The sequence below is a fragment of the Cyprinus carpio genome, chromosome B6 (assembly GCF_018340385.1).
Source record: "Cyprinus carpio isolate SPL01 chromosome B6, ASM1834038v1, whole genome shotgun sequence".
Lineage (NCBI taxonomy): Eukaryota > Metazoa > Chordata > Actinopteri > Cypriniformes > Cyprinidae > Cyprinus > Cyprinus carpio.
This window is the reverse complement of record NC_056602.1, coordinates 4,461,836-4,533,924: the sequence shown is the minus strand read 5'-3', so window position 1 is coordinate 4,533,924 and position 72,089 is coordinate 4,461,836. Positions and strand designations below refer to the sequence as shown.

The window sequence follows — 72,089 nt, the reverse complement described above, 5'->3', positions numbered from 1 at the left end:
TTTTGATTAGTTGTCTCATCTTTCTCTGACATTTACCCCTCATGGGGTATTACTTTCTCATTGTACACATTAACAGTGGCAACAGTCAGGGACCTGATACAGTCCACCTGCTCTCTGGCAAGCGGATTATTGAACATTGATTGACTGTCAATATTCATCTTGCACACACTGCCTGTAGTCCCGTGGATATTGCAAAGTATGCATCTAACTTTTTCAATATACAAAGTAATATATATATATATATATATATATATATATATATATATATATATATATATATATATATATATATATATATATATATATATATATACACACACACATACATACATACATACATACATACATACATACACAGTGCCTTGCGAAAGAAGTCAAACCCCTTCATTTTTTTTTTTTCATTTTGTTATGTTGCAGCCTAATGTTAAACTGCTTTAAATTACTTTTTTTTCCCCACATCAATCTACACTCCATACATCATAATGACAAACCAAATAACAGGCTTTTTACATCTTTGCAAATTTATTAAAGATAAAAAAAAAACGTTAATGATTCCATTGCATAAGTATTCATAACCTTATCTGGGAGAGTTGAAACTTAGCCCATGATCATTCATTTTTCTTGTAAATGTTGCACACTTTGAGTGAAGTTAACTGGTGGTAAATTAAATTGAATGGGTATGATTTAGAAAGCCACACATGTCGTAATAAAAGGTCTAACAGCTGAAAATGCGTATTAGAGCAAAGACCAAGCCCTGAAGTAAAAAAAAAAAAAAATAACCTGCCTGTATAGCTTAGAGGCAGGATTGCATCAAACCACACTTCTGGGGAAGTGTTCAGGAAAAAATCCACTGCATTAAAGGTTCACAGAAGAATGTAGCCTCCATTATCCATAATGGAAGATGTTTGGAACAACCAGGACTCTTCTTAGAGCTGGCCCCCTGGCCAAACTAAATATTTATTTAGGATACACCAATGCAAGCTTTAAAATGAGTGCTTATTTATTCCCACCACCCCACCCCCATATCCAATTAGTTTTAATTAGTTAAATAAACTAGTGCGAGTGTGAAAAGTGTGTTTTAAGACAGCGCTTAAGTTAAGCTAAAGAAACACTAGCTGATGTATCTCAAAATGCCTAAATATCGATCAATTAATTGACCTGGCATATTGTCAGTTCCGATACATATCCACTAGAGGGAGGCAGATATCACTGTGGGGGGCGGGGGGGGATCTCAACCAAAACAAAAAATAAATAAATAAACGAAGAACAAAACTAAGAAAAACTGTGTAGCGTGAACATGAGTGATCTTTATTCTCTCTTTTTTAATTATTACCTACTACTCTTCCTTTTCCATCATTTACATGTTTGAGTGCTGCTGTTCTTTGCTCTTTATTTCCCAGAGTTCATGTATTCATGACAGCATGGACAAACACACACGACAGACTCTGTGCAGTAGAGGGCAGCATTACTCCTTGCAAGAGCAGACTGGGCCTTTCAAACTCAAACCAGAAACTGTTTTCTTACTGCCTTCCTCTAATGGCATTGAGCAAGTCTTGCAGGAATTGGATTTTAAAACATCAGGTATATACAGCCTCACACATATCAGTGGCACTGCTTCAATGACAATGTGACAGTGTGAGTTTGAAATAACTGTTTTGGGTCGAAAAGCAAATTTCATGTCATTTTACAGCCTCTGGAGGAGCTTTGTTCATTTGCATACATACACAACAGAGTCTGTAGTGGTCTGGTTTGATGCAAAACATGCAAGACTTTGACTTTCATGAGAATGAAGAGAAGCAGCTTTGATTGTCTAGAGGTGTAATTGCGTGCAAAAAGCAGCTTGAACGCACTCATAAACGCTCAGACACATCTTTGGATGCAGTAAATGCTGAGGACACCTCCCCGGAGACCACTGCAGACCATGTTTAGAAGCACAGCAAGCGCAGAAGTAGACAAATATGCCCCTCTCAATAGCACACACTGGGGAGAGTCAAAAAGCCTGAAATCAGCGATATAAACATATAAATAATTAAGGTAAATGGGGGTGGGATTTGGCCCGGCCTGGTCCGGTGAGTTGATTTTAACTGCCGCTAAAGGACAGGATCATTTCTAATGAAGATCCATTGGTGTAAAAACACACAGATGCCGTCTTTCTCTCCTAAACTGCATCATCTACTCGTTTGAGTTTTACTTCGGGGACTCCGTATGTCTCTGTGTGTGGGTTTTAGGCTTAAAGACACCGCAGGGTTTCTTCTTTTCATCTCGTGTCTTCACAACAGCTGTCAGGGTATTCTGTAACTGTTACGTCTCATCGCTGCAGGAGAGCCATGGCTGGATCACGGACGCTTCGGTTCTGCTGACACACAGGGCTATTTTTGGGTCGAAAGCTTTTTTTTTTTTTTTTTTATTGGTGTGGCGGTCGGACCTTGGATGGCTTGGGTTTCCATCCAGGTCACTCTGTCCTTGGCTGTTAGATACACAGATACACACCATTTGTTCATGAAGCAGTACTGTTTTACCATATTTAAATCAATCTGCAGCATTCCACAGATATTTCAAGATATTTCTTGATGTTTTTGAGACAACATTAAGCTCGCTAAAGCTGCATTTATTTGCTCAAAAACAGCAAAAGATAGTAAAATTGTGAAGTATAATTAAAATAAAAAATAACTATTTTAAAATGTCATTTATTCTTGTGATACTAAACTGAACTTTCAGCATCATAAGTCTTCAGTGTCGCGTAATTCTTCCGAAACCATTCTAATATGCTGATTAATAATATCCTTAAGAAACATTTATTATCACGGTTATATAATCTGTGGAACAACTTTTCCACCATGAGGCAAAAAAAAAATGCTTTGTTAAAACAAAATTATAGCATAAAAGTCATTATTATTACATTGAAATTGATTTATTTGTTGCAATTTATTTTAATCTCATAATTTTTTACCCCATTTCTACTTAGGTCATTATTTTCGCTTTATTTTTATTGACATTATCATTATTATTTTTATCTCTTATTTCATATCTCACAAGTAGTATGCAACAGTTTTGACTTTTATCTGTCACAGTCATAACCTTTATGTCATAATGACTTTTTAACCTCATCATTTCATCTTTTTTTGTTGAAATTCATTTCAACTCTTTTTTCAAAATTACGGATTAGCATGTCATTATGTAATTTTTTTTATCTCATCATTTTAACATTTTGTCATAATTATGCCTTTCTCTGTCATAATTCTGAACTTTATATCAGTTACTTCTTTCTTATTTTGACTTCTTTTTCTCATTTTGACTTTTTTAATCTCAGTTATGATTAAATCACATTAAAAATGATATACAAATAAAAATTGTTATAATTGTGACTCTTTATCTCTTAGTTAAGACTTAGTAACTCAGAATTTAGACTTTTTTTAAGTAATTATGATTTTACCAAAGCATGGCCTTTAAGGAAAAGAACTGTGATGTTTTATTATTATTATTATTATTCAGGATTATTTGATCAATAGAAAGTATTTTTATTTTATTTTAATTTGATTTATTATATACTTTTTAAGCATTTAATGATTGATCATTCATTCATTAAAAATTAATTAATAATTTTAGTATTTTTCATTCAATATAATTAATACTAATGTATATTTTATGGAATTTAACATTACTTTACAAAAAAAACAACAAAATTAACTTAACTCAATTTCATAACTCTAACTCAATTTAAGATTCTATTAAAATAAAATTTAATTTTTAAAAAATAAAAAAAAAAAAAATAAACCACAAATGCAATGCACCCTAAACATACACTTTTCCTTGCATGTCACAGTAAAAATCTTAATATTGCACAAACATTTTTGTTCATGTTGTTTGTTCATATTGTACCAATGTATACGATACCATCACTAACTTACCTTGGTATCACCACACTACTTTTTAGGTAGACGCAGAAATAAAGATGGAGTTGATGAAATTAAATGTTGATGATGGAGACACAGAATCATCATTCAGAATGGCTTTTAGCATGCCATGCTGTAGAACTGTGGGCTTCCTATTGCTGGTGTACAGGGCCCCTGAACGATGCCACTGATACCCAGTGGCTCTTCACCTTGCTGAGGAGACACACGGCCCGGCGAGACCCCCATCAGTCCCCCTCATACTCTGACAGGCCTGGGTTAATCAGTCTCAGTGGGAATACTGCTGTTCTAAACTTCTATTCTGTAATATGTGTATCACAGCTTCCCAAACACAGACAGACGCCTCAAGACACATTCTCTCTCTGTAACACTCTGTTTTCTGCGACTTTGCATGCCCATGTGGCTAACTGTGTGTGTCCCTGTTCTTTCTGATGCACATCAAGTGAACCTGAAACCTTATAGTGCACAATATAGTGCACGTTTTTGTGGCTTTTGCAACACTGAAGCTTGTCATCTCGCTCACATTTAGTCTCACAGTGTACGATCCTCATACTTTCAGAATTTTATTGACTGCTGCTCATCGTTGTTCTCTCGCTATTCGAGTTAAATCTAATTTTAATTCACATTTCATCAAAAATGCTGATAATCAAACGAAAACAGTTCTATTTTTATGATAGGATTCTATGCACATTTTCTGCATCATAGCACTCTGTTTAAATTAGTTATCCTCAGAAGCATCTGTGAAGAGTGGCAGTGCGAGTTGGCTACAATCTAGGCATTATTTAGCACACTTACAACATCAAAGGCCGACAAGCTTCAGTCTGGTAGTGTGTACTTGGCTCTATAGTTCAAAGCCATACAAGCTCAAGAAAAATTCAAAAGAAGACCATATTTTTCCAAGACAAGCCCTTTACAAACCTTTACCATATTCACCATACTTCCTTTATTGTTACTAATGCAAATCAGCATATTAGAATGATTTCTGAAGGATCATGTGACACTGAAGACTGGAGTAATGATGCTGAAAATTCAGCTTTGCAAAAAAAAAAAAAAAGTACATTTTACAATATATATTATATACATTTTACAATATTATATATTATATTCAAATTGAAAACAGTTCTTTTAAATTCTAATAATATTTCACAATATTACTCTTTTTACTGTATTTTTGACCAAATAAATGCAGCCTTGGTGAGCAAAATATACTTTTCTTGTCCCAAATTGGTTTAAAATGTCTGACTAGTTGACAAATTCGCAAAATATACCTAAAACCAGCAAAACAGACCAGTCTTTAGGCTGATTTAAGTTGTTTTAAGTAGGAATAATAGTAAAGTAAGCAGTAATAACAACAGTATTTGGCTGAAAACTGTAGTTTGTTTTTGTTTGTTTTTTGGTAAATTTTCCTAAAACAACTTCCCTTGGCTCCTACACAAGCCAAAACACATGAATACACACACACACACACAAACACACCAATTACACCACATGGCCAACAAGTGTGACAGCATGCTCAGACATAACTGTCACAGCGGTGGAGAGAGACACAGCCAGGGGCACACTTTACCCCATAACCACTGACCCTCTGGACCGGGACTGAGAGGATGTCCTGCCTCTCTCTTTCCTCATTTCCTCTCTGTCTTTGTGGCGTTTGATTGGCAGTCTGTATTCTAGCAGGGGGACTGTGGCTCTGAGCGCTCGCGCTTGTCTCTTTGCTGTATTAAGCATACTATTGACAGACACACAGACTGACAGGCTCCAATAAGAGTGGATGCCATCTTTATGAGTGTCCCCCAGCCCTGCAGCTCTCAGAGAGACAGAGAGAGAGAGAGAGGTGGCCGCCAGGTTTGTAATCATGGCTAATTCACAGGAGGCTGACTGGTTTTGTCCCTGGTGTCACTCATTCTCACTCTCCTGTACATGAACACATACAGCAGTGTTGGGGAGTAACACACTTTTGACTTGCACCATAACTCTGGTTTACTTTAGCAGCCTATTCTACAAGAACCACCCACTTGCACAGGAAGAGACTGTTGTCTAGATGACCGTATATTCTCTTTCCAGGCCAGGATTTCTAAATTGCCTAAAATGCCAGAGTTTTGGCTTTGATTTCCAATAGTGTCAGGACTCTGTGTAGTCCTTCTCATACATTATATGTAAGAGTATATGTATTGCTTCGACTGTTCTCTGTAGATCCCACCTTCCCATGACATGATCGGCTGATCATGTACAATACTTTTCATTCATTACTTTTAGCAAGTATGAAAACAACAGGCCAAAACAATGCCAAAAAGTTTAGACAATTTCACAAAATAGTTTGGCAATTTAGAATTCCCAGCCAAGAATTTATTGTAATGATTCAAATGATCACTCCTGACACTCCCTGTGCTGTATTTTTTTTATTTATTTATTTATTTATTTATTTTTCTTTTTTATTTTATTATATTTTATCTTTTTTTATAAAATTTAAAATTTGAACGTTTTCAGTTCAGTTAAATTGATTGCTGTTGTTTAGTTTTATTAGCTAAGTATTTACTGTAAGTTTATGTTTTAATATATTATGTTTGATGCATTTTTAGTATCAATATACTATATAGTTTTAATATTTGTTTAATACTGAATATAAATTGTTATAAGTAGTTAAATTGTTTTTTTTTTTCAAATTTTATTAGTAATAATAAATAATAAATCATTTTTATTTGTTAGTTTTAGTTATTTTAGTACTTCGAGTTAAATTATGCAAACATTTGAAACCTTGCCAACTAAACTAACTGAAATAAATTAAGCCTATCCTAAAAAAAAAAAACTAAAATAAAACAAAAAAATAACTCTAAAAATATTTTTTTCCCCCATTAACATTTATATTCATTCAAGTAACAATCATTTTTATTTTATGGTTTTTATTAACTTTAGTGAACAATTATAACTTTAGTTTGCTGTGGATACTAAGCCTGCATTATATATCAAAATAAAATTGACGTTCGTGATTTAAGGCTCTGATTTAACTAGTTTAAAAATTTATATTGTAAATATAAGTAATGTACTGTTATTGTTTTTTAATACTCAAGTACAATAGTTTTTATTGCAATCATATTTTAATAAATGATTTTGTAAGAATCACAACACACACACACACACACACACACACACACACACATATATATATATATATATATATATATATATATATATATATATATATATATATAATATATATATATATATATATATATAAAACAGCTCTTTTTTTCCTAATGTAACATTAGACTATTTCCATTATTTTAAAGTTATAACCTGTTTTAATGTATTTAGCTGTGTTTTCAAAGCTTCCCTAACACTGACACACATATAAACACACACTGATCGACCCTCATAAATCTTTTATGGTGTGATGCAGCCGACGGCTTCTGAAAGCTCAGAACATTTCTGATTGGAGGTCCTGTGTGTTTTGTCTTTCTTTGCGATATATATCAACACAAACACATGAACGCACTCCCCACACCATCCTCAGAGGAGCGTGACAAAGGTCACAGGTCACGGCGGATAATTGTTAGATGTGTTCAGTGAAATTTAGCTCTCATGCTAGCTGCATGAGTTTCAATGCTGCTGCTGTTTTAGATCCCAAAGGACAGCAACAAATCAAATACACTGATACAGCTCAGAGGCTGCTAAACAGCATGACGGATGGGGGAATTGAAGCTTTCCTTGTGCTTAGTGAGAGTATTGGCAGTGTAATTGTATTAAAGACAGAGACAGGGTTTGTCACACTTGAACAAGTATGCAGTGTGCATTTGCTTGTCTTCACCAGACAGGACACATGTTGTGGTGTGTACAGTACTGTGTGTTGTTCGAGCTCTAATGATGGCAGAGGACGTATCTTTGATCACACGAAACAATAGCAGGCGTTGGATTGCCAAGAGCTTCAGCCTTATATTTGATGGACAACTGACTCATCTGTCTCTATAGTCACTTGACAGTTTGTTGGCCAGTTTCACAATTCTCTGAGATGAGTTTGAAAGAAAGAGTCTGTCTTTACCACTTTGGGAAACTTCTGTCTTTACTAGTCTGATAAACAGCAGAACAACAACTAAGTTAGCTGAGTGTAAGGGAGCTTATGGTCTACAGAGGACAAAAAAAAAAAAACTTTAAATGTGTAATTATACTAAATTCTAATATATCAAAAAAAAGCAACCTTTTACAACTTTGCAAAAACCAAAAAAAACTACATTTTACCTTTCAGTCGGTCACTCCCCACTTCTCCTGTTTTGTACTCTTTGAGTTTGTGACATCAGCTAAATCAATACATTAAACTGCATACATTTTATGCCAATTCATTTCTTCATAATTTAAAATCATAATTTATTTTCTCATGACCATTCTCCGCTGTTCTCCAACCCTTATATTTCAACAGTCTGTTTTGCAAGGAAGCTTGTTTTCACTATAGGATAAAAAAAATAAATCTATAAATAATTATAATAATAAGCTAATGACCTTTTTATCTTACAATAATTCTGAAATATAAACTCGTTGTGAGATATAAACTCACGATTATGAGAAGAAAGTTGCAGTTACTTGTTTGTTTTTTGTTTTGTTTTTTTATTTATTCCGTGGCAAACACAAAAGCACAGAATTGAAGAATGTAAACTTAAAATTCCTTTAAAAAAAGTCAGAACTGACTCAGAATTGTGCGATGTAAACTTAGAGTTGTGAGGAAAGAAGTCGTAACAATTACCTTTTTTCATTCCTTAGCGGAAACAAGCTTGCCCAGAAACTCTTTTGTTTGAGATGAAAACATGCTGTAACTTTCACAATTCATCTTTTAAAACTGGTGCAAAAACATCTTGTTTTGAAAGTTTTGGATGTCGGTTAAATTAATGCATTAAACTACATACACTTAATGTCAAATTAGCTTGAAAAACACAAGGTCAAACTGTAACTAAATAACCGATGATATTCAATTTAATTTAAAACAGTATTCATAATTTATTCATAATTTGAGTTCATGATTTATTTTATATACCATTTTCCACTGTTCTCCAGCCCTTACGTTTATTAACTTAGGAAACGCTTACATCAAAAGCGATTTACAATTGACGAATACAACAACTGATTCATCCAAAGTAGGCAAAAGAAACTGAATTCAACAGTCTATTTTGTGCTACTGTCCCTTTAGGGTGTCTATTCCTCTGTTATGATCAACCAGCTTCTTTGAATGTGAAAGAGATGACTTTTGAAAATATGTTAAATTCAAATTCATGATTTGAAAAATTGTAATTATTGAATAGGTTGTTATTGGAGGAAGAGGCAGTGATAGGTCATACAGTGCATTCAAGTCCTTCTGGGAAGGTCATATTTATGAGTTGAGATATTGTAATTATGAAGTCAGCTGTATTCAGTTCAAAGGGTAGCAATACCTTTTCTACAAAAACTTAATTACTTAAAACCATAAAATAACACAACATCACATCACTTGCTTCCTATCTTCTAAACATATATATATTAATTCTTTATATATATATATATTAATTCTTGCTTCTTATGTATTTGAAGGTGCTGTAAACTAAATCTTCTGTCTGTACAATACTGCTGTATTTTATATATCCAGTTTTTATTTTTATTTTAATTTTTTTAATGAAAAAAAAAAAAACATTTCCATCCACCATGTTTTCTAACTGAAATCCAGAGTTTCCCCCTTGTAATTACAGTGGTGGATTCAAATAAATATGATCTTTCTGACCTGCTTGAATGCATTTGATTGATGACCTCATTCCTGACATCATCGCGCACTCCAGCGGGGGCCAGCTTGTCCCCAGGTGAAAAGACCAAAGCCACTGGTCTGCTGTTGTCTGTGTATCTGTTATTCATCAGATGGACTCGGACCATTTCAGATCAATAAATGTTACTTTCATAAAACAATAATCATTCATCAACTCAAATGGGCTTGTCTGGTGTTGGGAGAGGCCGGAGGAACATGCAGGTTGTTATGAATGATCTGGAAGTACGAGCGTTTCTGAAGAAGCACTTTACGGTATCATTTGTTCAGGTATTTTTGGGTGGCGTCATACGTCTATCTGTTATATATTACACAGGCTTTAATCTTTCCATTAGGGGCAACATTTGTGCCCTGAAACTGATTAATTGCAGAGATAAATTTATACCGGCGAGAAGACCCCAGACTATGAAATTACAGTTAACTCATAATTCAATAATTGATAACATCTCTGATTGTGTCTCTTTAAAAGTTTATGGGAGAATTATTAGCTAATGGCCGTTTGAAGTTGTTCAGAGTACATTGGTCCATTTCCTGTGTCTTATACTGGCACGTCCCATAATGCACTTCAAATTGTAAAATCTTTTAGATACATAATCTGAGTTTCTTCTGCATGAAGACCACAAGTGAACAACAATTTTTTTTTATTATTATCCGATGAGACACACTTACAACATATTTTTTTAAAAATCTAAGTTGTTGTTATTGTGTTCAAACAGCTGATAAAAAGCAATATATGGCACAATACTCCACACCATTCCAGTCCATCAATTAACAGATTGTGAAATGAAAAGATATGTATTTGTAAAAAAACAAATCCATCATCAACACGTTTTAACCATAGTTTTGGTTAGTCTTCTAACCATAATATTGCTTTCTCCAGTGAAGAAGTCATTTCGTCTGAATCAGGAGAGAAATATGCACAGATCAAACAAGAGAAAACAGCCCAAACAAATATGGATTTTGATGTGAGAGGACAACAAAGGGTAGACTTTTTCACTGGAGGATGTGTTATTATGGATTATAGACTCATATTTTGGCCAGAAATTATGGTTTAAATTTAAAATGCTTTTATTATGTATGTGTTTATTGCAAACATACAGCTGTTTGCTTCTCAAGATGTTAATTAATGGACGGGAGTGGTGTGGGTTACTTGTGGATTATTGTGATGTTTTAGCAGCTGTTTGGACTCTAATTTTGACGGCACCCATTCACTGCAGAGGATCCATTGGTGAGCAAGTGATAGAATGCTCCATTTTTCCAAATATGATCTGATGAAAAAACAAACTCTTAGTGAAGAGAGATGCTTAGTGAAGGATCATTTACTGTATTCAACAATTAAAACATGTTATTTAAAGTAGTATTAGATGGAGTATTGGACCTTACTCAGAATCAGTATTTCTTGTCATCTATTACTTATTTTTATTTTTTTGCACCTTCACAGACATACTGTAATACTGCGAGAACTCTTTGGCAAACTCTGCGATGAAGGATCTAACGTGAAAACACATATCTTCTCAATGTGTCCTGCTTATTTTCCTGCTTTCATTCTTCACTCACATGTATTAGAGCGAAGAGGAAGAGGAGAGCTGCTGTCACCTCTGTGTGTGTTTTATGACTCTCAGTTCAGAGTTTGAGGGGAAGGATGTTGGCATGATACACACATGGGGAAATTGCATGTGGCACATCCTCATTTCACATTCACACACACTCAGAGCTCTGCTGGACACACGGAGACACACTAGCGACTTTATACTGCTAAAACTTTCAGTGCTGTCTCTCTGTGTTTGTTTCTTGTGTGTGTGTGTGTGTGTGTGTGTGTGTGTGTGTGTGTGTGTGTGTGTGTGTGTGTGTGTGTGTGTGTGCTAATATGGCTGTTTGTGTCTGCTGTGTGTCTCTTGCACTTAATGAAATATTAAAATGGCTCTTCTGTGCTCAACTTCTCATTTAAAAATGGTAGAAACACTGATTATAACAACAGCTCTGTCTCTAAAAATTCTAAATGGATGAGATACATTTGATGCTATTGTAAAAAAATAAAAAATAAAGCCAAAATACAGGCAACAGTAATCTCAAATTAATTAAATTCTGAATTAATCTACAAACCCAATTCCAAAAAAGTTGGGACACTGTACAAATTGTGAGTAAAAAAAAGAATGGAATAATTTACAAATCTCATAAACTTATATTTTATTCACAATAGAATATAGATAACATATCAAATGTTGAAAGTAAGACATTTTGAAATGTCACGCCAAATATTGGCTCATTTTGGATTTCATGAGAGCTACACATTCCAAAAAAGTTGGGACAGGAAGCAATAAGAGGCTGGAAAAGTTAAATGTACATATAAAGAACAGCTGGAGGACCAATTTGCAACTTATTAGGTCAATTGGCAACATGATTGGGTATAAAAAGAGCCTCTCAGAGTGGCAGAGTCTCTCAGAAGTCAAGATGGGCAGAGGATCACCAATTCCCCCAATGCTGCTGTGAAAAATTGCGGTGGAGCAATATCAGAAAGGAGTTTCTCAGAGAAAAATTGCAAAGAGTTTGAAGTTATCATCATCTACAGTGCATAATATCATCCAAAGATTCAGAGAATCTGGAACAGTCTCTGTGCGTAAGGGTCAAGACCAGAAAACCATACTGGATGCCTGTGATCTTCGGGCCCTTAGACGGCACTGCATCACATACAGGAATGCTACTGTAATGGAAATCACAACATGGGCTCAGGAATACTTCCAGAAAACATTGTCGGTGAACACAATCCACCGTGCCATTCGCCGTTGCCGGCTAAAAACTCTATAGGTCAAAAAAATAAGCCATATCTAAACATGATCCAGAAGCGCAGGCGTTTTCTCTGGGCCAAGGCTCATTTAAAATGGACTGTGGCAAAGTGGAAAAATGTTCTGTGGTCAGACGAATCAAAATTTGAAGTTCTTTTTGGAAAACTGGGACACCGTGTCATCCGGACTAAAGAGGACAAGGACAACCCAAGTTGTTATCAGCGCTCAGTTCAGAAGCCTGCACCTCTGATGGTATATGGGTTGCATGGAGTGTGTGGTGGCATGGGCAGCTTACACATCTGGAAAGGCACAATCAATGCTGAAAGATATTTCCAAGTTCTAGAACAACATATGCTCCCATCCAGACGTCTCTTTCAGGGAAGACCTTGCATTTTCCAACATGACAATGCCAGACCACATACTGAATCAATTACAACATCATGGCTGTGCAGAAGAAGGATCCAGGTACTGAAATGGCCAGCCTGCAGTCCAGATCTTTCACCCATAGAAAACATTTGGCGAATCAAAGAGGAAGATGGGACAAAGAAGACCTAAGACAGTTGAGCAACTAGAAGCCTGTATTAGACAAGAATGGGACAACAATCCTATTCCTAAACTTGAGCAACTTGTCTCCTCAGTCCCCAGACGTTTGCAGACTGTTATAAAAAAGAAGAGGGGATGCCACACACAGTGGTAAACATGGCCTTGTCCCAACTTTTTTGAGATGTGTTGATGCCATGAAATTTAAAATCAACTTATTTTTCCCTTAAAATGATACATTTTCTCAGTTTAAACATTTGATATGTCATCTATGTTGTATTCTGAATAAAATATTGAAATTTGAAACTTCCGCATCATTGCATTCTGTTTTTATTCACATTTTTTACAGTGTCCCAACTTTTTTGGAATTGGGTTTGAAGCAAGTCTACAAATCTAGTATCACCTGGGCAAAGTTAATTTTCAGTTTCAATTTAGTGTGCTGCATAGCAGGAAAAACATTTAATTATTATTGCATTTTTATATGTTATGTTATGCACCCCCACCCCAGATTTTTTTCCTTTACCATTTGTATTCTTTAATATTAATTTATATTGTTTTGTTTTTGTTAACATTCAATATATAAAGGAAAAAAAGAAAATAAGTTTTCTTAATATAATTTTTTCTTTAGTATTATTATTGTTTATAACAGTAATAACAAATAAATGATGGAAATAAAAAAGGAAAGACTAAATTATTATGATTATTATGATTATTCTTTTAATAAATTTTTTACTGTCAGCTAGTGGTTGGCATAACTTAACCATAAAAATATGATGACAGTGTTTTAGATATTAGGGGAAGGCATATTGGTGTCTATAACCATATATTTCATTCAGTGATATGATGTTATTTTGTCAGTTTTTCATAGTTTTTACTTTACAAAAACCATGCATTTGACAGTATTTCATAGTAAAATTGACACACTGAATAGATTTTTTTTTGGGCGGGGGGGGGGGGGGTTGGGGTAAGATAGAATAACAGGTTTTTATTGTAGCATTTCTGTAAACATGACAAACACTACAAGCATTTTTTTACAGTCCATAGTATATTTCACATCTAAAACCTCTGATGAAAAGAAAAATCACAGTAATGCATGGCCTCTCGTGAAATATTGCATTATTTTGCACCACATTTCAATTCATTGTAAGATTTACTGGTCTATAATACCTTTTAGGCCTATTTTTCCTCTTAAGTTATTGATATTTTCCCCAAGAGGACGTGAAGAGTTCATATAGGCGGCATCACAATGACCATCATCTCCGAGGGCCTGAACGTTACAGTACAGACCACAGAAATCAATAGATTTAGCATCTGTTCCATGTTCACATGCATCCTGATGCTATTTCCAGTTCTCCTGAGAATGCTATAGCGAGCTTTAAAGTTCTGATCGAAAACTCATGGACAAAAGACATTATCTTCATAAACGTAGAGGATTTTCTTTAAGTGCAACGTGATCATTCAGGTCTACATGTTTTAAGACCCTCGTCATCCTCATTATGATTTTACATACTCGCTATCTAGACTGCAAATCAACGTCATACCTCCACTAATGCATTTCCTCAGGTGAGCCGTGATGCTGTCCAGAGATGGGAAATAAATGGCTTTTGAGCAGAAGAATAATGTCCTGTCTAGCAGAGGAAGTCTCAGGAAGTCAATGGGAGCCTGGAAGCCAAAGGCCACGCAATAGCTACAGGTGAAACTTATTCCTCTCCGACTGACATAGATTGATTCTACCAATCTGCACCGCTGCTGTTGCAGTAAGTCGAATCTAAATAATTCAACAGGGCCCAGATATTTCAGATTACTTTATTTTTTCGCATGCGAGTGAACAGCTGAGAAGTGGCCATTCTGAATTTGATTGCGTGGTGTTGTTGCCGTAAATAAAGATGTGTTGTGATTCGTTTCTAGCATGGAGTGAGAGTTTAATCTAGATATACAGTATTTGACTTTTTCTGGTTTTATTGCATATTTCTTCATTCACAGTTACAGATTAGACTGTTTTGGAAGCTTTATTCTGTTTTTTATACAGTCTGTGTTCTGTACATGTGCACAGACACGTAGTGTTTCTTTACAAAGTGACATCGCCAACTTCTGGCCTTGCAGCATAATACAGCGTTTTTAATCGTTTTTGCAGAAACGTATGAACATAATATACGTAAATCTTTTCAAAAATGCAAAGGAACAGCTATTCTGTTTTTAGTACAATCAGTGTTTTTAGTACAATCAGTGTCATCAAGACCTACCCTTAATTTGTAAAATGATCAGTAGATGGTATTTTAAATGTAGCCTACAGTCCCAGGCTCCAACAAAACACACCAGATCATGATAATGTGCTGCATCCTCCACAACCGAGCATTCAGAACAACAGTGCAAAATGCATTCAGGGTCATTTATTTCCCATTTTTCGTAGTTAATTCTTTTAGTAAATGCCCCATTAAAGCAACACAGACAGCATGTACTTTCATTGTACGTTCTCAGTGAATTCACCCTTCAGTCTTTTGTGTACGACTGTAAGAGTGTGCGATTCTGAAGCAGCGACATCAAAATCAGCACATGCTCCTCACCACACAATGCCTCTGATGTTCAAGGCCTTCCCCTCCTTCAGGACGCGTGAATCAGTCAAACTGTCTATCAAATAAAAAAATAACCCACCGTCCATTTATTTCAAGACTGTTCATGATCAATATCATCAATCCCAGCTTCCCTTCTTGTTTTCTTCCCCATGGTCTCTCTCTCTCTCTCTCTCTCTCTCTCAGTTCTTCTCTCCCTCTCTCTCTCCCCATCTCTCCAGCTGTATCCATTTCCTTCTGGCAAAAGGGACTTTATGAATAAATGATACTGAATAGCTGAAGGTTCAGATACTAAATAATGAATTTCACCACCAAAAACACAACAACTTCTCCAATCATAAAATAGCGCTCCCCTTCCATATTGATTGTGCTTTGCTTAGGCAACCAGATGCAGAGCAACAAAGGCAACATCCTTGTGTGCATGAGAGAGCGTTATTCCGTGCAGGAGGGTTAGACGAGTCCCTCCGACCCCAAAGCAGTGGAAGCTGGGACTCGGGCTCCAGAAACACCACTGTGGAGCTGCCATCGGCTTATTTCCGCATGGAGTGGAACATGCCTGAGATGGAGAGCAGGGGAGGGGGACGGGTTCAATTCAGCAAAAGAACTTCTTCACGGGACGTCTGATACACAGTAAGTGCGGTCATCTGTTCTGTGGCTTTTTGCAGCGAGGGCTGGTGATGGTGTTGTGTGTCCGTGTGCGAACGTGTGTGTGAATGCATGTGTGAGAGAGAGGGAGAGAGGAAGCAGGGTGGGGTGAGTTAGGGGCTGTCTGCTCACTCAAGGAAGTTGCTTTCTAACTCTAGTGGTCTTTTGCAGCATTATGACCCACGTGGATGAGCATGCGCACACGTATGTGTGGTTTGATTCATATTCATATCAAAGTGTCATTATTTTGGCCAGGCCGTGGTCTGTGTGTATCACAGCTCTGTGAGGCTGGCCAGGTGCGTTTATATCGTTCAATGTAGATGTTTTCTCAGAAACTTTCGATTTTTTATTATATAAACCTACGTAATGTAGGGTAATAATCAAAATAGTTTTTTTTTTTTTTCATTTTATGTTTATTGTATGTAAAACTCTAAAGTAGATTAAATGTAACCTGTATAATTAAGAAATATCAGCATAACTAATCAGTATAATCTGTTATTAATAAATGCAGGCATAATTAATCATTAACTGACTGCAAGTCAACAAAATATGTATATATATATTATATATATATATATATATATATATATATATATATATATATATATATATATATATATATATATATATATATATATATATAATCAATATATGTATACACACACACACACACACACACAATTTATAGTAAGGCTCAATTTGTTAAAATTAGTTATTCCTTAAATTTGCATTAACATTAGTTGGATTAGGAATCTTTACATGAACTACAAAAAAGACATAATTTATTAATCTATTTTTTAAATATTGTTAATTCATGTTTGTTTAAAATTAATAATGCTAATTTATAGCTCAAAATGTTAAACCTAGATCAACCGCGATATCAGCTATTTTTTATTTGTATTTTTTTTTTATTCATTTAAATGTGATTACACTAGTTTCAGACCTGATTTCAGGTCAAGATTTTCAGATTGATTTATGATTTATACTCAAATAAGCTGAAGAAGCAAGTGTTATTTTAGATGCGTTTCATTTTGTAGTTGTCTTTAAAAACACCATCTTCAAAAATCTATTTTTGTTAGTAATAAATAAATATATATATATATATATATATATATATATAATATATATATATATATATATATATATATATATATATATATATATATTGCATTGCTTTTTCAAAAATGACATTAACTGAATGCAGTCTTTCATGTGAATCTGAATACAGATTAAAATCCACGTCCCTCCCCCAAAGTCAAACAGACATGCAATCACATTCACACTTTGAAATCCTCTCAGTAAATGGGTTCAGGTTGCCCACCTCACTGGTAAACACTCATTCAAATAGTGTCGTGAGTGTTAAATTATTGACATCTCAATGAATATGCAGATGCAGTGAGTGTCACGATGCAAGCAGTCTCAGTCTCACAACGCAACAGTTTAGAATCTGAACAGCTTCGGTTTTGAAATAAAAAAAAAAACGTTTTGAGTTTGTTGTCATGCAATGGCTGCATTTAATATTATGTTGTGTGTTTTTAATTTGCTTTGAAGTTATTGTGTTGCATGCGGTCCCCTGATAGATATTGTTAGAGAGGCAGTGTTCAGTGTCCCTCTCAGAGGACGTGAGATTTCTTCTGTTCATGTTTCATTCATTTCCACCATTATTCCCTGGATCTGCTGGGACTGAGGATGTATAAATGCACTGCTTCTTATTCAGGATGCTCTTGTAAAAGAGACTCACATTCTCATTTCTTACTCACAGAAAATTGAAATAAAATGAGCAGTTCATCTCTTTTGCTTGCATTTACTGGTATTTGCCCTAATTCTTTTTTTCCTCTCTCTCTATTTTAAATTTTCATTTTTAAAATTCTACTGCTTTTATACATTTTTTCATCAACTCACAAACCCCCTGTAGTTCATTCATGTTGAATCCCTGTCATAATAATGTAATGTTATGTAATGTTTAATGCACTTCATGATGTTGACAACAAAGAATGAGATATATTTTAAGTCAAAAGTAATCTAAAAGCAATCAAAAAGAAATCAGAATACATAACCTAATGTGTAATCCAACAGATTATGTTACAAACTATAATTACCGTCATGTGATATGTAAACAAGAACAGAATGTGGCACATATCAGCATTTAATTTACCTTAGATAGAGGTGGAAATCCATTTTCGAATATGAGAGAGAGTGAAAGAGCAAGCAAGACAGCGTCACACTTCATGGCAGAATTTCTGAGAGCACTATAAAAGTTTGATGTTAATCAGGGTGAATTGGGATTGGAGATGACAGGTCCACTCTCCTCCGCTTCCCCCTGTCTGACTCAATTAGACACCAGTGCAGAAAACTTCACATTTCACCCAGATGAGATGCAATCACACAAAGTTGCTTACTTGTTTTTTAGAGTGCAGTTTTTACACACTTCTACACATTGTGTAGTATGAACCTGCTGTTGCAATATTCAAGACACTTTAAGGAAAAAAGAAAAATGTGGAAAGGACATGTTTTTGATCACAAACAGCACCCAGGTTTAAAGATTGAGTGACCAGTATTGTTTGTAAACACTGAACTTGTTTGGTTTTTCAATTATAGCCTACTATGTATTACTGCAGTGTTGTTTAATGATTGTTATTTAGCCGATATATGGCCAGTTAAAAACTATCGGGATTAATATTACCATGCCTACCTGGACAATTAAAGTTATTTAATTTAAAGTTATACATTTTCAATGCATCTTGAGTAGTTATTGAGTTTGTCTAATTTTTAACATCTTGTAAATCTATGTAATGTGACCATTTTGTCTCGTAATTTATATGTATAGACATATACACATATACTGGGGAAAAACCTAATATATATAATATATATATAGACACACATACAACATATATATATATATACTATATATATATATTAGTGCTGTCAAACGATTAATCATGAAAAAGTTTTTGTTTGTGTGTTGTGTATATTTATTATGTGTATATATATATATATATAGACACACATACAACATATATTTTGAAAATATTTACATTTATATATTTATATTCATATAAATTAATATATTTAATATATAAATGTAACATATTTTTCCTTAAATATATATATACATGCATGCATTAAAATATATGTATATGAAATTATATAACTTATATACAGGAGGGGAAAAAATCTGATTTTTTTATTTATTTATTTTTTATTTTTATTTTTTTCAGAATTTTTTGGTAAACATAAAAGCATCAAGCATTTCCAAACATTTATATTTGAAAATCTCTAAGGGTCATGAGTTCTAGCTACAATATTTCTGCCTGACGATGTTCCACACAGTCTATGTCTGTTTTACAAATAAGACAGCCACTCCTCGTGTCATAACCGGGCCCCTAACATGCTTTGGCCCTGTAAATCACCCTGAGATTTGGGTGATCACTCAGGGGCTCCTCATCGCTTCAGCTGCCCCTGACCCCCTCAGGCAGAGCGGACTGTCCCCTGGGCCCGAACCCTTCAGCTGGGAGTAAGGAGGTTGAGTTGGTCATTATTAAACCTCTTGCTCGTCTCCCTCCCTCGCTCTCGTTTTCTCTCTCCTCCTATTCCCCTGTGAGCAGTAGAATCATCTCAGCCCAGGCCGCGTGCTTCCTTTCATGTCTGAGATTAGGGTACAGGGGTAGAGGGGGTTCACTGTGCTCTCTCAAAGCATCATGGGTAATAAGTGGAAGGCCCCTGGGGGGGGGGGGCGCAGGAGAGAGAGACAGAGAGTGTGGTGGCTTTTTGATAGTAGGGAGGGTGTTTGGCAAGTTGAACTGGGACAGTTGTGGCAGAGATGTGCTTCCTGCAGCAGGGGTTTCGTCTGGGTAGATGCAGATTTCGTGGGAAATGCATTCAGTCTTTAGATGTTCACCAGTTCGCTGGTCCCTGTTGTCTGTGTCCTGCTTTCCTTATAAAAACACCTTTCCCTCTACCTGACAAGGACTTGTTGTAGTCAACAAGTTTGGGTTATTCAGACATCCCAATGTGCAAATCAGAAAAGAAAAATATTTGGTTAATATAATTCAGTGCTGTTTTATATAATCATCTAATATTTCAGCTATGAATCAGTTTTTGTAGTTTTTGTTTTAGTGCAGTTAATTGCATGATACACTGATTTTGCATGTTTAATTTAATATAATCCAACTAATCACAAATTATCATATCAGTTTTGGCCATTGAATTCTTTATAAATTAATTGCAATTAATTAACACTTTTCAAATTGAAATAAAACAAATGCATTCATGGAAAAAAAAAATCATAGTATTTTGGACTTGGCATAATATGATTTATAATATATATATTAAAAAAAAAAGATTTCTGAAGGATCATGTGACACTGAAGATCCTGAAAATTAAGCATTGCATTATGGGGAAAAAATATATTTTAAAATATATTAATATAGAAAACAGATATGTGTGTGTGTGTGTGTGTGTGTATATATATATATATATAATATATATATATATATATATTCTAACATATTGTTTTTGCTCTATATTTTTTATAGATAGATATCTATATCATTGTAAATCTCAAAAGCAAATGCACAACTAGATCTGTCCATTTCCTTGTAGATTTGTGCAATACTACTATTGGAAAAATTCCCATCTCACTGTCAGCCTTGACAGATGTGGACTTTTCACAAGTTGGCGCGGGCTGTAATTTAAAGCCATTATTTTGTGGGAGGTTCCTCTGGTCTTTTAATCCTGTCCAAGTCCCCAGGAATTATTAGGAGCATCAATATCTTTAGCATATTGCTGGCGGCTCCAAGACACTATCTGGTTTCATTATTGGTGTCAGTTCAATTATGGCTCACACCCAAGTGTTTTTCCACCATCGAATAGCATCAATCGACAGAACCATTTGACGAGACACCGCCCCGCTTCTTACATACACACACACACACACACACACGTATGCACTTCTGACATCCAGCTAATGTACGCAGCCCTAAGACAGCAGCATGCGTAATGGAGGCTGTATTTTGGGCCACGGTGCGCAGCTGAGGCAGCCGGACCCATTTCATCAAATATTAATGAAATGGAAGCGTACACCCGGACTACTCCTCTCCCACTGAAGGAGAGAGAGAGAAGTGGAATGTGTTTAGGAGCACTGTCTGATGACCGTAATTAGGACCTCTCCAATTAAAAATTCAACAGCTGCAGTTTTTCAGAGCATGAATCTTCCTCTTGCTACAGCATTTATTTCCTTTTACAAAGTATTTTATTTTACGATGCTAATTGAAGCAGGCTTTTTACCTCCACCCTCAGCGTCTCCCTCCATCTGTTTTCCTCTATGGCCCCTGATGAATCCGCCGCTCTGTTACGATGTTTGTTTATTTCCTTACTTTTGTTTTGTGTGCATCTTTATCTTGCTTTTACTAATTATTGTGCTATTTTATTCTGTGCATTCTCCTCCATTTATTCCTTTCTCTGGAGCCTGTGATGGTTGAAGTCTGAAGCTCTGAGTGTGAAGGACTTTATTAGTCAGGCTACGATATTAATCATCAGATGTTTAGTGCTAGGCATGACCACTGACCTTTGCCCCTTTCAAAAGAATTTATGCAAATGGTATAAGTTAGTAAGTTTATTGGAGTAGGTTTATTCAATATTTAAATAAAATTTTTATTTACATATTTGTGTAGTACAAAATATACATTAAAAATATAGCTCTACAAGCTTAATGAGTTAACTTTAAAAAAAAAAAAGTTAGTTTAAATGTTTTGAGGTTATCAGTTTCCACAAAGGAAAGGTTATCAGTTTCGAAAGGTATTTATGTTTCACACACACAAAACAAAATCAAAATTGTTAATTAAAGTCATGTGATGTAGCAAAATACCATTTGAAATGCTGATTGCCCATTGTATACTGTTTAATTCACATACTATTTAAAATACAGTAGTTAGTATACAGTGTGCTCTTCACAGTATGCAGTGCAATAGTATTACGCTTTTATAACTGATCTGTTCACTTCTTCATTTATTTTAGTGTATACTTGAGTATGTACCTGTGTGTGTTTTGAGTATTATATCTGTGTGAAGTGTGTGTTTGTGTTGTTTTACTCACGTAAGCCTTTGTCGGCATGAACCCTGAGGCTTTTATTTGTGCATTTGACACCACCGTACGTAATGGAAACAGTCAACTTTGGTGTTTCTGCGTTTGATTCATTCAGGCAAACACAAAGCCAGAGCCCTGGAGTCGCTCCGTTTAGAGGAACAATACGCCGAGAATGAGAGCAGACGAACACTTTGGCCTCCACTCTTCTGATGAAGCCGGTAATCGGCTCTTGTTGGCTTTAAAGTCGTATTGGGAAATGAACAATGAGAGAGGCTCATGTTTCAGAGCACACACACACACATGCACGGACGCAAATGCAGCTGCTCAGATGGTTTCAGTCCTTTAAAATATCTCTGCTTTCATAGGCCTGTCACCTCGTCTCTCTCTGTTTTTCTCTCTCTTTCGCTCGCTCTCCTTTGCTGCTCTGCTTGACACAGGCACAGAGAATAGTAGTGCGAGCAGATGCCAAAGGGTTCTGAGCGAGACGGGGCCGAGAGAGCTCCTCTTTGATGTCATTCAGCAGACTAAAAAACAAAACTAAAAAAAGCAAGAAACAAACACTGGTGCAGGAGTGCAGTGAAGCCCGAGTCTACCTGTCTTCATTCAGATCTCTCATCTTAACGCATTATCAACACATCTAAATCCTGTCACAGGCTCCCAACCAGAGCCGAGCGGCACACTGAGCCTAAAATCAAACCAAAACTGCTCTCATCTCCAGCGTAATGGGCTGCTTTTAACCCTAAAATGTGTGGTTTGAGAGCAGAGGAGGTCCATCTGTGCTGAATTCATGTCAGTATGCTTTTACAGCTCCATTCAAAGCCAACTCCAGAGAAGGAGGAATGGACTTTAAAGCAATGTGGGGTACAATTGCTCCAATAACTCAATGCTACTATTATACAATATTTGCAGTTCGGGTGTTTTGGGAACAACTTTGAATGATTTGCTTAAAAATATATATATATATAAAATTACTACTTTTTTTTCTTCAAACAGTGCTTTTTAAGTCATTGAAGTAAAAACTCATGCACATTATATATATATATATATAATGGGTTTTCCTTGAGAACTGGTGCAGAAAAGGTGAAAAAATGTGCACAGATTCAGTGTGGGTCAGTCATCATTCCGTGAAGGCTCTCAAAATTACACCAATCAGAGTCAAAAGTCAGAGCATGATAAATCTTCATGTGCACGATTATAATCATTCACCCCAAAAATACTCAAATATAAATACCGGCCTAAGCACACGTTCATCTACACTTCCTCTGACTAATGAGCTCATGGATCACGGAGGGGGTGAGGATCACGTCTTCATTACATTTAAATGAGATCTGTCTGAATCATTGTTCAAACAGACTCCTGTTTTTACCCATATGGAAGATTAAAAGCATTCAAAACCATTTTCTGTGTAAATTTGTCCAGGGGCATCCATGTTATTGAGCGTTATCCAAGACTGGGACAGGACAGAAAGCGTGAAGATTGGTCTGCGTTCTTGACAAACATTATCTAATAAGAGCTGTTCCACATCCTGTCTTCACAATCTAATCCCACTCCATTACTTTACATCAAATAAACCACATATGAATCAGTCTATGGTTCCCCTACACTGTGACTAAAATAATTTAATATTTACACATGATTTACACATGAGGAACAGATCTAATGGAAACAAATTTATATACAAGACTACCGACAAATATATTTTAAGAGCTCTTTTATTAGTGATAATTCACATATTTGATTCCAAATATAAATTTTCTGCCATTCAAAAGTGACATGAAAAGTGACATTAAATTGTCACAAATATATATATATATAATATATATATATATATATATATATATATATATATATATATTAAATGCTTTTTATTCATCAAAGAATCTTCAATATAATGTATTAAACTTTTCACAAAAACATTAAATGGCACAACTGTTTGCATTGTTAATAATCAGAAATGTTTCTTGAGCAGCAAATCAGCATTTTAGAATGATTTCTGAAGACTTGTGGTGTAACGCTGAAGACTGGAGTAAATATATTGAAAATTCAGCTTTGAATTTTTCAAAAACATTAATTACCTTTTAAAATATATTTAGTTAGAAAATGGTTATGTTAAATTCTAATAATATTTCATAATATTACTGTTATTTTATGATCAAATGAATGCAGCTTGATGAGCACAGAAATACCTTACCAACTCCAGGCTTTTGAATGGTAGTGTACTTTCTTTAAGATAAAAGTCAGTTGAATCATAAGTTGTAATTGGTCTTTTCTAACTATTTTTAGCCACTGAAAACTAATATACAGTCAACAGTAAGATGCATAGCGAGTGTCAAGACAACCAAAAGCAGCTCGTTTCCTTCATGCTCCTGAACTATAGATTAAACCCAAAACTTTTACACACTGGAGCTCCTCCGGAAATGCAAATCTAGTTTATTTTCTTTTTTGAGAAGGCATCTCATTAAAGGTATTTTTGCGGCAGGAGTTTGTCTTCAGGCTGAGTGTGAGTGTGTGTGTGTGTGTGTGTGCGTGTGTGAGTGTGTGCGTGTGTAAGAGAGTGTATGAGTGTGTGGGTGTGTGCGTGTGTGTGAGACTGTGAGTGTGTGTGTGTGTGAGTGTGTGGGCAGTGCAGTGATTAAACTCGACTGTAGGATCACAGACAGACCCATATGTTCATTACTGCCATGATCACAGACAGGTTCCGCCCACGGCCGAACACTGAGACGGGGCGGAAGAGTGTGACTCCAGGGAGAACGGGGCGGAGAGGGTGAAATTTACCCCTCATAAAGGGGTAGAGACTAACACGCATTAGCAATGACTTCACAAACACACACTATATAACTTCAGTGCATAATATTAACCAATTTCACACTGTTCGACTAGAACAGAGGTCCGATTTGAGCCTGTATCTGAGCACATGCAACCTGACCTCACTGGCACTATCAAATTACTACACTCTGGAAAAAATAAAAATAAAAATTCTTACTCTGTATTTTTGTTTTGTTGTCAAGTCCTAATGTCCTTAAATATATATTATTTTATTTTATTTTATTATTTTACTTTTGATATACTTGATATACTAAAATAAATAAAATCATAACTGAAATAAGAAAAAGCTATATAGAAAAAAATGCTAAAATTAAAATGACAGCAACATTGCTAAAACTTTAACTAGTTAGTACTGTTAATATTGTAAATGTTACAAAATTTTATGAAATATAAATATTACTAATATCTTAATACTGTTGGTTTATTAAAATCGCTTGAGTTTGGTTTATATATATATGAGTTGGAGTATCAAAATGATACATACATGTAGTCACAATACAGAGGTAGATTTATGTGATACTCACATAAAACACAAATTCTATATTTGTCAGTCTCTCAATCTCACATATTGACAGCTGTATAAAAAGGGTGGGAATAATTCAGTGACTTTCCACGTGATCAACTTTTTAAAGAATTTTTTATGAGCAAAACTCATGGATTTTGAGTCTTAAACCCCCGCAATTCGCATTCTGTATAAAAAAAAGTGTTTTTTCATTAATGACTATAGTTACTGTATCCTGAACCTGAAATGAAAACATTATGTGTTCGAACCTGGCCCTGCATAACATAACTCTAGTGTGAAGCGAGGACAAGATCAGAAACAAGCCACAGGAGAATTTGTGAATCTATATATTATAGAGACACGGGCCTCCTCTCTCATCCTCGTCTCTGGCTCGGTCCTGTCCTCTGGCTTCGGTCCCTTTCACTCAGTCGCCTGTCTCAGGGTTCTTCCTATCTCTGGGGCTGCAGGGGCCCCTGCTGTTAGAGCTCTCATCTGCTCTCATTGCCCTCCATCTCTATGCCATAAGTGCATGGGAGTTCCATGTAACGTCTAATTACTGCTCATAATCATTCATTCCGAGCTCCGGCAAGAGCAGCATCCGCTGTCCCTGCACTTGGCTTCTAAACACCCGGCCAACACACACACACACTGATTTAATCAATCAAAACAAACAACAATGTGATATAGACACATACGCTTTAACAGTAGTTAAACACTAAGAAAAACAAAAAACATAATCCATATAATTCACAGGATGCAGAGATATTAAAAAGTGAAAACTTGACCCTGGAGCACAAAACCAGTCTTAAGTCACTGGATATATATATGTAGCAATAGCCAACAATACATCGTATGGGTCAAAATTATTGATTTTATTTTTATAAAAAAATCATTAGGATATTAAGTAAAGATCATGTTCCATGAATATATTTTGTAAATTTCCTACTGTAAATATATTAAAACTTAATTTGTGATTAGTAATATGCATTGCTACAGACTTCATTTGGATAACTTTAAAGGGGTCATATGATGCGATTTCAAATTTTCCTTTCTCTTTGGAGTGTTACAAGCTCTTGTTGAATAAAGAAGATCTGTGAAGCTGCAAAGACTAAAGTCTCAAATCCAAAGAGGTATTCTTTATAAAAGTTGAGACTCGTCCACACCCCCCTGAAACGGGTCGTTCTAACATGCACCCGCATATCTACGTCACTATGTTGGAAGATTTGCATAACACCGTCCAGATGTTCACGCAAAGAAAGAAGGCGTACCTTTTATTCTCGTTGTAGTATTGTTGTTAGCCGCCGCCGGCCATGTCGTATAGATGCTGTTTGTTTCCACTGTGAAAGCCAAACTACTTTAGGTTGCCGCTCCAAAAGAGGACGATATCCGTTGTGCGGGTCGGATGAACACCATCCAACTGTTGCGACTTTGGATCGCAAACGCTGTTCAAACCGTGGACGAAATGGATTGCCAGCCCGAGTCCTCCACATGTGCTGCCCGGCAAGCACAATGCATGCTCCTCCTTCGTAGAATCCAACAATACACCGGACCGCACCTCTGTTTAGTCACAGCTGGCCCGTCGGGCAAACGCTATCACTCGCGTCCTCTGCCTCACTGCAAGTCATACAGTTAGTGTGACTCATTTGTTGTTGATAAAGTCGAAACTACTTAGGTTTTTGCCTTCCAAAGAAGACACGACTAGAAAACAAAAAATCATGTTTATATCACGTTTATAATTGGGTTTTTATTGTCTTTATGTCCCGTACACTCCGGCCAGACAAGGCATCAACAATATGTTAAGAGGCATAGACATTTCCGTCACACGCTTGAGTGCATTCGTCCAATCACAACGCGCCTGGATAGCTGGCCAATCACAGCACACCTCCGCTTTTCAGAGCGGATGACTTTGTAAAAGATCGACGCGTTTCAGAAGACGGGGCATAGAGGAGAAACAATAATGTACAGTATGTGGAAAATAATGTTTTTTTTTTTTTAAACTTAAGCCACATAACACATTTAATCACACCAAATACACAATTTGGCGATTTTCTCACTGTTTGGATTGTTTGTTTGTTTTTTGTTTGTATGTTTTTTTGCACCCTCAGATATTCAAATAGTTGTATCTCGGCCAAATATTGTCTTATCCTAACAAACCATACATCAATGGAAAGCTTATTTCAAAATTACAATTTAAAAAATTTACCCTTATGACTGGTTTTGTGGTCCAGGGTCACAAATATGATAAAATGGATTTTATATTATTTTGTATTATTTTATTTTTTATTAGTGTAAAAATTATCTTGTTTTGTTATGTTACAGTTATATTTTATTAATTTACAAATAATATAGTATATAATATAATATTTTTAATTAACTAACAATTTCTAATATTACGTTCTGTTGTTGTGCTTTGTATTATTTTACTATTGATAATATAACATTTTAATAATAATATAGTATAATATTTATTATATTTTATTTTATTTTTATTAATTAATAATACAAATTAGTTAATAAAACCTTAATGATTAATAAAATCTTTTTATTTTAGGATATTAATTCTGACTTGATAAATAGGGGCATTACTGCTTCTTTTTTCACTCAAAAGTGAAATTTTTATATAACTCTTAATCCAAGCGACTATCTTTCATTCATAACATAAAATATATAAACATTAACATAAAAAGGTCAGAATGTTTATGTTGCTCTATTTCTTACAATGAGAGTAAAGATGAGAGAGGGGACAAAAAAAAGTAAAGTAGTCCATATAACTTGTGCACTTTATTACAAGTCTTCTGAAGCCATGCAACAGCTTTGTGTGAGGACTGAAGAAGATTTTCAGCAAATAATGATGTCAATTTATTAGCTTCTCTTAAACAACACAATAAACAACATTTATATACAAATTTATCCAATATGAACTACATTTACATTGCTCTATCAATCATCACACAAAACTAAATCAAAATATCTTCACTTAAACATCACAAACATGACAGAATGACAAGGGGGTGAGTAAATGATTACAGAATTTTCATTTTTTGAGTGAACTTATGCTATCCTCAAGTCTCTGACAACTATACCTCCTTTCCACATCCTCTCCCCTTTGCTTCAACCTCCAGTGGTTTGCAGAAGGTACAGTTCCAAACAGCCTCAATCATCCTCTAAGATTTGCTAAGCCTTTACAACCTTTTACAGCAGTGGATTCAAAAATAGGATGAAAATAGGATGACGTGAGGTTGGCAGACATGGGGTCGGATCATATAACCCAGTTCATGTATTATTAACCAGTTGTTCACACTGGCCCACTGCATACTATTGATTACTCTTCCTCAAAACCTAGAACTTTCATTTGTGTTCTCTTAATGCATGCCCGAATAATTAGATGCGCTACAAGAACTGAGAATATGTGCACGTACCCAGATTCGTAATGATTTTTTTCGTGCTTTGAACATGTTCTGCCTGTGGTTGATCAATACAGATGATCAGGTAATATCGAGCCAGGTTCTCCTGGGATTTCAGGTAGGATGTCCTGTAGCGTTTTCAAGGTGTCTGTCCCAGGTCGGATGTTGTGGTCCACCTTTAATTAGCAGAGTAACGTCTCGGATTGCATAAAACTCGACACCATCGTCTCATGCCACTGGGCCACTCTCACTGGACAGAGGAGGGAAGTCTGCATTTGTGTTCTGGGTTTCTCACACTTTGACACTCACATTGCGAGGAGGTTTGAAAATCAATGGCGTGGTGTCGTGTTTGCCAGTTAATAAGCTGGAGGAGAAGCTCCCCGCTTTCCTTTGAATTCAGATGAAAAAACTCCTCACCGCTGTAATCTCACACATCAAATATTCATATGAGAAAAATGAGTATGCATTAGCGATTATTCATAAAAGTGTATACAATAAAAATTCAAGTATCAAAAATGTGAAAATAATAAATGAGTTTATTGCTTTTTAAAAGTGTATATGTTTTAAATTCAAGTTGCATTCGTGGGAAAATATTGAAGAGGAATTTTATGATTTAGCATGAAGCACAGATTACAGTTTGACTAATCAAGTCAGACAATCATTTGAAGCGGTGATTTCGGTGTTTTCCTGCTGCGGAACTAGATCATCAGTAATGCTTAGAGACATGGATGTTCCAACTTCAAATATTTTACGGCTTATAAACGCAGTTTGTCAAAATACAACCCAAATAGGGTATGTTCCTTTAACATATGATGCAAAACAGAGCTGTTTTTTTTGGAGTTTGACAGACATAATCACTTTAAACTCTCATTGTATGGAAGAAGCTGTGAGGAGGACCTTCAATGGTGATATAATATTCATTGTTTTGGGTGAAATTGTGGTTTAAACATTCGAACTGTCCGTTTTGAAGATGTGTGACTCAGCATGGAGATCTCTAGGTGAAACTGTGGTCGTGGAGAGAAATTCCATTACTGTGATCGTCTGCCAGTTGGAGAGGCTGTTCCTCTGGGTTCGGTCTGTATTAACACTCCCCTGTTTTGTTTCATTCCTTTATCTGCTCCTGGGCTCCACGTGGTGTGGGTGTGATTAGATTCTGAATTAATTTACTGAGCCATTAGAAACAGTAGAAGTGGGCTAACAGAGCATTGCGTGAGTTCGTGTAAATTGCACTCAATTTGCTGGTTGCCTCAATTAAACCTGCTTGTTTCAAGGGAATATCAATCCACACACACAAATCTACAGAGACCCAAACAGAGACTCTATCCTTCTTTTTTTCTGATTTCCTCTTCCTACTCACCAGGCTGATTGTGCCATTATGATTTGAGTATGCATTCTGATTCAAAATTAATTTTCGGAATTTTAAGACTTTTTTTAATGCAGAACTGTAGTTCAAATTTAAATGTAAAATATTTTTTTAATCATAAATTATAAAAATAAAAATTAAATTAAAAAAAAAAAAATAACAAAAAAAATCCTCTTAGAAAAGATTTCAAAAAAAAAAAAAAGATAAGAAATGAATGCTTTCATTCAGCAAGGAAACATTATATTGATCAAAAGTCACAGTGACAATATTTATGCTCTTAGAAAAGATTTCAAATATCTATTAAGAATCCTATTTAAAAAAAAAAAATAGTACAATTTAAACAAAAATATAAAAGAATATTTTAAAAAAAATGTTTCTTGAACAGCAAATCAGCAATGATTTCTGAAGGATCATGTGACGATGGATACTGGAGAAATAATGATGAATAAATTATATTTTAAATACATATTCAAATAGAAATTATTTAGTTTTTTAAAACTGTAATTATATAAAAAAAAAACTTAAAAAAAATAAAAACCTTTCAAATATATTTAAAAAACTGCAACAAACCCCAAACTTAACAATATAACAAAGTAAATGAATATATAATATCTGAATATGTCTAAAAAATGAGGTGTGCAATTAAAAAATTTAATTGATTTTTGATGGCTTTTTAAGTGTTTGAACAATATTGTTTTTCATTTTAAGATGTAAATATGTTCCGAGAAATTAGGAAAAAATCTGAAATAATGTGTGCTATATATCAAGGAATAAATCGGCATAATTAGTGAATATTAATTGTTTACTATATCACTTGAGTTGCATAAATGAAATCTCTCGGAATTTGTTCAAATTTGCATTTCAGTACGTTCTTCTTATTATTTTTCAATTTTAACTTCCTATGGTTTGTAGCCAAATTACTCAGAAACTAAATAAGAGCACACTCTTAAATTCTACATGTTGCCTAACCAACAACACACACACACACACACACACACACACACACACTGTTCGCTCTCCTCCTCATGCTACTACATTGGGGAGGTGGTTCTCTCCGGCTAATTAGAGCAAAGAGGTGTGATCTGGTTTTTCAATTAAGGCACATGCTTGGAACACTCCAGAAGTACTTTACCCCCCTCCTCCCGTCTCAGAGCAGGGTACGAGGGTGGCAGCCTTGCCAAAAGTGCAGGGGTAATTAAAGGCGACGAGCGCGTCTCACGCCAGGCCTCTTTAAGGGTTAATGAGGCCTGGGCTGCCCCCCAGCCAAGAAGGGGGTGGGGTTGGGACCCAGAGCTGCCCCGCTTCAAGAGGAGAACCACCCATAGGGGTTCTCTTTGAAGTGTCAGAAGGTCCCCCTTGTTCTGGGTGGCGGGTGTTTCATTTGTCTATGAGTGGCAAATAAAAAATTGATGAAGCTGCCAGGAGTTCTCTCCGCCCCCTCGCTCTGACTCACACACACACACACTCACGCCCTCAACATTATTCACAGATTATCCGACCCTCCCTCTCACCCCCTAATGACCCCCACAAAACCCAGTCGAGTGACAATGGAATTAGCCACGTTACGTGAGAGAAAGCATTCGTTCCCAAAGCATTCCGCTGAGCATCTCATCCTTTAAAAGTTAATTAAATAGCTGAATATGAATATTGAACCATAATTTCTTTAACTTTCCTTCAGTCTACACTGAAAAACATTTAGTGTAGAAACAATTTTCACTCAGAAGCTGCTAGTAAATTAAACAAATCAATAAAAAAAAAATAGTAGAAAATGTTCTCGTAAAATCTTATTTCATTAACTTAATTCTGTAATGATTGTACAGTGTAGAATGCGGTGTCAGGACTGGTCAGGTTTTCATTCATCCCTGCCCTCATGTCACTTGTATTTTGAGTGTTGTGTGTGGAATGATGCTATAATTTTGGGCCCCTGGGGAAAAGCCTTTATTGACCCTTTTGTGTTGCTGCTGTATTATATGTCAGCATTGCCAGCAATCTCCCATGGTCCATCTGCTCATGGCCAGTGGGGAACATTCATGGAAAGCCCATAACAGAAACAAAGAGCTGTAAACAGTGAAACTATGGGTGCCACTTTTCTTTGGAAGAGTATTTACAATTTATTTATTTTTTTTAATGGAGTGAATGAGTGAGTTTTCTATATGGACTTTTAAGATATTTTAAAATAATGATCATCTCTATTATAATACTACACAACACAATCAAAGTCACATTAGCAAAAAAAAATAAATTATTTCATTACTCTTACACCTCCACAGCTGAAAGCTCAGCAGTTTCCACAGATTTAGACAATCCTTCATAAAAAAAAAAGTTACGTGTCTACGGGTAATTTAATATATATAATTTAACCAACACACCAATAAGACTGCAGAACACATCATAACCATACAACACATCCGCAGATAGTAATATTTAATTTGATTTTATTCTATTTTATTTTATTTTATTTTATTTTATTTTACATTTTGAATATTTATTAATGTAATATTGGATGTTTGTTTTATGGTTGATTTATTTTTATTATGTAAGAGTTTATTTTATTTTTAGATTTTATTTTATTTATTAACTTAAAATATAATATTTTAATATTGGAACCTTTTTTTCAAATTACCATTTAAAATTAACATTTATATAAAACCTTATATAATAACTAATATCATGATTTAATTTAAATATTCATCACAAAAATAATATAGATTTTAAACATTTACTAATAACAATCTATAAGATATAAATAATGATTGGACACAAATAATATAGATTTTGTACATTGATTAGTTATCAGCTATAGGATAAAAATAATTATTTACTTATCAGTCTCTACAAGAATTGTAAAATGATGAATGAATGAATGAATGAATGAATGAATGAATGAATGAATGAATGGCACCATAATAGATATAGATTATTGGATCTGTTTTTGGACAGATAAAGAAACTTTATAAAATTATTTTGACTTTCAGTCCCACCATGTTGATGAAATTCTGGTGTATGTATATCTTAATGTTATTTTCTATATAATATATTTATATAAAATTAAGATATTTTGTCTTATACTAGTGTAAAGTTCATGTTTCTTAAAGTTAAATAGAATGTTTTTTTGTTTTTGTTTTTCAGTTTGATTGTAGTCTAGAAGTTTAAGAAGCATATTATCATGTCCATGCGCTGCTATAATCCATTACCATACAAGTCAGAAGCCTGAACATTTCATTAGGGACACCAGAGACCTTCTAATTTCATTCCCATCCACTTTGTGGAAATCCCGAAATGTTAGGATGTGCGGCAGTATTATTCAAACATCTCATAGCAGCTATTTTATGTTCTTGCTTCATCTCACTTAAGTGACACGGAGCCTGCTGAGCGTAATTGTTTTAGGTCTGCATTTGGACTGGATATGAATAAATCATTTGTCTTCTGTATTTAAATTAAACCACCAACACAAAATCCACCATCATAATGTTACCTGTCTGTGTGACTCCTCCAGTAATGATTTAGGAAAGAGAGCGTCCTGCTTGTTCTTGGAAGTTTGAAGGAAGGAAATTGGTTTGAGAAAGAGTTCATGCATCAAATTCAAATGCTGCCCATGCACTCATATTTGAGTGAGTGATAACATCTCTAATCACATTTACTTTAATTACTGAGCAGTTTGAATCATGAGTTGTAGATTTGAAAAGACCTGTAATAGGCCGCATGTGAAGTGGAAACCCTTTGAACTGTTTCATTTATGAGACGTGCCTCGAGAACATCAAATAACACAAACACAAGAACAAAAAACTAACTTATTCAATGAGAAAATTATAAAAATTATCATAATTAATTTATATTATATTAAAATTTATTTTATTTTATTTTATTATAATTTTTTATTCAAAAGCAAATGTTTTGAATAATTATGTTTTTTGAGTTTTTTATTATTTATTATTATTTCATTTTTATTATTAAAAATACAATAAAAATAGTAATATTGTGAAATATTAGTACAATTTAAAATAATTATAATGCAAAGCTTAAATTTAAAAATCAAAAAAATTCTCAAGACTCAAAGCTGAATTTACATAATCATAAAAATACACAATTCTTCAGTGTTACATCATACTTCAGAAATCATTCTGATATGCTGATTTGCTGCTCAAAAAACATTCCTGATTATTATCAATGTTGAAAACATTGCTGCTACATATTTTTGTGAGAAAACTACCATTCAAAGGTTAGGAGTTAGTAAGACGACAGTAAATACATTTAAACGAATTTTCATACAATTAAACACTGTTCTTTTGAACGTTGTATTCATCTAAGAATCCTGAAAAATGCATCAAGGTTTTTACAAAAATATTAAGCAGCAAGAACCATTATTAATAATTGAGCACCAATAATAATTGAGCAGCAAATCAGCATATTAGAATGATTTGTGAAGGATTATGTGACACCAAAGTCCGAAGTAATGATGCGGAAAAATGTTAAATATTTTACAATAGAAAATAGTTATTTGAAACTTTAAAAATATTTCACAATATGACTGATTTTACTGTATTTTTGATCAAATAAATTCAGCCTGGGTGAGCAAAGGAGACTTCTGTCAAAAGCAGTTAAAAAATCATAATTATTCAAAAGTTTTTATATCCCTTTTTAATTTCTCCATAAAGAGTGGTTGGAAATAGATTTATGGTTAAAAATGTCATGTGCAATTTAAAAAAAAATGCAATTTAGCATTCGTTTTTGAACTTTGTGCTTCTGAAGGTGATAGCGGGATGATCGCTGAAATAGGATGGTGTAATGTTATGTGTGTGTGTGTTGTTTGAATCTGTAAATGGTTATATGTGGATGTGAAATGGCTGTACACGATTGCGTTCCTGATAATTGGAGAAGGCCGTGCTGTTTGATCTATGTGATGAATAGATGATGAGATCTTTATGAAATCAGTCAAGCAGGGTCCTGATGCCTGGTTCTCGCACTCGTGCTTGTGATTCGGGGCCGTCTGCCACTCGGGGCCCCACTAGAGAACAGAGCCCAGGGGAGATGAGAGCGGTCACCGGGGGTCAAGTTTATGGGTAATGATATATCAGCCGGGCGTATTTAAGGCTTTGCTAATTCTGCTCTCAATTACAGCCCCCCTGTCTGTCCCCCGGCCCCTCCGTGCACCGAAGCTCCACAATCAATTTGGAGAGGGTGTTGCTGGGAGATGTGCTTTACAGGGAAATGACAGGACGCTTATGCTGCAAATAAGAGAAGCCCCAGCCCAGATGGGTTCTCTCGCTCTCTTTCTTTCTCTTTTCCCTGTGAGAGAGTGAAAGAGATTTACAAGAGTGGGGATTGTCCGAGAGGAATGGAACGCTGCATGTGGAAATATTCCCAACTATTAGATGCATATTGGGCAGCAGTGCATGACATCACCTTCAGGTCAATTTATAATGTGGTGAAATAAACATTGGGTATTACACATACTACTTGTATTTATTTGCAGCATGCAGTCAGCTCTGTATATAGTTTGTAGAATACAGGTAAGCAAATTTGAAGTATGCATAGAATGCCTAGCTGAAGACCTGATACATATTGTGTCCTACAGTGTAAGGTCATCCATCTATCTATCGGTGTGTCTTTCATCCATCCATGCATCTATCTCTCATTCTTTTGTTATATTGTATAATGTCTGTGTATCGTTCTATCATTCTATCTCCTTATGTCCGTCCATCTGTCTGTCTCTGTCTATCTATCATCCATCCAAGGATCTATCTTTCATTTTATCTATCTATCTATCTATCTATCTATCTATCGTTTGTTCTATTTATCATTCTGTCTATCGGTCTATCTCTTTATTTGTCCTTCCGTCCGTCTGTCAATTCTATACTGTAACTTTCAAACTTCAAGGCTTTAAACTTTTTAATATTTTCAAACATAGATTTGTCAAGCCAGCATCAAAGTTTGCTTTGAACTTTCCCTTTTCAGTTTTCTTCCTATAAATGTAAGATATTTTCACACAAAGCTGCATGTTTAATTCATCAAGAGAAGTGCATTGCAACCATGTAGCATACTATTGTTTTATATTTTTCCATAATGCATATTGTTTCACAAACTATTCTAGAAAAAAAAAAATAGTGGGCACCATGCACTATCCAGTATGTACCAGTACCAGTATGTATTAAGTAGTACACTAGTTTTTCATTCCACACAGCGAAATTCACCTTAGCAGCAAATCAGACACACAATATCAGTCCTGCGTCTCTACAACAGAGTTTTGTTTCAGTTCATGTTTCGACTGCCTCCAGAGTGACGTCTGTTCTGATTGCTCTAAATGATGTAGAAGCCAAGAGTTGTTGTAGTACATACACTCCTCTCTGTGTAATTGTGCACGGGAGCATTTCTTCCCGAACTCATCTGAATTCTTAAACAGCCCAATGTGACACTCACACCAGTTCAACAAGCTTCCTAATCTGTTCCTCAGCACAACGATGTCACAACCGCTTCTGCAGGGTATAGAAATAGACAGGCGTCAAGTACAGCATGTGTGTGTGTGTGTGTGTGTGTGTGTGTGTGTGTGTGTGTGTGTGTGTGTGTGTGTGTGTGTGTGTGTGTGTGTGTGTGTGTGTGTGAATCAGAAGAACAGGTGAGACAAAGAGATAGAGGGAAGAAGAGGGACTGTAGTCTGACATGTTGGGATGATATGGATGCTTTAAAGAGCTCTAAAGGAGTTCTTCTCATTGACTTTACTCTTTTAGGAAAGGTTCTTACACTTGTTTACCTCTCCAGACCTCAATGTGTTGACCTGCAGTAACTATTGAAGCCAAGCTGAACATCAAGTCTGAAGCTGACAGAAAAGTATCAATTATTTCCAATTTTTCACACCACATCTATTCACACCAGTTTTATGCTGAAGTAGATGTATAGATTTAATACCTAAACTTATTAGAATATCAGAGCCAAGGTCATATAGCAAACTTCTTACAGACATGATTCATGAACTTTTCTATTTATACTCTATTTTAGTAACAGAGGTTGTTTGAAAGAGTTGCTGTCCTGAGTGGATAAATGGGGTCCCTTTTACAAAGTCTTCTTCCAAAACGTATAATTTTTTCACATAAGTGACATTATTACAGCACCTCAAAAAACATTTGGCCATGACTGTAGTTCTTGAAAATGTGCTTTCTAAGAGAATATATCCCTTTATATATCCCTTTGGAGTGGATTTTGAGCTTTGTAACCTCGCAGATGTTTTATGCTCAAACAGCAACAGTACTTTACCTTTACCTAAAACAGTACCTTTAAAACTCTACCTTCTGACCTCCTCACATACTGTATGCATTTGCGTTTTCCCACCTTCATCTTTTATTGGTTTAATCAGCATTTCCATCTTCTTTGAGTGGTTCTAAAAGTAACAGTTTTGATGGTTGAACCATACCTTGCATTGATGTATTCTGTATTTCTGATTTGTTTTTATTTGTGCATGTGTATGTGTGATGGTTCTTGTCATTTTTGAGAACAGCTTTAATACAGCCCATCTGTAAAGTCTATCAGTCCACAGTATATCACAACACCATGGAAACTAGTCCATGAGGTCACGAAACGGAGGCAGCGAGAGAGAGAAACCCCTGCAAATGTGAGAGAAAGAGAAAACATAACAAGCAGCTGTCAGTTGTGGGCGCTTCACTCCTGACAGCCTCTCTTCTGAATGCTTCTTATCAGCTGGGCTTTTTTTTCTATGAAGCCGGAGAGTTTTCCAGCGTCCTGACAGTGCTTACGGACCAACAGGACTCATCATGTTTGTGTGTGTGTGTGAGTGTGTGTGTGCTGTTTCGGGCAGACGCCTCAGATCAGCAGGCTGGCCTTACTGCATGTGTGACAGGAGAGCCGTCCTGATCAAAACACACCCCTGGCACCTGACCCCCCTCATGGCCTCACACACACATACACAAAACCAGCCCAGCCTGCCCTGGTCTTAATGATACGTGGCCTCCTCATGCCCCGCGGCCAGAGACCCCGGATCACCCCCACCATACACACACACACATACACAAAACAAACACACATAAGGTGAGTTGATACAGTCAGTTGTATGTATTTATTTATAGGAAACAGTTTTATACCTAGAAAACATGCAGATGCTGCTATCTATCTGTCTGTATGTATGTATGTATGTCTATCTATCTATTATATAAATATAAATACATCCATCTATCCATCCATCTAGAATATTTCTCTTTTTTTCATAATTTTGTCACACTGCAGTCATTTATATACATAATATATGTGTCTGCACTGTGTATATTTATTATGTATATATAAATATAACCATTTGTCAACAGTCTCCTTTGTGTCTCTCCATATCACCTTATGCTGCTTCTGTGTCATCCACACCACAAGGATGCACTGTTTTATGCTGTATATATACAGGTGCTGGTCATATAATTAGAATATCATCAAAAAGTTGATTTATTTCACTAATTCCATTCAAAAAGTTAAACTTGTATATTATATTCATTCATTACACACAGACTGATATATTTCAAATGTTTATTTCTTTTAATTTTGATGATTATAACTGACAACTAAGGAAAATCACTTATTCAGTATCTCAGAAAATTAAAATATTACTTAAGACCAATACAAAGAAAGGATTTTTAGAAATCTTGGCCAACTGAAAAGTATGAACATGAAAAGTATGAGCATGTACAGCAGTCAATACTTAGTTGGGGCTCCTTTTGCCTGAATAACTGCAGCAATGCGGCGTGACATGGAGTCGATCAGTCTGTGGCACTGCTCTGGTGTTATGAGAGCCCAGGTTGCTCTGATAGTGGCCTTCAGCTCTTCTGCATTCTTGGGTCTGGCATATTGCATCTTCCTCTTCACAATACCCCATAGATTTTCTATGAGGTTAAGGTCAGGCGAGTTTGCTGGCCAATTAAGAACAGGGATACCATGGTCCTTAAAACAGGTACTGGAAGTTTTGTCACTGTGTGCAGGTGCCAAGTCCTGTTGGAAAATGAAATCTGCATCTCCATAAAGTTGGTCAGCAGCAGGAAGCATGAAGTGATCTTAAACTTCCTGGTATACAGCTGCGTTGACCTTGGACCTCAGAAAACACAGTGAACCAACACCAGCAGATGACATGGCACCCCAAACCATCACTGACTGTGGAAACTTTACACTGGACCTCAAGCACCGTGGATTGTGTGCCTCTCCTCTCTTCCTCCAGATTCTGGGACCCTGATTTCCAAAGGAAATGCAAAACTTACTTCATCAGAGAACATAACTTTGGACCACTCAGCGGCAGTCCAGTCCTTTTTCAAGCGAGATGCTTCTGACGCTGTCTGTTGTTCAAGAGTGGCTTGACACAAGGAATGCGACAGCTGAAACCCATGTCTTGCATACGTCTGTGCCTAGTGGTTCTTGAAGCACTGACTCCAGCTGCAGTCCACTCTTTGTGAATCTCCCCCACATTTTTGAATGGGTTTTTGTTTCACAATCCTCTCCAGGGTGCGGTTATCCCTATTGCTTGTACACTTTTTTCTATTACATATTTTCCTTCCCTTCGCCTCTCTATTAATGTGCTTGGACACAGAGCTCTCTGAACAGCCAGCCTCTTTTGCAATGACCTTTTGTGTCTGCCCTCCTTGTGCAAGGTGTCAATGGTCGTCTTTTGGACAACTGTCAAGTCAGCAGTCTTCCCCATGATTGTGTAGCGTACAGAACTAGACTGCGAGACCATTTAAAGGCAGAAATATTTAAGTTAATTAGCTGATTAGAGTGTGGCACCAAGTGTCTTCAATATTGAACCTTTTCACAATATTCTATTTTTCTGAGATACTGAATTTGGGATTTTCCTTAGTTCTCAGTTATAATCATCAAAATGAAAAGAAATAGACATTTGAAATATATCAGTCTGTGTGTAAAGAATGAATATAATATACAAGTTTCACTTTTTGAATGGAATTAGTGAAATAAATCAACTTTTTGATGATATTCTAATTATATGACCAGCACCTGTATATATATTACATATGCACATACATTTAAGCTAATATTTAGCTAAAATGTGTCAACTATGCATTTCCATCAAGCTATCTGTGACTGATAGATAATACATACAAAAACTGTATATGCATGGAAAAATTATTCCAGAGGGTGATTTTAAAATTGGTCCCCTGGTTCAAATTCTACAAAGAAAGTCCACAAATTCAACACAGAGTGTCAAAAACATTGTGTGACATTTCAGTTCAAAGCCTTGTTCTTTTCTCTGGTTCAGAATGGATTGTTATCGCACACAGTAACCCACCCTGTGATAATTATCGTCAATAATTTATGCAGGGGCGGGCAGTGGATGGTGTTTTTTTAAATGGGTTGCTGTCTGCAGTCGTGCTCTGGCTGCTCCTGCTCATTTAGCTGGCTTTAATGTGCCATCTACCATTATCTATATGAGTCTGCTGTGCTTGTTTTCCACTGCTGTAGTTTTGTGCAGGGAGGCAGTTTTTTTCCTCTCCCTCCTTTCCCTCCCTCCCTCCTTCCTTTCTCTCAGACTCTCTCTGGCGTCAATTGTTGTTTGTTCTCTTTTGTGCTTTTCCTCTTTGTGTTTCCATGTCACCACTGTTATTTCACTGTCCCTCTGCTTTTTTCACGTTCTCTCTCTGTTCACCCTTTTACATGTAAAGCTACATTTAGAAAACAGTATGATGGTTTTTCCATGTTTTTTGGACATAGTAATACTATGTTTTTGTTTGGCATACACCGTAGTCATACTATGATATTCTTTGAGAAACATTAAATATCATGGTATATAACCATGGTAATTTTTCAACAATATGGTAAATATAAAAGCAGTTGACCAGTGCTGATAGAAAATGTTCAAAAGAAGACAATATCATACCGACTTATTTAAAATACAAAATAATAATGGAAATTAATTTTCTTCAAATAAAAATAATAATAATAATAATAAAAGCTGATGCAATTTTAATGCACATAAAACTGTAGAACTCAAATGAACAGTTAATTTAGACAAATGAAAAAAAGTAAAAAAATATAACATATTGTTTATGATCAACAAAGTGATTTGCATAGAGCACAACTAATAAATAAATTAATAAATAAATAATGGGTATCTTTGATTTTCAGTAACATTTTTAAATCTTAAAAGTACCATACATTATCTGAAGAAAAAGCTTATGCATTTTTGCAAAAAAAAATAAAAAATAAAATAAAATAAAATAATAAATTAAATAAATTGATCTTGTTTAAACAATTTTGACCTATTTTTACTAGAAATAATTTATGTGAATTTTGTAGTGTGGCACAAAGAGTTAGCCTTTATACCAAGCAGACATCAGCTGATGCAGATATCAAACTGGTCAAATATTGACCAATTAATCAACCTGGTCAATATTGGTCTACCACTAATCTGAAACCGTTGCTTATTCAGTTTTTTACACACTTTATTGTTTTCATTCTTTGTATTTAGATGCACATAAAAGTGAGTATTTGTTGATTTACCTGTGGAATGACACACGTCACACACATATACAGTTGATATATTGATGGTTAATGCTTTAGATGTGCACTTACCTCAACCAAGTGGTTTTTAATGCTCATATGTGCAGTAGCATTTGACTGTTTCTAGTGCTTAAGTGAATGTATTAGTCTTGCTTTCCTGTGTTTTGCAGTACTGCATTTAACGTCTGCTGTAACGGTTTCTCTTTATGAACACGCAGGCGTTTATTTGGCCCTTTCAGGTAAAGTGGTGATAAAGCAGAAGTGATAGTGGACAAGAAGGCTGGGTGTTTTTGAGCTGAAATGAGGCCGAATACTGTCAGAGGGTTTGTTGGCTCTCACACTCGAGATGTGCTGAGGTTCCTGTTGTCTGGATGGCAAAATGAGAGCGATTCTGCCAGCTTGCTGCACGCTTTGTGCTGACAAAGACTTTTTATGACAAAAGATACAAATTTTTAGCTGCCTAAGAGAAGTGTTCGCTGGAGGGAAAGCTTGTGTTTGTTGGAAAAAGCAAGCCAGAAAGAGATAGGCAGAACATGAAAGCTTGTTTTCCTGCGCAAACCCACCAGTTGCACATCACACGTTTTCCTAAAAGAGAAGACGTTCGCCGTGCTTTCAGGCCGTTTTGTTGTCATTTAAATTAGGTGTGCTTTACATCTCGCCGTTTGTTGGAGCAGAAGTTCTAAGCAAACTGGAGGTTTCATAAGTTCTGACATTTCTCTCCCTGTCTCCCTCTCTCTCTCACCCATGAAAGAGGTGCTCTCGGATCATTTTGCCTTCCTTTGGCACAATGAAAGTTCAGGGTCAGCATTGACTGAAAATGATACACTCTCCCAAGGGAATCTGTGCACTTTCCAAAATGTAAATCGCACCTCAGAAAAGAAACACATGTGTGTCCACCTTTAAAACAGCACAACATATGTGTAGTCATTTATGTACACAGTGTGTAAGCATGCGCGCAATACGACGTAGTGTGCATCAGCTCCCTGTGCTCTGCTTGTTCTCTAAGCTAGCACTGCTCACCTTTCCAGAACAGCACAACGCAATAATCAAATGGATTTGCTCCGTGCCAAATGATTAATGATAAAAGTCATTTAGTTATGTCACCAAAATGTTTGGGATCGCCTCCCGCAGGGCTCAATACGACTTTGTAGTTGTGGAGAAGCATTTGTGCTTGATCTGTGCTCTGTATTGGATTCTTCAGCAGGGCAGCCAAATATGTCTTACATATTTAGACTGCGGTGTAATATGGACGTATCTTTACTCTCCAGAGCACCACCGAGGCTATCGGCTCAATCGCACAGCGGATTGATCCAACCTTTTCAGAAAATATGGATGTGCTCCGTGCCAAATGAATTCAGCAGGACGGCTGTAATATGGACGTATCTTTACTTCAACCGTAGTGAACTGAAAATCACTGAGGCAAAATGTTTGATTATATCGACTGGAAATGTTGATGGTCTGCCATTCCTCACAAATGCATGGGATATTTGGTTTCTAACAGGAGAGAAATTGATTACCGGTATCAGGGGAGTTGAATCTCCTTTCTCTATGAAAATATTATAGGATTCCAAATCACAGAAAAAATAGCACAAAATAATAAAATAATAAAAATGAGTTCTAAGTATAAGGATTGAAAAGATTATCAAAACACTTTACAATTGTTCAAAAACAAAACTACGGAGAGTATTCACATTTTAAATCACCGGAGTTATATTAGGTGTCTTGTTTTGGATATTAAAAGTGCCTAAAGCAGCAGGGACGGGTTCTTTGCATGGGCTAAAAACTAAAGCAGCATAACACCAAAATTCAACAGAAAAAACAAACCCAAAATGCAACACAAAGAACAAATAAACAACACCAAAAATCAACACAAAAAACCAAACAGAGTCTAAAGAATTGTCATTTAACATGAAATGGTGTTGTACATTTCCTTGAACATGGTAAAATACGCCGGAGGAGGCTTTATGCCCAGGGCTAAAGCCAGCATATTGTGCAGAAGAAATCCTGTATTCTGAATGAAGTCCACAGAGACCTCGTGATAGTATTTATACCCTTGCCCATCGTACAGCAGTATAATCATCTAGAGTGACACCATCGTTTTTTGAGCCAGTTTGTTAGTATTATCCCCCCACTGGGGTAGGATTTAGCTGGGTAGCCAGCCAGTGAGGTAGAATTTTGCGCAACGTTATGACGGGCATCAGTGGTCTTCACGACTTCCCGTGAAACGTCAGTTGGTCAGTCGGACGTTTTGACCCTAAATACCAGGAGGTGTGGAGTGCAGTGGGTGACTTTGTCCCTTTGCTGTGATGTCGTTACACTTGGAAATTGCAGTGTTGTGCTGTTTGTTGTCGTCAACAACCACTTTCAAGGCCCGACGAAATCTACCTGTGATACCAGAGAACCGGGCGAAGAAAACATTCCCAAATTATTACCTCAGTACATCCGTACCCTTCTTCCCGCACGTTGCGGTGGGGAAACCATTTCCAAGTAAATTGGTGGATCGACGTTGGGAATATCAATGGAGCCGTTTGAGCTCGTAGAGAAGCTGGTGTCGTTGCATTACCTGTCATGCCCACCCTTTTATTGTATGTACTTACCTTATAGCCAACGCGAGAGCCAATATTGTTTTGTACACTCGCCTGTCTGCCCAGCCAGAACAGGGCACTTTGTGAATGTACTTACCTTGTTGCGTCACAAGCCAGCAGGATAGAGGTTGTTGTATCCTCACCTGTCTGCCCAAGTGAAGTCCCAGTTACATTTGATGTACTACCTTAAAATAGCCGCAAAGCTAAAAGCGACAAAAGTTGGTTGGATACGTTAGCCTCCCAGTGACATCCCAGTTAGATGGGTGTAGTTCCTGATGCCAAATTAAAAAAGCCCAGTTTTACTATTTATTTACGGCTCGCGTGTGTTCTGTCAGAGTGGGGTGTCCCAGTTTATGATACTTACCTTATGCCCAAAGCTAAAGCAAGCAAGGGCGGGAACTCACTGCATGTAATGTTCAAGTCACCTGTGACAGATGCCTGTCCTAGGACGGCAGGATCCACCTCGGTTGAAGAAGCCACCACTGTCCCCCAATGGCCGATGACGATCCTTGCCCCGAGGCCCCGTTTACCGAGTTATCCTTTATGCTCCTGGTGCTAAACCGAGCGCCCCCTTTACATGTTACGGTGTACATGCCAACTCGCCCACTCTGGACTAAACGATGGCGGTGAAATGTCACGGAGTCTTCGTAGGCGGAACTAAAAAAAGACGGTTTTAGTTGATTCCCGTACCTTACCTTCTCAAAACCCCCGGAACTCCAGCTAAGGGACCGTAGGCAGTATATTGTTTCCAGGGTGGATATGAGCACTCGCGATCGTCGATTGGGCAGTATGAAGAGGAGGAGTATGCAGATGTGCAAAATCTCACACGGACCAGGGATGTATTCTTTTTACCCGTGTAGAGGGCCAACGGAGAGTCGTCCACTATAAGCGAACACAGGCGACTGTTACAGATACTCTGTTTAGTCGTCTTCTTGTAGCCAGATCTAGCGGAAAGAAAGGCACTCACCTGAGTCGATCTCCCGTGACCGAGTGTCGTGGAGACTCCCTCCCGTACTGTTCCTTACCAAGAGTGGTGATTTTAGCCCTGAGATTCCCCATACCCTTTTGTGCAGATCCCCAGCAACCTGGAAGGCTGAGTTATTAAATATTATGGGCCGTAACTCGGAGTTCGTCAAATGTATCATGGGGTATGTTCTTGCATCCACCTCATCGATACTGGAAATTAGAGTTGGCGTTGAAAACATTTGTTCGGAGGTCAGTCACGTCCTGTACAGATTTTGGCGTAGCCGCCCGAGGATCCACCTCGTTTGATTAAGCTGACAGGTCACATGGCCGAAGGACAGAGTGAGTTAGGCCCCTCCAGGAGTTCTGCCTGTGACATGGAGTTCTAAGAACCCGTGACCTGTTACGGGTGAGTACCCAAAAGGAGGTTGTATTCTAGGCACATCCCTTCCCCAGAACCCTTTTTTTTTAGGGGCGTAAACCATCTGTGATCGGTTCGTGAGTTGTGGAATAGTTAAATACGGAGATTGTTTTCGTGCCGTAGGATTGGGGTGGTCTCCTGTGACCATGAGCTCGAGGTGGAAATTAGGGTTGTTCACAACCAGTCGGTGGATAATAAACGGGGTGACGTGATTTATTGGGCAGTAAGTGTCTTTGCAGCGAGTTCCATGGCCTCGAGTTCAGCGAGGAGCAGGGTCCCCCATTTAGCCTCTTTATGTGGATCAGGGTCCGGCGACCCGCCCCTGGGTGAGTCTTGGTCTTTGGCTGTGAGAACCGTGGAACGGAAGTGCTGCCCCCTAAATGAGGATATTGTTGGCTGGTGCAAGGATTGAGACATCTTCAACAACCACTTCAGGACCGATTGGTCAAAACAGAAATCCGGTGAAGGAAGCGTTGGGATGACTACTTAACTTTGAATGCTCCATGGATATGCCCGGTAAAACCTCCAATTATATTCGACAATGAACATCACTGAAGTATCGCCAAGGGAAAATTTTTATTTGATCGGGCCCGGTGGTGGAAACCAGTAGAAGTATCCAGTGTTGATCCCGGGATTTGGAAGTATCGATGATGAGATTGCTCTGTAGTAGGAAATGAGTACGCACATTATAAACTGTCAGGAATTCTAGCAGTGGAGTAACCATTGTGAGCTTTATGTGAGATGTGGCATAGTATGTTACCCGCCCCACTGCGGAGGAGGATTGTGGGTGAGCCTGACCAGTTAGCGAGAGGCAGTGTGGTATTGTTGTGGCTGCAACGTAAAATCTTGAACTATTCGTGGCATCATGTCTTCACGACTTCCAGGACGAGTTTTGCAGAACTGGGTTGTCCCAAATTCGCCTGTCTGGGTGGAGTGCATGGTTCCCATGTTTGTATTGGATGTACACTTGGAAATTTATCCTTTACCTTTCAAGTGCCGACAAAAGCCTAGTACCTAGCCGAGCATATTCGTGTTTGTAACTCGCCTGTAATGCCCAAGTGAAAGTCCCAGTTACTTTGATGTACTTAACCCTATGCCCAAAGCTAAAGCCAGCACATTGTGTTGTCGAACTATTTTGGCCTAGTATGGTGAGGATTGCCCCAGGAGAGGAAGTGAGGATGTGCGTGAGATTACCCCTTCTGCCCAGACCAGTGGCGAGAGGAGTTGGTTGTGTCCCATTACTGGCGGCAAACGTAGTAAACTTACCTATGCCCAAGTGCTAAAGCTAGCATATTGTGTTGTACACTCGCCTGTCTGCCCTAGAGTGGTGCGTAGTTTAATGCCAGCATGTGGTTGTGTATTGTTCCTGCCCATGAAGTCCCCGTTTACCTTTTGATGTACTTGACCCTATGCCCAAGCTAAAGCCAATTGTTTGTACCACATCGCCTTGTCCCTGGCCAGAGTGAAGTCCCAGTTATATGGGTGTACTCCTATCGCCTGCTAAAGCCATCTATTGTGTTTTACACGTCGCCTGTCTGCCCCAGTTGCTTAACCTTTCCCAAAGCTTAAAGCCAGACTTTGTGGTGTTCACGTCGCCGTGTCTCACGCCCCCACTTTCCTATTGGAAACTTGAGCCAAGAGCCAACGCCCGTCTCTGTCCACTATCCCGTGTCCAGTCCGGTTACACTTACCCTTTATGTCTCTTGTGCAGGATCTAGCGGTCCCTTTGAAGCGTTCTACCTGCATGTCGACTTCGCCACTCAGGATACAGAGACCGTGAAACCCCTCCCGTACACTTACCAGTACGGTTTTTAGTTGGATCCCGGCAGCCTTTGGGCAAGTTCCCCCCATCATCTGGACGACCGGAGTATAATCCGCTGGGCCGCCCTCGGATTTCGTCAAAGCGTAGCAGCAGTATCCATTGTGCATCAAAACTCTCAATACTAACCACTTGTATCTGTTACGTCCCGTAAAGGAACCAGGAGAGGGATCACCCAGCAAGCCAGGACACAATGCCTGATTTTGTCACACATAGCGTAGAAATGAAAAAAAAAATAAAGGACCTCACCTGAGATCTCCCGTGACGGATAAAAGAGACATATATAACATAAAAAAAAGAGTAATAGGATTTTAGCCTCCCTTCCCCATACCCTTTTTTTTACACCTGTAATTAGTTAATAAGTCTGTTTTAATATTTATTTTACCGGCTCTCGTGTGTCTGGTCATTGGGGTGTTCTATGGACTTCCTCGAGGTGGAAATTAGGAAGGGGCGTGACTCATAACATCGGTGGTCAACTCCGACCTGTGAGGGAAAATGAAATGTGATCAAGGCTCATCTCTGGCTGGCACAGCCTTAATGCGTTAAAATAAAAAATTACCTGATGATAAACTGAGAGTACAGAGAGGGAGAGAGAGTGTGCATTTATAGTAATCGAGAGGTAATAAAGTTTCCATTTTATGCTGAGTCATTCTGTTTGACTGGTTAATTGACCATCACTGAACAGATTTTATTGGTCAGTTGCATCCCAGCATCTGAGGACTCAAACTGTACCATGCTCAATTATTTATTACTTCTGGATGCTTTCAGTCCTGGATGCTGATTATGTTAATTACAGTGATTTTACCATGGGAAAAGAGTGATATTACTGTCCTAAAACCTTCTTAATCATGGTAAAATCACTGTAGCATGATGCTTATTGCTTTTAGAGAGCACTGGGAACAGGAAAATGATACTAGAACCCAACATTCACTTAACAATAATATTCCAGTAAAGTACACTATTTCAAAGTTGCGTTTTTTATGCTTACCAAGGCTGCATTTCTTGGGCAAAAATACATTAAAAACAGTAATATTATGATTTATTATTACAATTTAAAATAACACTTTTCTATGTAAATATATTTAAAAAAAAAAATATTTTAACTGTGATGCAAAGCTGAATTTTCAGCATTATTACTCCGTTCTTCAGTATCACATGATCCTTCAGAACTCATTCTAATATGCTGATTTGCTGCTCAAAAAAAATAAAAAAACAATTAAAAAAAAATTCTTATCAATAAAAAACGTTGTGCTGTTAGAAATTATTTTTTTTAAATGTCCAGGCATCAGCATTATTCAACTCAGAATTTAAACTCTGCTACTATATATAACATGTTTTTCAGTTAGCAATATTTGAGTGTTTTAATGCAGTTGATTTGATGGTGAAGGTTTTCACACACAGAGAGACACCTAGATCCATCCCTTCAATCATCACAGGGACCCTCTTATTCTGTCTTTGTTTAATTTGCAGTTAATATCAGATTTTGCTTCCATTGATTTCCTCTCTGTGTTTTCACTCTAAATAATTCAGTGGCATTTTTCACCTCTCTGTCTTTGTATGTCTCTCTCTCTCTTGCTCTCTGTATAGTCATTTAATGGTCAATAAGTGGGTTAAAATTGGACAATGGTGGATGGGACCGGTTTTGACGTGAGGCGGTGTGGATTTTGTCCCCTAGAGGAGGTGCGTGGATGGGGGTGTCAGGGGCAGTAATATGGGGGAACTGTGTAAATTTAGACAGACAACAGAGCACCGCAGTCAATCAGGGCAATCAAGACATACATCAATAGTGGTTTCCCCTGTTTGAGCAATGAATAACGGACAGACACCAGAGAGAGAGAATATAGTGAGGCTGAAGTCAATGAGTCTTCAAACAGCACACAGTGATACTCTTTTCTGAACCCAAATTATCAAACAAAGTATTTCCAGGTTAAAAGTATAGTTCATCCAAAAATAAAAATTTAATTTACTCAAAATATTACTCAAAATATCTTATTACAGTCATAGTGGTTTGGAACGACATGAGTAAATGATGCCAGAAATTTTATTTTTGCATGAACTGTCCCTTTAAAATGCAATTAAGCACACTCAACACTTTTCCCCCATTTCAAAAAAAGTGTTAGCCATAAAGAAATAACCCCAGTCATAACAGTAGCCTAATAAAACCTGTGACCAGCCAAATACTTGATTTATCTTAATGACAGCCTGTTACTTCAAACATCATGGCTTAATCATAATCATCATGGCTTTAATCATGGCTAACTGATAACATTTAATTTTGTGCGATGCTTCATCCACACCACTAGGTATCAGTACAGCCAGAGACAAATTGTTATGCTTGAATAAAATCTGGATCATTATGCATAACCAGAAGTTCATCCACCTAGAAAAGTAGCAACTCCACTAAAAGACAATTTAACTTTAAACACAAAAAAAAAAAAAAAAAATTTACAATTCAAAGAACAAATATTGCTAACGAAGAATTCAAGTGAACGAGTGCTTTTTAAACCCTCTAGGACTCTTGCCCTTCTGCCCAAAGAAGACTTATCTTTTGATGCAAACGCTGAGTGTATCTGTACAGTCAAACACGTAGGCTGCATCCAAAATTCCACACTTCCTTACTAGATAGTAGGCAAAAAAAAAAAAAAAAAAAAATAGAATGTGAGAGGATTTGTGAATGGCAGTGAAGTAAAGCATGACAATTTTGTCTGAATTATATTCATACTACACAAATTCACAATATCATATCAAACTATACTTCACGTATCAGATAGAACGATTATGTCTCATATAAACATATTATAGAAAGACTTTTCCAGTAGTTTGTTTTTGTTTCGTCTCATCCTTTTCTATTTCGACTGTGAAACAACAGTTCAGGCTGATGTTGCCACCTTGTAGACAAACTAACTACTGTGTAAAAATTCAAAGCGCATGCACGAGCTGAACGTACAAAGTATAAGTGGTTAAACAAACGCTCTGGCTGCACATGTGCAGTACATGTGTACTATGTTGATGATGACAACTCTTATGAAAATTAACCATGGTTTTACTACAAACGAATCCAAAAAACATGATTAATGTAGTTAAACCACTGTAACCACAAATTAACCATGCTTTGCTACACTAGTTTTACCATGGTATTTGTAGTAAAACTATGGCTATACAAATAGTAATCAAATAAAATTAAATAAAATAAAAATAAATAAATTAAATAAAAATTAAATAAAAAAAAAAACAGTTAATTTTCATATTGGAATGGTTTGCATAACCTACTATATGCCTTAAAAACAAAGTGTACTTTGGACTTTGGGCTTCTACTGTAAGTGCATTTGTTTAAAAAAAAAAAAATGTACGATTTACTTAGGAACCATTTTCACTCAGAAATTTGCTTGTAAATTTCATAAATACGCACGAAGAAATTACAAGTAACATTGAATTATATCTGAATCTGAAATCCTTCTCCAGTAAGTTTTATTTACACTTTTGAACATTGTCTAAACTAATAGTGTGAGTTAGGGGCGGGGCTATGTGTTTACCTGGCCAATGGCAGATGAGGGGAGTGTTCTGGAAACTTGTTTGAAAACAGTGACTTTTTTGCAATTATGTCTATAGTGATGTAGAATTTACACACTTCAGCTTTAATGAATCATTACTGGAGTGTAGCGCATGTCAGACGGTCCACTGAATATGACCTCTCATTCAACCTCACCTCTCATTCACCCACACCTACTGCCCTCACCCCGACAGCTTGTTCAGTTGACCGGCGTTAGGGGAGCGGTGTTATGAGAGCGTGAGGGCAAATCCAGCTCACCGGGGCTCCAGCCTTACCTGTCAGTCTCAGACATCAGGGGGGCTCGAGGTGTCCCTGGTGGGCTCTGGTTAGAGACAGTTCTCACTCCCGATGACCCGCAGCCGTCTCACCCAGACACAGAACCGACATGCTAATCAATGATGGTCTGTCAAGATGACGAGCTGATAAGACGGGAAGAAAATGACTGGGAATGAACTACAGCAGTGTGTGTGTGTGTGTGTGTGTGTGTGTGTGTGTGTGTGTGTGTGTGTGTGTGTGTGTGTGTGTGTGTGTGTGTGTTTCAGGGTTTTGCAGGTGTCTGCTCCGGTTTGGTCCTGCCGTGCGAGGGAGTGATGGGAAAGTGATGCTTTATTTGGCCAAAGATTTCTTTCACGTGTGCAGTCTGAGGGGTTTGTCAGAATTAATGTGTGTTTAACGTGCACTGGAACAATGGCCTGTAGAGGAGCTGCTTAAAGATTTATCTGAGCATCTCAAGTGTAATCCTATGTATGTGTGTGTGTGTGTGTGTGTGTGTGTGTGTGTGTGTGTGTGTGTGTGTGTGTGTGTGTGTGTGTGTCTAAGTAATGTGTAACAGAATCTAATGGATGATATTTCAGTCTGAAGGCAGGATGTTAATGAGATCACACACTAACCCTCACAAATACCCACACATTTTTACCTAAAGGAGCACATCCCATATAATTCTACTGGTTTTCTTTTGAATTGTACAGACTCTACCTTTTAATACAAATCAATCAATCAATTTATCTATCTATCTATCTATCTATCTATCTATCTATCTATCTATCTATCTATCTATCTATCTATCATCTATCTATCTATCTATCTATCTATCTATCTATCTATCTATCTATCATCTATCTATCTATCTATCTATCTATCTATCTATCTATCATCTATCTATCTATCTATCTATCTATCTATCTATCTATCTATCATCTATCTATCTATCTATCATCAGACTAATGTTTGTGCATTAAGAAGAATATTTTCTCTTTTGTAGCTTATGAAATATTGTTATAAATATTAATTCAACATTTAAAATGTATATATTTATTATTTATTTATTTATTTTATTATTATAAATATTATTATAAATATTCATACATTTATTTTACATTATTTTACATTTACATTATACAATTTCAGTGTTAATAATAAATTTGTGTATTAAATTTATTTATTTGTGTATTCATTTATTTATAATATTTGATCAAATTCAGACATTAAAATGTATTTATTTAATATTTTGTCCATATTTAGTTTGATTGATTGATCATTATTACTATTGTTATTATTATTGTAGTTGCATTTTTACTAAGGTATTATTTTATATTTATTTAGTCATTTGAATGTCCCCACTGTGTAGGTCATTTCAGGTTTTATCCCCACTACGTAGGCACAACATGACCCACATACAAATAACTTTTTTCTGATAAACAAATATTTTTAGAAATATTCTAGAATAATATACATAATAAAAAAAAACTTTGCATTTATTTTGGCGTTAAGATGTTTATTTTTCAGTATGCATACATTACACATACAATATAGCGCAGCAACTTTTTTATGGGTCAATTCAATATAATCATCCTGACACACAAACTGTCACAGATCAAAACAAACATTGTTGCTGACACTGGAGACATGATCAATTATTCATAAACTTCTTTTTAATAACCACCCAAATATTTAAAATATTGTTATTTAATAATTCATGCACAGAATCTCATGAATGATGTCACAGAGTTCAACAAACAAAACAGAAAATTATTTCATGAATTTAATAAACGTTAAATTCAAGCAACATTTTTACGTTTGATACAGAAAATATGAATGATGCTAGTCAGAGCATTGCTGTGCCATGGCAGTTCTCAGTTGCTATGTGGTTGCTAGGGTGTTCTGTGTGGTTGCCTGGGCATTGCCAGGTGGTTGCTTACTGATCAGAATCAAAAGAGCCCAAGTCTACTCTTAACACTAGAAATGGCTTAAAAGAAGAGTTCACCCCCTTTCTGGTCCCCATTGACTTTCATAGTATTTTTTATTCTCATACTATGGAAGTCAATGGCAACTGTTTGGTTACCAACATTCTTCAAAATACCTTATTTGGGGTTCAGCAGAAGAAAGAAATATATTTCAGAAGAATGTTATTAACAAAACCTATTTTGGACACCAGTGGCTACCAAAATTCTTCAAAATTTCTTCTTTGGTGACTTGTGGGAAAGTAAATAATGAAAGAATTTTTGTTTTTGGGTGAACTGTCACTTTAATGAAGTTACAGCACATGTCTTTTCAACAAAATGCATGATTTGAGGATTGATTCATGTTTGTAACACAAACAATGAGTTACACAGAGCTGTTTTATGCTTATGATTAGAAGTTTGTTCAAATCACTGATGCTTAAAGTGATTTAAACATAATAACCAGTCAAACCGCTCTGACAGTTATATTTTGAGACGTTTTCTCTCTCAAATAGCAAAAAAAGTGTTGTAATGTATGATTGAGTGCTGAGTGACAGTACTAAAACACACACATCTTACTCCTAATGCTCTCTCTCTCTCTTTCTCTCTCTCGCTCTCTCTCTCTCGTTCTCTCTGGTGCTGTAAATGAGTTGGGCTAACCTCTCTGACCACGCTTCTTTCCTGTCTCTGCTGAACCACACATCTCATGAAATATTTAATGTGCTCGGGAGTGACCGACCTCTCTTCTCCTCTCTTCTTCTTTTCAATTCATTTTTTCCATCCATCCATTCCACTTTTCCTGTCCTGTCAAGTTCACTCCTGTCCTCGGCCTGATCCTCTCCTCCAGTGTGTTCTTCTTAAAGAAAGAGTTCACCCAGCAATTAAATCATCAATGCCTAAAAACTTTACTCTTCACCACAGCAAATTAAGTATAACATCTACTGTTTATATACCTGTTTATATAATTTTATGTTGGATATTAATACATCTCTTTTACAGTTCATAATGACTATGTCTGCCAAGCTTGAAAAAGAATTGCATGAGTCAATTACTCACTGATGGATTCATAAAGAGTCACTTGTTTTGTTTCTGAATCAGTGTTTTTGAATGAAATGGTTTAGTGAATGATTCAGTGACTTATTCATAAAGATACACCATGTTTTATTCCTTGAATAAATCACTGTGCAAACAAATCATTTGAGTAAATGACTCAATGAATCACTTATAACTACAGTCACTTGCTTCATTCCTTAAATAAACTGGTGTGTTTGAATGAATCGCTGGTGTAAATGATTCAATGTCTTGCTTATAAAGATATTCACTTGTCGCCACCTGCTGGTGAAACGATGTACATGCAAATGTAACTTTAAATGAGTGCGTAAACAAGAATCAGAGAAAACTGTTTTATATTTATAAATACATTAGCATTAAAAATTTGGGTTTCTCACCAAGGCTGCATTTATTTAATCAAAAGTACAGTAAAACTGTGATATTTTATTACAATCTAAAATAAGTATTTTAAAATGTAAATTATTTCTGTGATGCAGCGCTGAATTTTCAGCATTATTAGTCTTCCGGGTCACATGATCCTTCAGAAATCATTCTAATATGCTGATTTGCTGCTCAAGAAATATTACTGATTATCATCAATGCTGAAAACAGTTTTTGCAGCCTATTTTTTTTTTTTGTTGAAACATGATACATTTTTGGATTCCTTAATCAATGGAAAGTTAAAAAAATGTATTAATGTCAAATTTACTTAACAGCCATGGTCACTGTGAACTGTAGTTATTTTAAAGATTCTTCATTTTTTTAGTTCCAAAGGAAAAAATAAAAACAGTATATAGGTTTGTTTTTATTCTTGGCTGTTTTTTCTTATCTGTGATAATCTCTCATCTGTTCTCACATGACCTCCTCTCATTTCCTGTCCTCTCTCATCACCATCACGATCATCATCCTCATGTCTGAGCTCACGTCTATGAGGCTGCAGTAATTCTGATGTCACGTCCACCTGCTGACCTCAGACTGCAGGACATTCCATCCCATTTCATTCCTCTTTTTGCATATGGTTGGGCGTTCTAGCACAGTGCCACCAGATCTGCGGCCGGTGTCTTGTTTAATCAACACTGATGAATATTTGATGGTGTGGTGGTGAGCACAGGAGTGGCCCAGGCCGCTTCTCTCATTATCTACACACACACACAGTCTCCATCTCAGCCGACTTAGACACACGCTCACACACGGCCTTTAAGCCTTGAACACGCACACAAAGTTTCAAACTTCTACAAGGTTCAGGCTGATGAATATATTCAGTCATTCATCGGCGGTTCACGCTTATCCAGAATAAAATGTGACGACTCAATGAGTTTATACTGACACAGTGTTGGCCCGTCCTGTTTCATGCATAATGTATCGCATTAGGGCTATCTTTACCTTTGCGTGCAGACATCTGTGATCGATAAGCCATTCATTGGGATAAATGATCAGCTGCCTATTTTTCCCATGTAGAGATCTGTGAAAGTTTCTGCTAGAGCTGTTTGATGTCGTTCTACAGAAAGTAATGCTTGATAATATCATCAATGGTTTAGCAGAATTAAGCAAAAAGATGAAATAAGATGGATCTTATGATATAGTGACACAATTTGGACAGGGTGTTATAATTACTAAAAATTGTGTTCATTTATAGCTTAATGGAGATCTCAGATTTGACTCTTTTGAGCAACAACATTGTCTCAGATATCAGATGTTTCTCCTAAATTAAAAACAGACATAATTGAGAAATCTCAAATCTGAGCACAGTTGAGACATTGTTGAGATCTTGAAAGAAAATACATAAGAAATTACGGGTGTCCTTTTCTAAGAAAAATCTGACAATCTCCACAATGTTCTCTATACTTACTTGCTTATTTATTTATTTAGTACATTGTCTCAGATAGACACAAATGAGACAACTGGTAAGATAAAATGTGAATATAGAGCTATAAAATTAATTTGGATAGATCATTTGGTCTTTGAAGAGAAGTGTGTCTTCAAATGAGACCTTATTGATCCATTTTGATTGTGGACTTTTACAAATCTTGAAATCTCTTTTGCAAGGAGAAACGTATGAAATTACTGGGGTCGTTTTCTGAAATAAATCTGAAAAATAGGAGCCTAAAGCAAAAGTCTCCATTTGTTCTCAATGCATCTCATTGCTGTCTAGGAGAAACCACTGAGACACCTTTTTTTTTCCTAGGAAAGCATGTTTGCTTTTTTCTTTCGAATTGATTTGAGATGTATTATAACATCTCTACAATTTTCTCCACACTCTCTTTGCCCAATCGAATGGCTTCAAAACTCCATGTGAAGGGCCCATTTGTAAACAGTGTCACCCAGAGCTGGTTTGTAAAAATCTCCGCGCTTTGGTGAAGAGGGATTGCTGGAACAAACAATGAACTCCAGAGGCAAAATGAGGATAATGATGAGGGGCGAGTGTGTTCAATAGAAGGTCAAAAAGTGTAGGGCCCGGGGCCATGAGAGTGTTAAAGAGACAGGATGAGAGAAAGCACTTGACATTTATACAGCCCATCATAAAGAAACAGACAGACAGCTACTCTAACAATCCAATGGCAGAGTTGGATCAGCTGCAGTTCTCACGTGCTTAAAGCTATAGCTGGATATTGTTTGGCAGGAACCTTGCTGGCTCTTTAATTTCTGTCAGTTTGTTCTTGAAGGGTGCGCTCGCTTCTGGAGTCATCCTGTCTGTGAGAGAGCAGCATTTGATGCGCAGATAAATGCAGTGAGCCAAGTAGGTTTTGATCTGCATAAAGACTTTAACCTCTATTTCCTCTCAGCTGCAGTAAACGCTGCGGGTGTGAAAGGGGGTCAGCCTTGCTTATCAAATATTTTTCAACTTAAATGACGGATTTATTAAACAAATAGCTTTTTGGTCTGACTCTGAACCCCTTGTGATTGAAATATGCCGTTGTGTCAACAGCCTGCCTCCCCTCGTACCTGGCGAGATGCTGAAGATCACTGAATAAATACAAGTTGGAAATGAACACAGATCCGGAGGATTCGCTCTCCCAATCCCCTGTTTGACATTTCTGTCCACGGGCCATCCTTCATGGACATTGTTATAACCAATACAGAGCCGTGCGTTTGCCCTGTGTGCACGTGTTTCCCATAAAACAGCCTGCTTTGGTTGCTACTGTGGCCAAATAGTTAATTACATGTTTAAAATATAATAATGAATGGTTAATGCCATCATATAGTCATATAATAGATTATTTGCTTATGTAAATGTTTATTTTATTTTTATTTTTTACTTAAAATTTCATTGTCATTTATCATAGGAATAACAGAAACGTTACATAATATATATATATATATATAATATATATATATATATATATATATATATATATATATATATATATATATATATATTTATTTATATATATATATATTAAATATATATATTCGTAAAATAACTTAGATTTTTCACACAAATTTGATTTTTGTATGCCAGTAGGGAGGCTCTCCTAGATAAATCTGAGGTTAATCGTTTACTTGATTAATTTCATGTTTGGATTTGATTTATTCTGCTCAATTAAAATTTTTTATTTTAAAATAATTAAAATCTGTATTATCTGTATGGGTTGAATCCTGCAGAAAATAGGTCATTTTAATTTATTTTTAAAATTAATGTATTTTTATCAAAGGTAAGAAATGATACTAATGATCACGGTTTTTATCAAACATTCTCACTGCTCTATTAATTCATGTATTTAATCGTGTTAAAACCTGTACAACAGCACAGCTCGCATCTTTAACTTTCCCCAATTGCCAGTTTTTTCTCTTTCACATCCATTCGCAGAGTGTTTCTCTTTTTGCCTTAAATGGGTTCGCTGGTGTTCTTGTTGTCGCTGTTTGTAGCAGCTGAACTTTGAGGGTGGGATGCTGTTGAGTTGTTGATGAAGTATCTCTTGATTAATAGATCCATGAGGCAAACCGGCTGACATATGGCTCATGAAGCAGCTGGGATCTGTACCTGCGGCATCCCCTCCGGCCATTAACATATTAGAGGCTTTAGTGCAGGCAGAAAGACAGCAGCACCCTAGAGCTGTTTGATATAGACTCTCAATAATGCATTAGTCTTCTATCTGCGAGGGAGCTGTTCGTGGTGCTGAAATATGGATGTAGTTTTAGAGGAAAAAATAAATTTAAATAAAAAATGTAGTTTTAGAGGAAGTTTTAAATTTATATAAAAGGGAGGATCAGTGAAATTGTGGCTTTTGTGTTTAAAAAAAAACTCCTACACCGTTTAAAAATATATTTAAATGATCGAAATGTTTGAATAAATGATTAAAATGTCTGTAAAAGCGAGCTGTTTCTAGCTGAATTAACTGTTAAAAATTATTTTCGTTCAGGTAAATTATTGTAGTCAGGTTTATGTGGTGATATAAATAATTCATTTGACTTTAATAAACGAGTTAATTTAGTTCTTACCATAAATACATTTTTAGATTATTTAACAAAACATTGTATAGTGTAAGAAGAAAACTCGATCTTAAAACTGAACTCCAAGGCAAACAGCATGAAGCCGAATGAAATTAACTAAAGCAATACAATTGCAAATTCTAATTTCTTTGAAATATTCGTTTGTAGAAATTGTTACAAAATAGAAAACAAATTGAAACTGTTGTGGGCATGTCGGATGGCACAAACTCACTCCATGGCACTTATAAGCTAAAGCTGAAAATGAAAAACCTGCTCTCTCTTAATAAGCTGTCGCGCCAATAAAGCGTCGAATTATGAAACAATCCAAATGCACGTCTAGAACGTGTCATTCTTTCCAAAAGAAAATGTCCATATACTCACTGCGTTCTTCTCTTCGTTGCCAAAAGCCAAACAGTAGCAATAAATGTTTCTTTCTCCAGCAGCACTGCAGCTGCGACCTGCTTTCATCAAGTGCTTCCCTGAAAAAACCCCGATAGCTGTCTGAAAATATTGCATTTTTATATCAGCAAAGCGCGATTAATATTGCATCACCTACATATAACATATCTTTTTTTTAAAGGCAGCGAAATGTAAAGCTCCCCACCCCTTCCCCCCTGAATTTTTCTTCAATATTACAGTGAGAAAGATCTGCAGTGTCATTTTTTTTATGAATAAACAAACTTTTGAAATTAGACGCCTTTCTTTAGTCATTGTGAGGGTGAATAAAAGACACTGTTTGGAGACGGCCTGGTCTAAGGCTTCATTAAATGTTTATTGAAAAAAACGTCCTCTATAAAAAAAAAAAAACGTCCTCTTTTCCACAGCCTTCGCTTCTGTTTTGAGGGAATCATTTCGTCTGATATATTATAGGCAGATATAGAATCGCAGAATTGCGTTCAGATGGAGATCTAACGTAATGCTCATGTTACCTCATTTAGCAGACACGTGCATGGCCAAAAATTCCATTTGTTTGACACACTAACATCCCATTAGGGCGCCGATAACAATTACCGAGCTTTTTAATTAGTGTCTTGTTGTATTCCGTTTATTAATTTTCCAAACCACAGAGCATGAATTATTTAATAAACCGTAGTAATGATATTTCAATTTAATGCTCGAGTAGAATCATGGCCGAAATAGTGCGACATTTATTAAAAAGTGTTACTAATATTATTTTGTTATTATTACTGTTTATTGTTATTATTGTTATTATTATCATCATTATAGACCGTCTTGTCTCTTATTTACTATTTCGTCTGCAATGTAGTCTGGTAAACTTAAGACGTTTTCTTGTTAACACTTGAATTTTGTGGTAATGAGCTGTTTTTACTGGTCTAACGGAATACACGGTCTAGACTGAGAATTCCAGATCATGGAAATGAAGAGAAATAAAATGTATAAATAATGCATGTTTCCAGAGTAATGACTGTATATCAAAGATATGCGCTAAGGAAGCCAATCAAACCACTGTAAGAGAAAGAAAGAAAGAAAGAAAGAAAGAAAGAAAGAAAGAAAGAAAGAAAGAAAGAAAGAAAGAAAGAAAGAAAGAAAGGCGAAATGTTATTGGATCGATTTTTTCTTTCAAAATAAACGGGGGTTGGGCTAATATTGGGTTAATTTTTTGATCCATTGTATGTTAATTGTTTATTACGTTTTAATTATGGCATAATACTTTCTTGGACCATCGTTTCGCCGTTTTATTTATTTATTTATTTTATTATTTATTTTTATTTATTTTTGTAGTATTTAACGAAAACGTTATGTAGGCTATTTTGAATTCATTTAAAAAAGAACAGGTGTAGATAACAGTGGGTGTGTGCTGATAATTTTGAATTCTCTAATAAAAATACATAAATTTTACATTTCTCGTTGATGTGTATATGTAAATAATAAGCTGAGTATGTCTGAGAACGAAAAATGTGTCTGTTTGTACTGTAGAATAAGATTCTCGTCCAATAAACCTCAGTGACAGCCTCGCCCTTGATTTTCTGTCGTTTATTTAGAAGATTGCCGGGACTTGTGTCCCTGCAGCTGGATTTGGCTTACAGAATGGAGAAAAGTTTGGATGATAAGATGGCAAGACAGCAGACTGTTGGACAGGTGCACAGGTATGACAGAGTGAGACGTCTCGTGACGCGCACGTGGCCGCTGTTTGTAAACACACTTGTGCACAAAATAAAAATCATTACAACTTTTTCAGGAACAATTAACACGACAAACAACGTTGTGTCTTTATGTGAAAACAGGCATTAAACAGTGACTTACACCATCCACAAAGGTCTACCAGTAGATACTCTATGTAGTGCTTGGTATATTTCTTTTTTTTTTTTCTTTCAATGCATAGAATGTTTGCACTGCAAACCAAAGTATACAAACCAACGAAATTATATTTTAGGATAATTTTCCTTTAGAATGTAAGTATAATCATCTTTATCATGCGAGTTAACTAATATCCGCAGAGGAAGAATTCTGATTTGCCAAAATAATCATTATAATAAAAAATAAACAGAAAATTAAAAAAAAAAAATGAGTTTTTGCACGGTGAGCAAGTGTCATTTGTAAGTATATTCGTATATATACAAAAGCATTTGAATATATCTAACCAATCTAAATAACAGATTTCAGTGCAATTTCAACAAATACGAGCGGTGGTTGCCACCTTTATTATTCAAAAGGGACTCTGTATAATTTTCTTTTCCTACTGAGTTGTGTATTCATCAGAGCAGACCTTTGAAAAACTGAATGATCACATTAGTTCATCAGCAAGACAGTGAAAAAGGGATCTGCTTTAAACACATTTAATAGCAGTTCCCTGTACGAATGAATAAATACACAAATATGCCGGACATAAATAAATACATAAATAAATAAATAAATAAATAAATAAATTAGGATAGAGTTAAACTATGAGGTAATCCATCAATGGCTATTTTTCGTCATTCATCGCGGGGAGGGGGAAAAAACATAGAGCTGGGTGTATCTAAGTAGAGTTGAACCGCAGAAAAGTAGTTCATCTGGATTACCTGTCATTTGCATACTTCACATTCACCAGTACAGTGAAAAGAAACACGAGTTGTGAAAATAAAACGGTACTAATCATGAGCACACGCGCATTTGAGCCAAAGCGATGATCCTTGGTCCCCAAAAGTCCTATTCGTTTTGTTTTCTCCTGGAAGTATAGTCTATCAGTGAGTCGCGGAAAATTTCAACCTCTTCTGTTTTTGTCTTTGGTTGCAAAACCATACTCGCACCACGTTCTTTTTGAGGTCCAATTTCTCAGCTATAGCCGCGATTTTCTCCGACGACGGCCGGGGCTGCACCGCGAAATACGCCTCCAGAGATCGCTTCTCCGGGGCCGCTATGGAGGTCCGCTTGCGCTTCTTCTCGTTGCCGTTGAAAATGTCGGGTTTGCTCATTTTCTCGCGCTGGGCGCCCTCGGCCTCCTCCAGCCAAGCCTGGAGGATGGGTTTGAGCGCGATCATGTTGTTGTGCGACAGAGTTAGAGACTCGAAGCGACAAATGGTACTTTGGCTCAGGCAGCCCACGCCTGGGATCTTCAGGTTGGCCAGCGCGCCCCCAACGTCCGCCTGAGTCACCCCGAGTTTGATCCGCCGCTGTTTGAAACGCTCCGCGAACGCCTCCAGCTCCCTCGGGTCCGTGTCCGAGTCGTTGATGGAGGACAGTCCGTTGTTGCCGAGTCCCGGCGCGCACTGGTGCGCACCGCCGTGGTGGCCCGGTAAGAGGCCGTGGTGCGTGAGCGGCGAGTTCATGTTCATAGCAGCCTGGTGGGACAGGTGGGTGAGCCCGTGCATGTGGGAGTGCGGGTGGGCCGACGTGGAGATCAAGCCTCCGCCGCCGCCGCCGCCTCCTCCGCCACCTCCGCCGGACCCCTCGTGCGCGCTGGGCATGAGCGCGAGCGATGGCGAGCCGATGTGCTCCATGAGGTCTGCCGGCTCCAGGTTCTGGTGGTGGTGGTGATGGTGGTGGTGGTGGTGGGCGAGTGGCACGGTGGAGGCAGACGAGCATGGCACGGTGTTCATCGTGTGGTACGTGGCGTCGGGCTTGAACGGGTGACTCTTACCCTGGGACACCGCGATGTCCACGGCCGCCAGAGCTTCGGCGCGGGCCAGGAGCGTCTCATCCAGACTGGCGAAGATGTTGCTCTGGAGCTTTTAGAGTCGGAGAGACGAGGGGGAAGAGAAAGAAAGAGATGTCAGATGGGGAATAGTGTCAACACACATAACACAGAGAATATTCCTTTTAAGAGGCTTCCAGTCATAAAAATTTATACAAAAAAGGCTGAAGCCTGAGCCTTCAGCGAGCATGCCTTCAGAAAAGATCACAGGCGTGCAGATGATTGCTGTGGAATACATGAAAAAAACATTAAGGCGGTGTATGCGCCTCCAGCGCTCCTCCTCGCGCGCGCAGGAGAAGAACGCGGGAGGAGAAAAGCAGAAGTTTTGGAGCTCGTTTACCTGTGGATTCTGCAGACAGGCTCTCCGGATCGCCTCCGAGCTCGAGTGCAGAGTTGTGTACTTGTGCTCAGGTAAGCTGTGATGCATGGCGAAATGAGGCTGTTTGCTGTTCATGGACATCATGTTTGCGCGGGATCCGGCGCAGATAAACTGCGCGAAAAGCAAAGCGAGAGTCCGGCGGCGCCTCTTCTGGCGTCTCACAGCAGTCAGGCGGATGCGGTAGCGCTCGGCTGCTGATGGTACAGAGGAGATGCCCGCAGTGTGTGTGTGTGTGTGTGTCTCTCTCTCTCTCTCTCTCTCTCTCTGTGTGTGTTTGGCTGTGCTATGTGTGGATGAGGAGCGCTCTTACACCTGAGTCCCTCACATCTCGTCCGGCAGCCTCGCCTATTCTCGCGAGACGAGCGCGATTGACTCTCTTCTCCTCCTCTCCTCTCATCTCATCTCATCGCGCCTCTTCGGGTCTCATGTCCTCCCCGAACTGTAAAAAGGCCTAACGACTGTGAGGGGGGCTTCCTTCCATACCTGTGGATTCTGCGCGCATGCGCGCTTCCGCCACCGATTTAGAACGTAGTGGCTTTAAACATTGTAACAGTGGAACCGCTAACGTTCCATATGCAAATGAGGACTGTTTTTTTTTTTTATGTTTTAAGGCACATTACATAAAAAATACGTCCAAGACAATCTTTTAAAATAATTGTTATAATTGTGTGTGTGTGTTCATATTAAAATGTTTACAATCAGCATAATTGTTCTTATGTAAATCAATGAAATCAATTAAAATCTAAACAGGAAATATATAAATATAGTTAAACAGAGAAATAATGTAATTAATTTAAGTTTTTTTTTTAATCGTTTGCATGAAAAAAAATAAACTGAATGTTTCAGAAGAATATGCAAGCCTGGATATTTAAATTTAGCTATAAGCAGGCTGGCTGATTTTTTAAGCAACGTTAATCATGTTTCTATAAAAATAAATAAACGGAAAGAAAAACGAATAAAAACATTATATAAAGATATAACGAAGATCGTTTTAGACGTTTCATATGGAGGCTATGCATACATTACAAATTACGTAAATATGACATTTCTAAAAATCAAAATATAATCTGTGCGTATTTATATCAACTTCAGAAGTGGAATTTTTATTTGAATATTTAAATTTCCCTCATGTTAACGCGAATCATGGTGGCATTGTCTTGATTGATCACGCAACTTTAACTATTATGTATATTTCACTAAACTCTAATCACGGCATGAATTTTTAATCGCCTAGCGCTTCTAGTTGACGCTAATGAAGTGTTAATTCACTAGCATTAATGACGACACAGGAATAATTCACCATTAAACACAGAAAAATACACGTTTTTGCATGCACTATTATTAAAATTATGACAATTACAGTGTTTGTCATAACACTAAATCATGAAACTACTTGAAAATGAAACCATACGTTGTTTTATTTAGACAACATCCAAATACATACACATTTGCAGAAATATTTGAAAAATAGAAAATTACAATATTTTCAAACCTTATGCAAAAATTTCATTTATTGTTTCCAGTGTTCAAATACAGAATTATTCAGATGCCTCATAATTCTGTACAACCACAAAAGCATTGAAATTCCATGGGGGAAAAAAATCTGTTTAATTTCAAGAGAAAAGCATAATGTTAACACATTATCCCCTCAGGATACTGTAACGGTTTTTATAACATACAGTGACATCATCCAGCACACACTGCTGTCATCATAATGAACAGTGAGGCAAATTCGTAATAAAAAGCCCTGATGGAAAAGAAAGGCTGTTAAATCTCATTGAACTCCTAAAAAGTCACTGAGAAGTAACCCACTGAATTACATCAAAATAGAGAGTATGCTGGAAAATACTTCTGCTTCTACTTTAGTTTTGAGAGTTTCGATGGACTGGAGATGGACGATCCTGGGGGACACTTGCGCTTGGTGGGCTTTGTGGGACTTTCCACCATAACTCCAGCTCTTTCACTGAACTCAACACATGAAGCCTCTTCCTCAGAAGCCACCGCAGCAGCATCACAATGGGTGGTCTCCTGAGTCAAAGATGCTGTTTGGTGCTCTCTTGCTGTTCCAGGATCAGCCAAGAGGTTGCTGCAGAAATCCAGTTCTGGTATTTGGGTGGCATCAAAGTCTGGAGATTGTGATGAAGATGATGATGCCAGAGGAAGGTGAGAGACCTGACTGCTGGAGCTCTCACCTTCAGCCATCATAGAGTCCAGCTCAGAGATCTTGTCCAAGTACGCTGCATCCATACAAGCTTCGCTGTTACCCACGGGGTCCTCGGAGCGCTTGAACTCCTCTCTATTTTCATCCAAACAGGGAAGATCAGGTCCGCAGTCCATCCAGCCTCCACCCAAGACCTCTTTGTTCAAATTCACAGTGGTTTTCTCACCAAAAGGAGCACCTTTGTTGATCTGGAAGGACCCTGGGCTTTGGTTGACTGAGGATGAACTGGTTGGACCCTGGCAATCATCAAAACTGAGTCTTCTCAGGTAAGTGAGAGGTTTGAGACCTAACTTTCGGTCACTACAAACCGCAATAGGACTCTTCAAGCTCAGAGATCTGAGAGCCGAGGAGGGCGTAGAGGGAACCGTAATGTCTTTGAGTCCATCATTCTGTGGAGTCAAGGTCCCTCCTAGAAAACCCACATCAGATGTTGTCAGGAGGCGCCCATGGTTGTTTGGCAGTTCTGAACACTTTTGGTCCAGGTCTGTGCAAACAGACGTTTCTTCCATTTCACTCAGGCTCCTTCGCATCAGGGCGATTCTTTCAATCCCTCCGTTTTGAGTCCCTCCAGAAGCAGCGTTTGAACAAACTCCTTCTTCAGACTTAGGGTTGTCCCTCAGGTTCTGGGCTTCAAGCTCTTCGATGTATTTATCACTGCGCTCCAGAGCTCTTTTCAGCTGCGCCACGTCCCGCTCATACTGATGAATTTTAGCCTCAAGAGCTGCAACTGTATACCTGCCAAACCTAGATGTAAATTGAGACAAACCACAAATAAGATCAGTTTTGTACATCAGAGTTACTAATATTTTGTACGATTCGTTGTAATTTTTTGAAGTGGGTACACCTCACCAGCATTGCATTATGAACATTGTGCTTACTTTTGAGGAGATCTGCTGTCCACTTCGGCTTTCAGGCGCATATTTTCCTGGATTAAGTCAAAAATTTGGGACCGCAAAGTTTTATTAGCCTGAGGGAAAGAAACATGTTGCTTTCAGAATAGTTTATTTTTAAGCACAGAACACAAATAACACCATATCCCATATTTCCAATGGTCAGTGAAAATTCATCTAGATTATAATCTCATTATGGTTTTCTATGCACATTTTTAAAAAAAACAGTTATTATTATATTCATATTATATTATTTTATTAAGTATGCACATCTATTCATCCAATATTAAAGCCACAAATTTTTAAATAGTTTAATAATGGCAAATTAGACCTTAAATGTCTCGCATTAAAGAATCAATAAACACTTAATTTCATATATTTTCCCAGAATGCACTACAGAATATCTGAAAACAGAAAATGTGCATTATTCACAGGAATAATGATAAATAACAGGAGATATTACAGCTTCAGTTAAATGTCCAAATCAGCACAGTCAATGCATAGTATCTTAAAATGGCTAAATTATGGGATTATATTTATTTATGCAACTATTTTAACCATTTTTTATTGTATTCAAAAAAGCAATCACATTCATACTTCTTTTAGCCTTTCGAGGTCCTGTTTGACCTTCCTGTAGAGGTCATTGGTAGCTCTCAGCTTATTAGCTGACTCCTCCAGAGCACTCGGGTCAACACTACTGGTTTCACTCTGAGGAACCAAGACCGTGCTCGGTTCCACAGCCGTCTTAAGTTGCATCTCAAGGCTCAGGTTTTTGCTTTTCAAGTCCTCGTTCTCTTTCAAAAGGGTTTCGATTTCATCCTGTAAAACAGATGATTCATAAACTCAGTGAATGGATCTTCCTGGCTTTCATTGCATAGCTAGGACAATTTCTTACAGGCACATCGTGTCAAATTTAGAGTCTCTTGCATTAGCAGTTCAAGTGTGTCAGTTATGATGAGGCCCAGATGGAATGGACTAGATTTTGTTTTATATTTTTTGCATTTATTTTTGGAGGGAAGTCTGCATAATTTTGTGCTATGGATTTAAACATGGAAATTGTGTTCATCAAACCATTTCAGTGGGTGTTTGATTAGAAGTACCTCATATTCTCTTAAAAGCAGCTCCCCTCGAGTCTTTCGGAGGCGTCTCTTCACAGAATCACTCTCACTGGACTCACAGTCAGTTGTGGCTCCTGTGAACACATATACACAGAGGAAGCCATTTAATCACACTCACCATCCCACAATACAACTTAGTTCTACAGCTTTGCATTTCAAAAACAACAATATATGACAGTGAGGTCAGCTGACATTACCAATGATTTCTCTGCAGGGGTTTTCTGGGGTGATAGCCACTCTACAGGTGGGACACTGACTGCTCTTCTCCAGCCACACTTTGATACAGTTGGAGCAGAACACATGGTTGTTGCAGCAAATGACCGGCTGACGGACCTTTGAGGTGTAGATCAGAACAAACCAACAGGTAAATGCAAAGTAATGACTGTTAATATAAAATTGTACAGGATCATTAGAAACAAAAAGGACAGACATATATAAAGGACAACTATATATATGTCTATGTGTATATGTGTGTGTGTGTGTGTGCGCGCGCTTTGGCACAGCACGTCAATTTTCCCATCCTGTCTATGCCAACAATTTGCCCTGCCCACCTTAAACTCACACCATTCAGATCAGGTGATACATGTCAAGTTCTGTGTTTGCATATGTTTTAAATAGATTGCAGTGACTGAATCTTAAACAACTTTAGGGCTCCTACCTTATCTGGCCCATTTTATTTCATCATTCTTTATCATCACTCTCTGTGAATATTTCAAGGATTCAATAACTACATCAAATACAACAGTGTACAGTCAGAAGCAGGCGTTTAGACGAGTGCTGGCTAGTCTTTATTGTTATTTTGTGTTTTGGGAGAAAACAAAAACTACTGTAGAAAACCTATCGCTGCTTTGAGTTATAGAAACGTTGTCTATAATATGCACCTATTTACACATTATCTTCATTAATGCAAGACAAAAGAGCTGTGCGTTGTGTTAGGTATAAATGTAGTCCTGTAATATAAATTGTATAATTCAACAAAGAAGAAACGTGACGTTCACGCGCACACTGCACGACTCTGTGTGTGTTTTCTTCTGTCGTGTATTTAAAGTTGTTGTTTTTTTCTGAAAGTTTGTTACCTTTCCGAGGCAAATCTGACAGGATATCGGTAAAGTCAGTGAAAGAGTAACGTTTTGAAAACTTTGCGCCATGATTTAGTCCTCACACGTGAAACATGATCCAAAACTCCCTCCAACAGAAACAAAGCAACGAGCAGCGCACGCGACTACGGCAAGCGAAGAGTACTAAAACTACAATAACGAAACGCGTCCTCCGTAGACCACTGCACATACTGCGTTTCTGAAGTCACGTTATTTGAACAAAGTTCTTATGTAATAAATCTCGTTTTTATAGAATTTTTGGTCAAAGCGAACTCAAAAGTAATTAAGACGCTATATTAATACTCCGGAATATAGTCTCATATTTTCTGTTTAAAAAAGAATGGTAATGCACGCTTTCAGTAACCATTAACAACAACAAGCAATAATAATAATAATAATAATAATAATAATAATATATAAAAGTTACAACTATTAGTAGTATTACTAGTAGATAATAATTAGTTAGATTAGTGGATGTAATATTAGCAGATAATAATAATCATCATCGTCGTCGTTGTTGTTCTTGTTGATGTTGGGTATATTTTATGAATATGGTTAAATGCAAATGTATTTACACTTGGCTGAATTGCATCTTAAATCGTAAATCACAGGCTGATGTATGAATGATTTCAAAAATGTTTCCTGAAGGGCATTTGTCATGAATGGGATAGCTATCTGATGAAAATATGCAAAACATTGTATAAAGTAATCAAATGTATTAAAAGCAATTTAAAATAGGTCTGTCAGGATAACAACTTTTTGTTGCATGATATATTACCCCAGAAATAATTGCGATAAGCGATATTATTGTCATTTTAAAGACCATTTTATGCCACTGAATATAATCATAATCTAACAGCATAATAATGCAAGAAGGCCTACACACTTCTAAACGACAACAAACTTTTAATTTTTAAGAAATATTTAGATCATGGAAATTAAGTATCAAAATATTAGATACCTTAAAAACTTGAATAAATAGTAAATTAAACATTTTCTAACAAAAAGTGCAAAGTAACAAATGCACAAAGGACTTGTATGGAGATTTTTCCATCTACGGATTTTTCCCCTGACCTTCTTTTCTCTGTAAATTAAGGGTGCACACTATTGTTGAAAAACACAATCCCTACTTAGCAGTCAGATGTCACAGATCCCTAAACAAGAGCACATCTGCAGATGAAATTGTGTTTGTAGAAGCATTTTTTACATCTTAACTAGCACCTCATGAATACAACACGTTATGTACGAGAAGCTGCAATAGACACAGGTGCAAGTGGAATGTACAAAACATGGTGAAATTAACTTTTAAATAAATATGATCAGCGATATATTGCATCACCAAAAATGATTGAAGTCATGTACATATATTGCACGATAAGTCGATATATTGATTATTGCAACAAGCCTAATTTAAAAATCCAATTTATGTGTGTTTTCTTATATTCAAAATACTTTGTGATGCATTTAAAATTGTATTTGTCCCTCCTGTTCTGTGTATGCATCTTGCCTCTTTGTTTCAAGAGTTTTATCACAACAGTGCAAACCTATATAGGTTTTACTTCATTTTTATTTGATCTCATAATTCATTGGTCATTGCCAAATGATGGCTTTATTATCCCATAATGACAGACCCAGTGGCTGAGCGCTTGTGAGATAACTTCATTAGCATCGAACTGATGCAAAACAATGTTGTACATTGATTGCATCAAGCGGACTATTGGTGCTGCGACTACATTACTGTCATTTGTTGCAGGTCTTTCATGTCAACACAGCGCATGGTGACTTCACTTTGTCTAGACTATGAGTAGTCTGACTGTACGCCAGTGGGTCTGAAATGTGGAAACATTCCTGGAGAGAGAGAGTTTGCACACATTTGTGAGCAAAGATCAAACTGCTGAGCATGCGCTTACATAATAACATAAATTTGCCTTGTTTTCTTATTTTTACAGACCCTCCCTCCCCTTTTGTCTCTTCTCAGTGAGATCAGCATCTCAGAAATACACACAAAAATCGCTTGCTACTCACTTCATCGTTCGTAAGTGGAACAAGAGCTGTGTCAACAAGAGAGGTCCATTTCATCACCAAATCTCCAGTGAAATGAGTCATCCATCGCAGTGAAAGAAAAAACACCCATTCAGAGATGAGAAGCTCTCCATTTCTGTTGTTAAGAGAGACTTGTGAGTTGATTTGCATTGCTGATTACTTATTTATAATTTTAAACCCTGATGTTCCAAAGTTTGGGGAATGTACAATTTTTAAAATGTTTTTGAAAGCCTCTCATGCATGAAGGCTGCTTTTTTTTATTAAAAATACAGTAAAATCTGTAATATTGTGAAATATTATTACAATTTAAAATAACTGTTTTCTATTTGAATTTATTTTAAAATGCAATTTATTCCTGTGATGCAAAACTCATTTTTCAGCATCATTAGTGTCACATAATCCTTCAGAAATCATTCTAACATTTTTTTTTTCATGAATATTTCTTACTTGATAAAGGATTTTTTGATGAATGGAAAGAACAAAAGGACAGCTGCAGCATATATTTGAACTATAAAAATAAAACAATCAATAACTTTTTTTTTAAAACTTACAAAAAATTTAATGCACCCTTACTGAATAAAAGTATTAATTTCTTAAAAAAAATTATTTCTGAACCCAAACTTTTGAATGGTAGTGTATATTATGTTATATTATAAGTAATGTCAGATTCTTAATGTTTTGATGATTTATGCAACCAGGTACAGTTTTACATGATGCATGATGGTTATTGTCATAACTATGGCAGTTTACTTAAGAAATTTGCTTAAAAATATTAATTTGCAATTCCACGTGAACATGTAAAAATCTAGTTCAAATCATATTATTGGAACCTTGCGATACTCTAAAGATTGTACTTTGCCCACATATGCGTCAGACAATGGTTTGTAATCTTTCCCCCATTAATTGGTGACAGTCAATTAATCACAGCCGGTTGAAGACTGCAGGATCTATTGATCTTGTCCGAGGCCTTATTTTTCATCCCTTAAATGACACAGATCGGCACATTTGCCTTAGCCGGGTAATGGAGGGTGGTGAGCCAATGACCCGTGTGTCAGGCCTACATGTGTCCCATGCTCCTCCATTGTGAAATGGCATCTTTACCATTTAAGATGGAAAGGTTTAGACTGCCCTAAGAGCAAGGCACTGGGACAGGCCATGCTCCGCTGCTCAGCTGACCTTTCTGTTTAAAGCTTAATCACTGGCAAGTGCTTACATTAATTAGCCTGTCCTCTCTCTTTCTCTCTCTATTGCCCACCTGATCCTACACACACACA

At 36.8% G+C, this 72,089-nt stretch overlaps 2 protein-coding genes across 2 annotated transcripts; both read right to left on the bottom strand.

Moving 5' to 3' along the window:
- Positions 1 to 61,739: 61,739 nt before the first annotated feature.
- Positions 61,740 to 63,939, bottom strand: pou4f1 (POU class 4 homeobox 1). The gene is made up of 2 exons (XM_042725386.1): positions 63,408 to 63,939; positions 61,740 to 63,101 (listed from the first exon to the last, which is right to left on the bottom strand). The coding sequence occupies exons 1-2, from the start codon at positions 63,528 to 63,530 to the stop codon at positions 62,118 to 62,120; spliced, it is 1,107 nt and encodes a 368-aa protein (XP_042581320.1). The 5' UTR covers positions 63,531 to 63,939; the 3' UTR covers positions 61,740 to 62,117.
- Positions 63,940 to 64,933: 994 nt separating this feature from the next.
- obi1 (ORC ubiquitin ligase 1) lies at positions 64,934 to 68,965 on the bottom strand. Its single transcript, XM_019083714.2, has 6 exons — positions 68,752 to 68,965; positions 67,873 to 68,008; positions 67,658 to 67,749; positions 67,155 to 67,376; positions 66,546 to 66,634; positions 64,934 to 66,411 (listed from the first exon to the last, which is right to left on the bottom strand). Exons 1-6 carry the CDS (start codon positions 68,821 to 68,823, stop codon positions 65,304 to 65,306), a joined length of 1,719 nt encoding a protein of 572 aa, XP_018939259.1. The 5' UTR covers positions 68,824 to 68,965; the 3' UTR covers positions 64,934 to 65,303.
- Between the last annotated feature and the right edge of the window lie 3,124 nt (positions 68,966 to 72,089).

What these genes read in the sequence shown, in the direction of transcription:
- pou4f1 (XM_042725386.1), bottom strand. Translation starts at nt 63,530, where the DNA reads ATGATGTCCATGAACAGCAAACAGCCTCATTTCGCCATGCATCACAGC. An exon ending in CCTGTCTGCAGAATCCACAG is followed by an intron (nt 63,102 to 63,407) that starts GTAAACGAGCTC and finishes CGACTCTAAAAG; the next exon opens with CTCCAGAGCAACATCTTCGC.
- obi1 (XM_019083714.2), bottom strand. Translation starts at nt 68,823, where the DNA reads ATGGCGCAAAGTTTTCAAAACGTTACTCTTTCACTGACTTTACCGATA. An exon ending in GTCAGATTTGCCTCGGAAAG is followed by an intron (nt 68,009 to 68,751) that starts GTAACAAACTTT and finishes TACACCTCAAAG; the next exon opens with GTCCGTCAGCCGGTCATTTG. An exon ending in ACCTCGAAAGGCTAAAAGAA is followed by an intron (nt 66,635 to 67,154) that starts GTATGAATGTGA and finishes TCTTTCCCTCAG; the next exon opens with GCTAATAAAACTTTGCGGTC.